This window comes from Kogia breviceps, chromosome 8, assembly GCF_026419965.1.
Source record: "Kogia breviceps isolate mKogBre1 chromosome 8, mKogBre1 haplotype 1, whole genome shotgun sequence".
Taxonomy (NCBI): domain Eukaryota; kingdom Metazoa; phylum Chordata; class Mammalia; order Artiodactyla; family Physeteridae; genus Kogia; species Kogia breviceps.
The window spans coordinates 97791247-97863335 of record NC_081317.1 but is presented as its reverse complement, the minus strand read 5'-3'; the positions used below and the strand labels follow the sequence as shown (position 1 = coordinate 97863335).

The 72089-nt window shown below is 41.9% G+C and overlaps 1 protein-coding gene across 1 annotated transcript; it reads right to left on the bottom strand.

Annotated features, from left to right (window-relative positions):
* Nucleotides 1–16434: 16434 nt before the first annotated feature.
* On the bottom strand, nucleotides 16435–45026 carry LOC136794743 (putative spermatogenesis-associated protein 31C2). Its single transcript, XM_067041072.1, has 9 exons — nucleotides 44841–45026; nucleotides 44044–44101; nucleotides 43400–43460; nucleotides 41823–43124; nucleotides 40247–41729; nucleotides 31225–31386; nucleotides 18586–18882; nucleotides 18034–18085; nucleotides 16435–16625 (listed from the first exon to the last, which is right to left on the bottom strand). Exons 1-9 carry the CDS (start codon nucleotides 45024–45026, stop codon nucleotides 16435–16437), a joined length of 3792 nt encoding a protein of 1263 aa, XP_066897173.1.
* Between the last annotated feature and the right edge of the window lie 27063 nt (nucleotides 45027–72089).

Below are 72089 nucleotides of genomic sequence, written 5' to 3'. Positions count from 1 at the left end.
TTGCTCTCTAGTGTTTCCCTTAAGTGAACAATCTTGTCTAACTGGAACATTCCCCACAATGACCATTGTAATTCTAGATCAATATTAGTATAATTTTGCCATCTCTCTAAATATCTACAGTGTCCGGACCAGAGTCCTTAAATATAAAATAAGAAGGTGTGCCAGAAGCTGGCATTCTCAACTCTTTGGCGGTAAAGGATCTCATTTCCTTAGCTAGACTTTGTCAAAAGAACACACACAAAAAAACTGTGCCTTAATATATCAGCAGTAACAAAGAGATGTTATTACTATGCCCTGGACAAAAGAAGGCCTAGTATGCACCACCACCAATTCCCAGTGATCCTTGGACTGAGGAAAAAGATCCAACCAGCAAATCCCAAGGAGTGGGGACTGCAAACTGATTCCAAACAAAATGGACAACTATAGCCGCCACCAAGAGTTCCAAGCATGGAAACTGGGGGCTGATTCCAAAGAGATGGGGAAGTGCAGACTACACTGTCAGCAGTGCCCAATGTGGAATCCAGGGAACAAAATTAGGGGCTAGGGTTTACCACTCAAAACTATACTGGCAATAACCAAGAGATGTTACTGTGTCCTGGGAATTTCCATCTGAAAGGCTAGGGGTTTGGCCTCAGGGAGAATCCTCTACCAGCCAAACTGATCTGCCCTGTAAAGGAAAGCCAATTAGATTGGGAGCACAAACACAAAGAGAATGGAGCTCCAACCAAGAGGAGCTTACCAACAACCTTCAGGAATGGCAAGAAAGGCAGTGAACTCAAAGGAGTTGTGGGCACCACACCTGTTTCTCCTTGTCCCAAATGTTATCAGAAATTTGATTCAGATCCCATCACTGCCACCAATATATTTATCTTTCTCTTTTTAAAAAGATAAGCATTTAATCATAAAATCATTCTGTTACCAGTAGGAATCATAAGAGTGGATTTTAGAAAAGTGCACATACATATTTTTATACACAACATTTCTGGAGGGATACATATTAAACTGTTCGTGGCCACCTCTGAATGCCACCAATGTATTTAAAAACAACATTTAGCTGAGTAAATTTCAAGATTTACTTTGAATTTTGAATAAATTGGCTTTATTAAACGATTCATGAATCAGGCAGCATCTCATCTGATAGAAAGGGAGATACTCACACGGGTTACACAACATGGAAGGCTTTTTTTTTTTTGGCCACCCCACATGGCATGTGGAAATCTTAGTTCCCCGACCAGGGTTCGAACCCATGCCCCATGCATTGGAAGAGCGGAGTCTTAGCCGCTGGACCACCAGGGAAGTCCCAAAAGGCTTTTATAGTAACGAGGGTGGGACAAGGAAAGAAAGTCATCATCAAGGGAAACAATGAAAGTTCACTGGAGGAAAGTAAAACTTCAGGTGACAATGGCGTCTCATTGGCTAAACTGCGGAATTTTCTATTAGCTATTTCTATTTTCTATTTCTTGTTACTGGCCAGGAAGGAAGTCTTCCCTCCTCCAGCTGGGGTAGTAAAGTGGTTGCACTTCCTGTTTGGGGTCAGTAAGTGACCTCTTCCTGTTGGGGTAATTGATGATGAGTGACACGGCATGAGAGCTCCCTCTACGGGCCTGCAGACTCCAATTCTAGGTGAGGTTTCCTTTTGTTAACTTTCACAGCATGTTTCATTGGCAGGAGGATTCACAATGAGGGAGAAAAGGCCACAAGACTCACCATAAAGAAGGTTCAGAAATTCTCGGGTGGGTCCAAGGGAGGCACAAGGCGGCTGTGAGGTCAGCTGGTGGCTACAGTGATCACATGGTTCCCTCTGATGGGTCTGCAGCTAGATGTGGAATAGTGAATGAAAGGGTCAGTTCATCCTATCAGAGAAACATGAAACTGAGGTCAGCTTCCCACTGCTAGAAGCATCTTGAGCCTTCCAAAAAGAACAGAGAACATGTGTAAACTCTTTGGGAACATCAGAGCCATATCTCGTCAGAGTGGGACTCCCCAGGCTCTCCAGGTCTCAGTCCCCAACTCTCCCTTAGGGACAAAGCCTCCCCACCTCTGTCCTTGTCAGCTCACTGATCCCTAGAGGTCCCGCCTAACCCTGAGGACTTAGGTTTCCATGGAGATAGGTTGGTTGAGACCTACTGATACAGCTGACCAGCCTGATACGCAACAGTTCCCACCACCCTGGGGCAGTTGGGCTCAGGGACACATGGCTCTGGACCCTATGTGGAGGGTGTCCCCGCACATCAGCTGTGCCACTGAAAAGCCAGTAACGCCTGTAGCTGTCCAACTGATTCTCAGGGGGTTTTCCCGGGAGAGCCCTTGGTCATCTCACCTCCTATCCAGGAAGCCCCATGACTTTCTGACTGCTGCCTGTCACACCAACAACACACCTGTCAAGGTTCTGATCTGCATGGCCATCTGTCCACCAGGACCCCCCTTCTAGGGACCCAGATGCTAGGACCACACAAATGCTGAAGAAGTGTCCACCTGCCTAAGGTACAGACACCCCTGTATCCATCTGCATGATTTCTACTGGGAATCAACAACATTGATGGGGATTCTTGGGCCCTAAAGAACACACCGACCTGATAGGAGCAATGCAATGATTCACAAGTACCAGGGTCAATGCACATATACAAGGGCCCATAGCTCCAGATGCCACACTCACAATTCACATGAGCATCCCATACATACCCACCGATGCCCAAATATTCTTGCTTCATACATACATACAACCAAACACGCACATCAGTGGTACGCTGATAAGTGTTTGATGCAAAGCTCTCCGAGAAAGGCGAGAAAGACTTCACTTACGGTATCTACATGGTATACACATTCCCAGCATGACCCATTTCAAGCTACCCACCCGACATCACTGAACACAGAGCTGGGAAGAGATATGCACCATTGACTATCCCAAGATAGTATGAACCAGTTCCAGCACATCCCATGCCTTTTCCTACGAATATGTGCACAGAATCCACTTATACCCCAAGTAGAACCCACAACTCCCACCACAGATATATAACCAAAAGGATAACACATATACATATGTGTTTGGACATATACATATATATATATATCCTGAATACACACGTACATTTCTACCCTCACCCTGAATAAATACACAAACAGACCACCTCTTACCACCTAAATCTTTACAGACAAAACCTTACTCACCCTGAACAGTCACATTCCACTCTCACAACTATATATACACACACAACATGGGCCTGAAAACAAACATGTGCAACCAATATGCCATCCAGATGTACACACTGAGTACCTAAACACACAGGCTCACCTAGTATACAACTGTCTCACGTACAACCCCAAACAAGACCCATATGAAATCCCACAGCCCTCAAATACATATACTCCATGATTCCTGGAAACACACATAACCTACACAGTCTACTGGTCTCCAAACACACAAACTAAACTCTCACATCCCGCAGAATATGTACCCCAGATGCCCCAGGAACTCAAAAACACACACAGACACAAATAACCTATACTTACCAAATACAGCTGACCCTTGAACAACTTGGGGGTTACAGCACCAACCCTCCATGTGGTGGTTCTGCATTCCTGGATCCTGCAGTAGTCCTCTAATATTTACTGAAAAAAAATTCCAGTATAAGTGGACCCGTGTGGTTCAAACCCGTGTTGTTCAAGGGTCAACAGTACATATAAGTCCACCTCACTAATACTGAGAACACACATAAAAGCAACACCACTAAATTCTTCAGGCATTACATTTCAAAATAGACACATAGAGGACTCTAAGCCCCCTGATATACTCACAAATGACAAATACACACACCCACAAACTACTCATGAGTATACACCCCAAATGCTCAGACACACTCAAAGTAGAAATACACTGACAACTTCTGCAGTCTTACTAATATACATACACAATTCTCACACACCTATTTTTATACATTATTTCATTAATTTTACTCTAATCTTTATTTCCTTAATTTCCGTTGCCTTGAATTTAGTTACCTTTGTTTCTAGTTTCGTAAGATGGAATAGGATATTGATTTGAGATCTTCTTTTTAAATGCAGGTGTTTAGAGTTATAAATTTCCCACTGAGCACTGCTTTTGCTGCATCCCATAAGTTTTTTTAAATTGTTGTTGTTCTCTTTTACCTCAAAGTATTGTTTAACTTCTCTTGTGATTTCTTCTTTGCTTTATTTCCACATATTTGTGAATTTCCCAATTATATCCTGTTATTGATTTTTAATATTTTACAGTTGTGATTGCAACCATGCTTGGTATGATGGCTACTCTTGTTTTTGAACTATAGTTATTTAAATACATACAATATTATTATTACAATATTATTTAAGTTACAAGTGTGCAACATTGTGATTCAAAAATTTTAAAGATTATATTCCACTAATAGTTAATATAAAATATTGGCTATATTCCCCATGTTGTATAATATATCTTTGCAGCTTATTTTATACCTAATAGTTTGTACATCTTAATCCCCTACACCTATGTTGCCCCTCCCACTTCTCCCCACAGATAACTACTAGTTTGTTCTCTATATCTGTGAGTCTATTTTTATATTCACTAGTTTTTTTTTTTAATTCCACATATAAGTGATATCATATAGTATTTGTTTTTCTCTGACTTACTTCACTTAGCATAATGCCCTCCAAGTCCATCCATGTTGCTTTAAGGGAACATACCTCAACATAATAAAGACCATATATGACATACCCACAGCTAACATCATATTCCATGGTGAAAAGCTGAAAGCATTTCCTCTAAGATCAGGAATAAGACAAGGATGCTCATTCTTGCCACTTTTAGTCAACATAGTTTTGGAATTCCTAGCCACAGAAATTAGAGAAGAAAAAGAAATAAAAGGAATACAAATTGGAAAGGAAGAAGTACAACTGTCACTGTTTGCAGATGACATGATACTATACATAGAAAATCCTAAAGACGCCACCAGAAAACTGCTAGAACTCACCAATCAACTTAGTAAAGTTGCAGGATACAAAATCAATATAAAGAAATCTGTAGCATTTCTATACAATAACAAACTATCAGAAATATAAATTAAGGAAACATTTACCTTTGCAATAAAAAGAGTGAAATACCTAGGAAGAAACCTACCTAAGGAGGTAAAAGAGCTGTACTCAGAAAACTATCAGACACTAATGAACGTAACTGAAGATGACACAAACAGATGGAAAGATATACCACGTTCTTGGATTGGAAAAATCAGTATTGTTAAAATGACCCTACTACCCAAGGCAATCTGCAGATTCAGTACAATGCCTATCAAAATACCAATGGCATTTTTCACAGGTTAGAAAAAATAATGTGTTTTTTTTTTTTTTTTTTTTTTTTTTGCAGTATGCGGGCCTCTCACTGCTGTAGCCTCTCCCGTTGCGGAGCACAGGCTCCGGACGCGCAGGCCCAGCGGCCATGGCTCACGGGCCCAGCCTCTCCGCGACATGTGGGGGATCTTCCCGGACTGGGGCACGAACCCGTATCCCCTGCATCGGCAGGCGGACTCTCAACCACTGCGCCACCAGGGAAGCCTGAAAAAATAATTTTTAAAATTTGTATGAAAATATAAAAGACTCCAAATAAACCAAACAATCTTGAGAACAAAGAACACAGCTGGAAGAATCACCTTCCCTGACTTCAGACTATCCTACAAAGCTATAGTAAAAGCTACAGTAATCAAAACAGTTTGGCACTGGCACAAAAGAAACACATAGATCAATGGAACCAAATATAGAGCCCAGAAATAAACCCATGCACTATGGTCAATTCATCTATGGCAAAGGAGGCAAGAATATACAGTGGAGAAAAGTCTCTTCAATAAGTGGTGCTAAGAAAACTGGACAGCTAGTTATAAAAGAATGAAATTAGAACATTCTCTAACACCAAATACAAAAATAATTCAAAATGGATTGAAGACCTAAATGTAAGACCGGATACTCTAAAACTCTTAGAGGAAAACACAGGCACAACACTCTCTGACATAAATTGTAGCAATATCTTTTTGGACCTGCCTCCTAAAGCAAAGTAAATAAAACCAAAAGTAAACAAATGGGATCGAATAAAATGTAAACGCTTTTGCACAGCAAAAGAAACCATCCACCAAATGAAAAGACAACCTACTGAATAGGAGAAAATATTTGTAAATGATATGACCAATAAGAGATTAATATCCAACATATAGAAACAGCTCATACAACTCAATATCAAAACAAACAAACAATTCAATTATGGCTATTCTTTTAAATTGATTGAGACTTGTTCTGTGATCCGTCCTCAAGAATGTCTCATATGTACTTGATAAAGATGTGTATTCTGTAGTTTTGAGTGAGCGAGCTAAAGAAATCTGTTAGGTTTAATTGGTTTAGAGTATTCACATCTTCTGTTTCCTTGTTAATCTCCTGTCTAGTTGTGCCATAAAGTATTGAAAATGAGCTATTATTATTGAATTACCTAATTTTTCCTTAAATTCTATTGGTTTCACTTAATGTATTTCGGGGCTCTGTTTTTAGGTGCAAATATATTTATAATTGTTACATCTTCTTGATGAATTGATTCTGTTATCCTTTAAAATGTTCTTTTTTGTACTGACAATTTTTGTCTTAAGGCCTATTTGATAGGATTAATATAAACACTCTAGCTCTCTTTTGCCTACCATTTGCATAATATAGTTTTTTCCATCCTTTTACATTCAGTCTTTTTGTGTTTTTCAAAGTGAGCATGTAGTTAGATCATGTTTCATTTTAAATTTATTCTGTCAATCTTTGGCTTTTAACTGAAGAGTTTTAATCCATTTGCATTTAATGTAACTACTAATAAGGTAGGATTTACCTATGCTATTTTGGTAGTTTTGTATATGTATTTTGCCTTTTTTTTTTTTTTTTTTTTTTTTTTTTTTTTTTTTTTTTGGCGGTATGCGGGCCTCTCACTGTTGTGGCCTCTCCCGTTGCGGAGCACAGGCTCCGGACGCACAGGCCCAGCGGCCATGGCTCACGGGCCCAGCTGCTCCGCGGCATGTGGGATCCTCCCGGACCAGGGCACGAACCCGTGTCTCCTGCATCGGCAGGCGGATTCTCAACCACTGCGCCACCAGGGAAGCCCCTGCCTTTTTTATTCCTCAATTTTCTCACATCTGCCTTTTCCCATGTTAAATAGATATCTTGTGCACATGTTCTAATATACCAATCCAATTTCCTTATTGTTTCTTTTGGAAAATAATTATTAATGCCCTTCCTCATTTCCCATGCTTCCTCAGTTGCTGAGACGTTGGGTTTTTATGGTCATCATTGTTACAAAATTAGTGTTGATGTGGTTCAGCATACACTACCCCAAAATATATCATCTTGGCATTTTGAACATTTTTAGCTCAAGGAGTCTGAGGAAACAGCACAAGCAGGAACATTACTTCTATCTTCCACTGCCCTTCTCATCTTGAAACAGTTCAAAAAAACCCTCATGTGATAGGTACCCTCCCTATACCTGGAAGAAAGGAACATCTTTACCTTAAAGCAAAGGAACTTTCAGAAGAATCCAAACACAAAGGACTTGCTAAGTTTCCCTGAGTTTACTATCCTTACTTCATACTCTTTAAACTGTCACATTTCTCCCAGACTGTTTAGTCTTTATCAAAATTACAATAACAATACCCAGATCATGGTTTTTTTTGGTTTCCATTTCTGATGAAGGTTCTTGTAAAACTCATAATAAATAAATATGTATGCTTTTCCTCTGTTAAGCTGTTTGATTTTCAGACCCAGCCAGGACCCTTAGTAGGTTGAAAAAAATTTTTCCTCCCCTACAGTATTTTCTATTTAGCAGTAATAATTTTATATTAAAAAAATTATCCTCTTTTCATCCAGACCTTTGGTCTGGAAATGTTATATGCTTGATGGAATTCACATTTTTATTTTATGTTTTTAAATTATATATCTTTAGCAGAAAAGCAAGTCATGTTTAACAATTAGGACAAAATTTTGAATTTCAAAAAATTTTTCAAATGTGTTTCCACAACTTTCCACTCCTTTTATCCTGATCATTTATCTTGTGAGGAGACTGTATAAGATCTGTCAAAAATTGAGAAATAACAGAAGTAAAACTTTTATAATAAATCACTGAAATATTTGTTAGTAAAATTTTATTCTGCACACACTAGAAGGACAGTTCACAAACCAGGAGCAGTCAAACGAAACATGGAGTGAGGCACAAGGGTGTACTGTTATCAAGCAACTTATATAGTGGGAAGGAAATGGCTGTTTATTCTTCACAGTGATTGTTTTTATTAGAATTTTCTTAAATGAAAGGGAATTAGTTAGTGAATACCACTTATCAATTTTGGGAAACAGATCAAGGGTTTGTTGGGGATTTTTATGATTTCCAGAGGTATATGATTTTTTCTATATGATATCCAGAGCAAGAAATAACCCAGGTCAAATCAGCCTTGCTAAATTATGCTTTACTTGTATGACTAAACTGGTTGTGTCTGCTAACGGAATTTTTAAGACTGGCCTCCATTTAAGGTTTTTCTTTTTTTAAAATTTTAATTTTATTGGAGTCCATTAATTTACAATGTTGTGTTAATTTCAGGTGTACAGCAAGGTGACATTCATATATACATTCACTCCTTTTTAGATGTTCTCTTATAGGTTATCACAAAATATTGAGTAATTTTTCTGTGCTATACAGTAGATCCTTGTTGGTTATCTATCTTATATATAGTAATATGTGTATGTTCATCCCAAACTCCTGATTTATAACCACCCCCCGTTTCCCCTTTGGTAACCATAAGTTTTCACTATCTGTAAGTCTGTTTCTTTTTTGTAAATAAGTTCATTGGTATCATTTTTAATTAGACTTCACCTATCAGTTATATCATATGATATTTTTCTTTCTCTGTCTGATTTACTTCACTTAGTATGATAATCTCTAGGTCCATCCATGTTGCTGAAAATGGCATTATTTCATTCTTTTTTATGGCTGAGTAATATTCCATTGTATATATGTACCATACCTTCTCTATCCATTCATCTGCCAATGGACACTTAAGTTGCTTCCATGTCTTGGCTGCTGTAAATAGTGCTGCAATGAACACTGGGGTACATGTATCTTCTTGAATTATGGTTTTCTCCAGATATATTGCTGGATCATATGGTAGTTCTATTTTTAGTTTTTTAAGGAACCTCCATACTGTTCTCCACAGTGGTTGTACCAATTTACATTCCCACCAACAGCGTAGGAGGGTCCCTTTTCTCCACACCCTCTCCAGCATTTATTGTTTGTAGACTTTTTGATGATGGCCATTTTGACCAGTGGGAGGTGATACCTTATTGTAGTTCTGATTTGCATTTCTCTGATTATTAGTGATGTTCAGCATCTTTTCAGGTGCTTTTCATTTGTTTTTTATTTTAACATATTGATTCCTTTCTGGGGACACCTCATTTCATAATCGAACTGCCTTGTTATATTATATGTACTAGGGAAAAGATGAGAGAAGTAGAGTTTGGCTATATAATTTATTGTTAGAAACTGCAACTAATCTCAAAAGTTGAATATAACAACAGCAGTGAGACATCCCCAGGAGGGGTCTGTAAGTATAATCTGTTAGAAATGTGTAGAGGGGTCACAATTCTTGTGGTGTGTCTATTCCCAACTTTTAGCTATTGGAGAGAATCCATAGATTAGGAATGCCTTCATTCTCTGCCTCAGAAATATAAAGCCAATCAGCAGCTCAATTTTAAGTGTTCCCAACAGAGATCAAGCCATTTTCTGTGAACACTCTATGTGACTCAGAAGGTCCAGCCAGTATACATGCAGTTTTCAAAGATTGTTTCCACACAGAGATACCCAAGTCTTAAGGGATGGCTGCTTTCAATTAATTACATCTTGTGCTTAGGCTGAGACAACCTCTAAGGCAGAGAGTATCCGATTTTAATTTGAAGTGACAAGCAAGGTCTTTCTAAGCCCGTTTTTTTTTGGGGGGGTGTGAGAGGTAAGCTTTGGAGTCCAACTGAACCATTCAAAAATATGCACATCAGGTCAGGAAATCATTAAACTCTGATTTTACTGGAGCTTATTAGCAACTAAAATCTTTTCTCAGACTTCAAAACTGTTTTATCATGTGGAGATTCCCCCTCTTTTTATGTTGTCTCTCTTTTTCTAGAGGCTCCAAGAGACAAAAACCTTAGCAAAAATTATTACTTACCATAGTAGTTTGCTTGGGCTGAAAGCAAAATATCACAGACTAGGTGGCTTAAACAGCAGAATTATATTTTCTCATGATTCTGGTGGCTAGGAGGACCAGATGATGCCACCCAAAGGTATACTACTTTGGCATAAAGATTACTTTGAGCTTATTATTTTGAAAAACCGCAGAATTAGGAAAAACTTCAAAACAGGGCATAAGTTTCCCTTTTGCAAAGGAAACTTACATTTGTAAAGCTATCCTCTCCTTTTCTCCCCTCCCTACCCTCAGCCCTGTCTCTGACCAATTAAGTATTGGTTTGGTGACATAGGGCTCAGTATAAGCAACTCCACTTTCATCTTATTGTCTTGTTTTTAACACTTCCTCCTTTTGACCAGACTCTCAACCTGAGAGATGTAATAGAAAACATAGGCATAAGCACTACTCCCAGCTACTGCTCTGTAGTTCTCACAGTTTTTGCTCAATCTCTGTGAGGCATTCAGCAGGTTACAACATCAGGTTCACATTCTTTAAATTGATCATTCTCTTTGTTTCTTTTGCAACATTCTATTTTTAGAGAGGTTACTTGCTTAGCAGTTAGTGGCTACAAACATGCTTTTAAAGCTTTGGAGAGAATACAGTGCACCAGGGAGACTGCTATTACTATAAGCAAGATAATTCCCACTGTCTGCAGTGCACTTTGCAGCCATCCTCTCTAAGACCCAAACCAATCAGAATCAAATAAGTCAAAGAAAGACCCCATTGAAGGAGTCACTTTCTTAAGGTAACTGGCTAGTTTGTAGCTAATTCTCAGCTTCCTCAGAAGCATCAATCCACAGCAAGTGGTGTTGGCCATAGCACAAACAGGTACTCAGCTAAAAGATAATCAAGGGCTATCCTATTATTAAGAACAACTTTGGCCAGGGAGTCTAGGGGGGTTTGTTGTGCAGCTATTGCTTTAGTAGCAGATTCTGCAATATCTTTAAGAGTTAGGGAGAGGTTCCTGATCATAGCATAACCAAAAATTTGGTCCTTGTCCCTGATGCCAAATGAGAATAACAAGGACAAGGTTTTGAGTATAAAGGAAAGAGAAATTTATTAATTTGTCAGCAAATGAGGAGGGTAGCAGAATGACATTTTGAAAACTACCGTCCTTCTATCTGAAAGAGGGCAGGTCTATTTAAGGAGAATTTTCAGGGTGGGGATCTACATGACCAAGGCCTTGATGAGCTGGCGCTGCTGTTCTTGACATTTCCATGATTCATGCCATTCTGGTGGTCTGTCTCTGGTCAAGATGTTCTGACTCTTTTTCTGCTGACTGCTTGATCCTACACACCTGTGACTCAAGATAAGATGGACCAGCAAAACAGGAAAGAACTTATCAGCATAGAAAGCAGAGAGAAACAGCATATGTACATTATTTGATTTAATGCATGAGTTAAAAGAGAAGGTTAGTTGTTAAATTTTTAACTCTATATTTGACTACAATAGATTTTGGCATCTATGTTCATCAGTGATATTGGCCTGTGATTTTCTTTCTTGTGTGATATTTTTTCTGGTTTTGGTATCAGGGTGATGCTGGCCTCATAGAATTAGTTCAGAAAAGTTCCTTCATCTACAAATTTTGGAACAGTTTGAAGAGTTTAGTTTTAACCCTTCTGTAAATACTTGGTGGAATTCACCTGTCAAGCCATGTGGTCCTGGACTTTAGTTTGTTGGTTATTTTTAAATTATTATTATTGCTTCAATTTCATTACAGATAATTGGTCTGTTCATATTTTCTATATCCACTTGATTTACGTGCACTTGAAAAGTATGTGTATCCTCCTGCTTTTGCATAGACTGTTCTGTATTTATCTACTAAGGCCATTTCATTTAAGGCCAGTGTTTCCTTATTGATTTTCTGTCTGGATGATATGTCTATCGATAGAAGTGGGATGTCAAAATGCCCTACTGTTATTGTGTTACTGTAAATTTCTTTATGCCTCCTAATATTTGCTTTATGTAATTGGGTTGCCTGTGTTTGGTTCATATGTATTCATAATTATCATATGTTCTTTGGATCGACTCCTTGATCGTTATGTAATGTTCTTTGTCTCTTGTTAGTCTTTGTTTTAAAGACTTTGTTGTCCAATATAAGTATTGCTACCCTGCCTTTCTTTTCATTTCCATTTGCATGGAATACCTTCTTTCATCCCTCACTTTCAGTCTGTATGTGTCTTTCACTCTGAAGTGAGTCTCTTGTAGGCAGCATATATGTGGGTTTTGGTTTTGTATCCATTCAGCCACTCTGTGTCTTTTGATTGGAGCATTTAGACCATTTATATTTAAAGTAATTATTGATGTGTATGTACTTATTGGCATTTTCTTATTAATTGATTTGGGTTTGTTTGTGTAGTTTTTTTTGTGTTCCCTTCCTCTTTTGTTCTCTTGTGGTTTGAGGACTATCTTTATTGTTATGTTTGGATTCCTCTCTCTTTTGTGTGTATCTATTGTAGGTTTTGGTTTACAGCTACCATGAAATATATATAGCAATATACATATGATTACGTTGGTGATCTCTTAATTTCAAATGCATTTTAACAACCATGCATTTTTACCTTCCTCCCCTCATTAATACTTCTGACATATTTTGTATCTATTTGTTTTGTGTATTCCTTATTATAGATGGTTTTACTACTTTTGTCTTTTAACATTCCTACTAGTGTTTCATTGGTTAATTTACTACCTTTACTGTATATTTGTCTTAACAAATGAGCTTTTTCCTCTCATAAATTTCATGTTTCTAGTTGTGACCTTTTCTTTTTCACTTAGAAGAAGTCCCTTTAACATTTCTTGTATAGCTGGTTTGGTGGTGCTGAACTCTTTTAGTGTTTGCTTTCCTAACCTTCTGATCTCTCCATCAAATCTGAATGAGAGCCTTGCTGGGTAGAGTATTCTTGGTTGTACAATTTTTCCTTCCATCACTTTAAATACAACATGCCACTCCATTCTAGCCTGTAGAATTTCTGCTGACAAGTCAGCTGATAGCCTTATGGTAGTTATGGTATGTTATGTGTTGCTTTTCCTTTTCTGATTGTAATATTCTCTTTAAGTTTTTCCATGTCCTCTTTCGGTTAATCCTGCATGGGACTTTCGGAGCTTCCTGAACTGGGATGTCTGTTTTCTTTCCCAAGTTAGGGAAGTTTTCTGTTATGCTGTCTTCAAATATATGCTCAGCCCTTTCTCTCTTTCTTCTCCTTCTGAGAACCCTATAATGCAAATATTAATGCTTGAGGTTGTCATGGTAGTCTCTTAAACTGTCCTCATTTATTTTCATTCTTTTTTTTTTTTCTGCTGAGCCTCAGTGATTTCCACTACTCTCCCTTCCAGCTCACTGATTGGTTCCTCTGTATCATTTACTCTACTGTTGATTCCTTTTAGTGTATTTTTCATTTCAGTTATTGTACTCACCATCTCTGGTTGTTTTTTAGATTTTTTAACTCCTTATTCTTACAGTTTATCCATTCTTCTCCCAAGTTTTTTGATCATCTTTATGATCATTACCTTGAAGTCTAGGTAGATTGCTATCTTCACTTTACTTAGTTCTTGTGGGGTTTCATCTTGTTCCTTAATTTGGAACACGTTCCTCTGTTGCCTCATTTTGCCAAATGTGCTGTTTATATTTCTTTGTATGTGGTAGGTTGTATAGATTTCCCAGCCTTGGAGAAATGGCCTTTTGTAGGAGACATACTGTGCTTCCCAGCTGCACATTGCCCTCTGATCACCAGAAATATATACTCTTATGGGTGCTCCCCATGTGAGTTGCGTGGGTCCTTCTGTTTTAGCAGGCTGATTACTATGGGTAATCAGCCTACTACAACTATGGGTGGTCTGGTTGGTTGCCAGGCCCAGACTTGTGCAGAGCCTACCATCCACTAGTCGGTGGGGCCGGATCCCAAGGTGGCTGGCTGAGAAACCCTGGGGAGCCACACAGCTAGTTCCAGTTCACTGATGGGCAGAGTTGGGTTCCAGGAGAGATCCCAAGGTTGCTGTCCACCCACTGGTGGGTGTAACCAGGTCTTAGGGCTAGTGCCAGCCCACTGTCAGGCAAAGCTATGTCCTAGGGCCTGCCTGCAGGGCCCAGGTGTCCCAGAGCTTATGTTGGCCTGCTGATGGATGAGGACAGGACCCAGCCACTTCTAGGACTGGTACTGGCCTGGCGGTGAGTGGGTTAGGTCCTGCCATGGCAGGATGCAAAGTGGCAATTGTCCCGCAGCTGGTATCTGCCTGCTAATGGGTGAGGCTTGTCCTGAGACTAGAGCAGACTCACTGGTGGGTAGAGTTGGTGCTAGCCCACTGGTGGGCAGAGGTGGGAACCAGTCGGGACTCTAGCTGCAGGGCCCTGGGTTGAGGGTGGGTGGTCCCAGCTCTAGTGTCTGCACACTGGTGTTTGAGGCCAGATCCTGGGCCCACTAGTGAGCAGGGATGTGTCCATGGGCACTGTGAGCTCAGGGGGACTTAGCAGAGCCTGTTTGTTTGTGGGTGGGGCTGTCCCCACCCAGTTAGTTGCCTGGCCAGAGGTGTCCCAGTACTGGTGCCTACTGGCTGGTGAGCAAGGGCGAGGCTGGGTCCTGAGGCTAATAAGCTAGAGGGAGGATTCCAAAATGGCACTTGCCAGCACCAGTGTCCATGTGATACAAGTTCCCAAAAATGGCTGCCAGCAGTGTCTATGTTCCCAGAGTGAGCTATAGTTGCCTCCTGCCTCTCCAGACTCTTAAATCAGCAAGCAGGTCTGACCCAGCCTCCTTTCAAATTACTGTTTCTATTCTGGGTCCTGGAATATGAGATTTTGTGTGCGCCCTTTAGAAATGAAGTCTGTTTCCCACTGCCCTCTGGGACTCTGAAAAGTAAGCCCTGCTGGCCGTCAAAGCCAAACATTCTGGGGTCTCATCTTCCTGGCATGTGACCCCTGGGCTGGGAGCCCAATATGGGGCTCAGACCCCTCAATCCTTAGAAAGAACCTCTGCAATTGTCATTTCTCTACTGTTTGTGGGTCACCCACCTTCTGGTAGGGGTCTTCAATACATCATGACTCCCCGTACCTGTCTCATTGTGGTTCTTACTATATATCTTTAGGTTAGATCTTTTCTGGTAAGTTCCAGCACTTTTCATTAATAGTTTTTGTGTAAGTAGTTCTAATTTTGGTGTGCCCACGAGAGGAAGTGAGCTCAGGGTTGATCCACTCAGCCATCTGGGGAACTCTCCTAATGATACTGAGCCCAAGCGCACTCTGCTCACCGCACAGTATTCCTTGCCCCAACCACTGGGAGGCATGTGGTTGGGGCAAAGAATCATGACTTTCATCGCAAAGCTAACAGACCGAGATAGCAGACTACCCTCTCAAAGAACCAACTTCCCTCATTCTAAATTCCAGCTCCTTTTATACAGAGGAGGAGGAGGGGGAGAGGCCCACTGGGATGTCAACCAATGGCTGAGCATGACTGCTTACAGCCGCTCGCTAACAGCCACGTGCCTTCCTTACCTCTATTACAATCCCCGACTGGCAATGTCCATTCCACAATCTTGTGAGAGAATGGGCAATGATCTTGTTACCCAACACAAGTCCGTACGCCCGACACACAGTGAGGCCAAACAATACCAAAACATTGGAGTTTGGAACAGAGAAAGGTTTATTGCAGGGCCATGAAGGAGACAGTGGCTCATGCCTTAAAAAGCCCAAACTCCCCAAAAGATTTCAGCAAATCCCATTTACAGGAAAGATGAGGGAGGGGGCGTGGTTAGTTGTGGTAAAATTTTTGGTGTCAGATCCTTTGTTCTTGAGGTCAGGTAATGATGTTCCTGTAAATCTCCACCAAAACAAATGTTATTCTCTGTTCTGACAGGAAATCGCAAGGTCCCAAGGCACAACTTTCACAACTTTCGCCCTCCGAGGTCCAGGTCCTTCCTCATAAGAAGGGTGTCCCCACTCAGGCCAGTTACCCTGTCCGTGAGCATTCATCCAGCACTCAGTCTGGGTCCTCCCGCCAGTGCCCAGGCCCAGATGAAGAGGCAGATCTTAGCTGGCAGTGCCTTCAGGGTCAGGTTCCCAGACCCTACCCAGAAGTTATCACTGAGGGAGTAAGGCACCCAGGATCCAGCTGGCTCTCAGGCTCCTCAGGCCACCCAAACATGGGGGTGGGGAGGTATGCCGGGTCCTGCAGACTGCAACCCATGCAGACTGCTACTGCCACTAGGTCACAGAGGCAGGGACAGGGTAGAGTTGCCCCAAGGCCTGGGCCTGGTCAGTGGGTGGCCATGGCAAGGGCTCTGGAGCTCTGCAGGACACAGCCCCCAGCCTTCTCCCCAGGCCCCCCAGCTCACCCGCCAGCCAGAGGCTGGAGGGCCGACAGCAGCCGTCCCCAATCTTTTTGGCACCAGGGACTAGTTTCGTAGAAGACACTTTTACCACGGACGAGATTGGGGGAGAGTTCAGACAGTAATGCAAGCAATGGGGAGAGTCAGATGAAGCTTCAATCGCTCGCCTTCTGCTAACCTCCTGCTGAGAGGCCCAGGGCATGGTAACCCCTGGCCCGGAGGACCCTGGGGAGAAGGCTGTGATCCACCTCTTACTGCGCTCTCTGCCACAACAACCACCACTCAGACGACCGCTGGCCCAGCGGGGCCTCTAACCACCGCGCTAGTGGTCTTGCACTAACAGTTGCCTGGTAACGGTCATTTAGGTGCGTCTGCTAACAGCTGCGTGCCACCTTGCTTCTATTACAATTCCTCCCTTTTCTTTGATATTCCTCAATGTTGAGGAGAAAACGTGGCTATGTTTTGGACAGAGTGGTTAATCATAAACTCAGTAAAGGAACTGGGTTTTAGGGGGACTTGGTTTCAACCTCCAATCATGTTTCATCCTTCACAAATTCTTTCAGGGAATGGGGAGACAATCGCTCTAGCTACTTCCTACTGAAATGGGGGTAGTCCTCCCTTGATTTGGGGAATGGTACCGAGTTGGAAATATTCCCACGTTCCAAGTACTGGATCCAACTCTTGTGTAAGAAAGATCTCATTCCCAGAGGAATTCAGGAGAATAAGCCTGAAAACCAGTCTAGACCTGGCACTTTGGGGGAGACTTGTTGACACATAGCCAGTTGTACACTTTTATCAAAGTAGGTTTTAACTTCTGACAGGGTACTAACATATACATAACAGGAGCTATTGGCCACTACACGTCTCTTTTTTCAGCTAACATCTGATCTAAAACAACTTCATTCTCTAATAATTTAATAGTTATAAGAGAAGACCTAAAGGTCATAAGGTTGGAGCCACCATCTGCCAGCAGACACTGCTCTGAGAATGGCTAGCGGCATCCCAAGGATGACACAGCTCAGAAAATGCAAGTTCTCAGAACTACAGGAATGTGTCTGAAATCACAACCAATATGGCCACCTAGTTTTACCTTGGATGTCTGAACCACAGTTATTAAATTTTTGAATGTCAAATGTATTCCCCTCCTCAGTGGCCAAGGCTGATGTACAATGCATGTCCAAAAGGCCAAAAAACGGGCCACTCTGGTCAGTAAAGTTTAAGACATTATTCACCAGAAACATATTAATACATCTTTTGTCACTCAAACGTGATTGACTGGAGGTGTTTTTAGAGAGCGAAACAATTGACATCACCGTGCGAAGCTGTCAGAGCTTAAAACTGATCAAGGGTGGGTTTCTAATGGAGTAAATGCAGTTTATTCAATGTGTTTAAAGTTTCTCGTACCCTTGATGCACAGAATAAAATAACTTACAAGCAATTTTTGTTAGCAGTAGCTACAGAATGGGTAACTGACCATTCTCGTGAATGTAGTGGTAGTCCAGGATCTGGTCCTTCTTGTGGCATTTCTAAAAAAGGCCCCCACAAAGACACACCTAGACGAATATAAGGTAAAATAAAAAGAACATACTCTAGAGGAAATAATACCCATGGGACTAAAAAATATAAAAAATAAATGCCTCCGGAAAGTGTAGAGTCTGCTCTTCCAGGGGAAAGCTCAGTGAAACACAGTATATTTGTAATAGATATTCTGTTCCCATGCACAGACTCTGCTATACTGATATACTGCCTATCACACTCTAACGAAATTAAAGAATGCTTTAGCAAGACATGTACAGAGTTTCCAATAACTACATTAAGTGCAAAACAAGCTGTTGATATTTAGTCAAATGCCAGTGTTTCAATATTCACTTACATAACACATTGCCAGCCACAGGCGTTAGTTTCTGCAACCCCCCCCCCCCAGTATATAATGTGTTAAGTTAAGTCATATATCAGCTGAGGCGAAGTGAAGATGGCGGAGTGAGAGGACGTGGAGTTCACATCTCCCCATAACTAGGGCACCTACCAGACGCTTCCGGGGGATCTTGACACTCAGGGGTACTGGAGTAACCCCTGAGCAACTGGGTGGGATGTGCTGAGGGGAGTGAGGGGGGAGGAGAAGTGGAGGCCGGATGGGATTGGCGTCCCTGAGGGGTGGTATGGGGAAGGTAGGGATTCCAACACCTGGAGGGACCACCCCCGAGACTGGAGGATCAGAGGAAAATGTGCCTAGCATTTCCACTACCCACTCGGGCCCCAGGGACCTGCTGGGCTCCAGGGCCAGGTCCTCTGCCCTCCAGGATTCCCTCCAGCCCTGCTGGTCCTAGGGACGTAGGAGTGACGGCGGGGGGGGGAAGAAGAGGAGAGGCAGACAGGGAGGGGCCCTCTGGGACCGGAGGATCAGGGGAGAATGCACCTAATGTTTCTCCGGACCACTCGGGACCCAGTGAGCCTGCTGGGCTTCCAGGCCGGGTTCTCTGCCCTCCAGGGGCCCCTCTGGCCGCATTGGTCCTAGAGGCATAGGAGGAAGGGAGGAGGGGAGAAGAAGAGGAGAGGCGGACAGGGAGGGGAACCACGAGACCAGAGGATCAGGGGAGAAAGTGCCTAGCATTTCTCCTGCCCACTTAGGACCCAGGAAGGCTGCTGGGATCTGGGGTCTGGTCCTCCACCCTCTGGAGCCCTCTCTGGCCATGCTGTTCCAAGGGAAGTAGGAGGATGGGAGAAGGGGAGAAGAGAAGGAGAGGTGGATGGTGGGGTGAAACCTCTGGGATTAGAGGATCAGGGGAGAATGTTCCTAGCACTCCCCCCACCCACTTGGGCCCCAGGAAGCCTCCAGGGCTCCTGAGTAAGGTCCTCTGCACTCCAGGGCTCCCTCTGCCATGTGGGTCCTAGGGGTGTAGGAGGAAGGGAGGAGGAAGGAAGAGGAAGAGAGGCTGATGGGGCGGGTTCACTCTGGAACTGGAGGATCAGGGGAAGCATAGCTGGTGTTTTCCTCACCCTCTCCCTATGCCCTCTGGGGCCCCCTCCAGCCGCGTGGGTCCCAGGGGCATGAGAGGGAGGGAGGCAGGGAAGCACAGGAGAGGCGAATGAGGAGGGACCCTCTGGGATCAGAGGATTGGGGGAACACGCCTAGCATTTCCCCCGCCCATTCAGGCCCAGGGTGCCTCCTGGAGTCCCGGGCCTGGTCCTCTGCCCTCCCAGGCCAGAGGATCTCTGGGGGCCTCTGGCCTCCCTGAGTCTAAGCCCCAAACCCCACCCCTAGGGCCTTTTCTGGACACATGGGACCTAGCCTAAACCCCACCTGCCACCTAAACACTGCCCCTGACTAAGGTCTGCCCCCCATTGCCAAGGCCTTTTACAGGTTTTGGTATTTCCTATTTGTTGCTACTGTGGTTCTGTTTTACCTCCTGGTTGTTGTTCCATCTTTATTTTTATTTTTTTTCTAACATATCTGTTTTCTAATCTTATTTTTTACTCTTTCTTACTATTATGCTCCTTTTTTGTTTTTATTTTTCATGGCCACCCCACACGGCTTGCAGGATCTTGGTTCTCGGACCTGGGGTCAGGTGAGCTCCTGTGGTCGGAGGTCCGAGTCCGAACCACAGGACGAACAGAGAACCTCAGACCGCAGAGAATATTCATCAGAGTGAGGTCTCCCAAAGGTCCTCATCTTGATACCAAGACCTGGCTCTACCCAACAGCCTACAAATTCCAGTGCTGGAGGCCTCAGGCCAAACAACCCATAAGACAGGAAAACAATCCCATGCATCATAAAACAAAAAAAATGAAACAACAAAAAAATGTTACAGTTGAAGAAACAAGGTAAAAACCAACAAGAACAAATAAATGAAGAGTAAATAAGCAACCTACCTGAAAAATAATTCAGAGTAATGATAGTAAAGATGATCCAGAACATTGGAAATACAATGGAGGCACAGATCGAGAAAACACAAGAAATGTTTAGCAAAGACCTAAAAGAACTAAAGAACAAACAAACAGACATAAACAGCACAATAACTGAAATGAAAAATATACTAGAATAAATCAGTAACAGAATAACTGAAGCAAAATAAATAAATCAGCTGAAAGACAGGATGGTGGAAATAACTGCCAAGGAGCAGAAGAAAGAGAAAAGAACAAAAAGAACACAAGACAATCTCAGAGACCTCTGGGACAACACTGAACATACCAACATTCGAATTTTAGGGGTCCCAGAAGAAGAGAAAAAGAAAGGGTTGAAAAAATATTCAAAGAGATTATAGTTGAAAACTTCCCTAACGTGGGAAAGGAAATAGCCACCCAAGTCCACGAAGTGTAGAAAGTCCCATACAGGATAAACCCTAGGAGAAACACACCAAGACACATATTAAACAAACAATAAACTAAATTCAAAGAAAAAATATTAAAAGCAGTACAGGAAAGGCAAAAGAACACTTATAAGGGAATCCCCAAAAGGTTACCAGCTGATTTTTCAGCAGAAACTCCGCAGGCCAGAAAGGAGTGGCAAGACATACTTAAAGTGATGGAACAGAAAAACCTACAACCAAGATTACTCTACCCAGCAAGGATCTCATTCAGATTCGCTGGAGAAATCAAAAGCTTTACAGACAAGCAAAAGCTAAGAGAATTCAGCACCACCAAACTAGCTCTACAATAAATGCTAAAGGAACTTCTGTAAGTAGGAAACACAAGAGAAGAAAAGGACCTACAAAACCAAACCCAAAACAATTAGGAAAATGGCCACAGGAACATACATATCAATAATTACCTTAAATATGAATGGGTTAAATGCTCCAACCAAAAGGCACAAGCTTGCTGAATGGATACAAAAACAAGACCCATATATATGCTGTCTACAAAAGACCCACTTCACACCTAGAGACACATACAAACTGAAAGTGAGGGGATGGAAAAAGATATTCCATGCAAATGGAAATCAAAAGAAAGCTAGAGCAGCAATACTCATATCACATAAAATAGACTTTAAAATAAAGAATGTTACAAGAGACAAGAAAGGACACTACATAATGATCGAGGGATCAATCCAAGAAGAAGATATATCAATTATAAATATATATGCACTCAACAAGGAGCACCTCAATACATAAGGCAACTGCTAACAGCTATAAAAGGGGAAATCGACAGTAACACAATAATAGTGGGGGACTTTGACAGCTCACTTACACCAATGGACAGATGATCCAAAATGAAAATAAATAAGGAAACAAAGCTTTAAATGACACAGTAGACAAGACAGATTTATTTATAGGACATTCCATCCAAAAACAGCAGATTATACTTTCTTCTCAACTGCGCACGGAACATTCTCCAGCATAGATCACATCTTGGGTCACAAATCAAGTCTCAGGAAATTTAAGAAAATTGAAATCATAACAAGCATCTTTTCTGACCACAATGCTAGGAAATTATAAATGAATTACAGAGGGAAAAATGTAAAAAACACATGGAGGCTAAACAATACGTTACTAAATAACCAAGAGATCATTGAAGAAATCAAAGAGGAAATCAAAAAATACCTAGAGACAAATAACAATGAAAACACGATGATCCAAAACCTATGGGATGCAGCAAAAGCAGTTCTAAGAGAGAAGGTTACAGCTATACAAGCCTACTTCAAGAAACAAGAAAAATCTCAAATAAAAAAATTAAACTTACACCTAAAGAAACTAGAGAACAAAGAACAAACAAAACCTAAAGTAAGCAGAAGGAAAGAAATCATAAAGATCAGAGCAGAAATAAATGAAACAGAAACAAACAATAGCAAAGATCAATACAACTTAAAGCTGGTTCTTTGAGAAGATAAAAAAAATTAACAAACCATTAGCCAGACTCATCAAGAAAAAAAGGGAGAAGACTCAAATCAACAGAATTAGAAATGAATCATGAGAGATTACTAAAATCAACTCTATGCCAATAAAATGGACAACCTGGAAGAAATGGACAAACTCTTGGAAATGCACAACCTGCCGAGACTGAACCAGGAAGAAATAGAAAATATGAACAGACCAATCACAAGCAATGAAATTGAAACTGTGATTAAAAATCTTCCAACAAACAAAAGTCCAGGACCAGGTGGCTTCACAGGTGAATTTTATCAAACATTTAGAGAAGAGCTAACACCCATCCTTCTCAAATTCTTCCAAAATAAAGCAGAGGGAGGAACACTCCCATACTCATTCTACGAGGCCACCATCACCCTGATACCAAAACCAGACAAAGATACTACGAAAAAAGAAAATTACAGACCAATATCACTGACGAAATAGATGCAAAAATCCTCAACAAAATACTACCAAACAGAATCGAACAACACATTAAAATGATCATAAACCATGATCAAGTGGGATTTATCCCAGGGATGCAAGGATTCTTCAATGGATGCAAGGATTCTTCAATACATTCAAATCAATCAATGTGATACACTATATTAACAAACTGAAGAACAAAAACCATATGACCACCTCAATAGATGCAGAAAAAACTTGTGACAAAACTCAACACCCATTTATGATAAAAACTCTCCAGTAAGTGGGCGTAGAGGGAACCTACCTCAACATAATAATGGCCATATAAGACAAACCCACAGCCAACCTCATTCTCAATGGTGAAAAACTGAAAGCATTTCCTCTAAGATCAGGAATAAGACAAGGATGTCCACTATTATTCAACATAATATTGGAAGTCCTAGCCACAGCAATCAGAAGAAAAAGAAATAAAAGGAATACAAATTGGAAAAGAAGAAGTAAAACTGTAACTGTTTGCACATGACATGATACTATACATAGAGAAAACGGAAGATGCCACGAGAAAACCACTAGAGATTATCACTGAATTTGGTTTAGCTGCAGGATACAAAATTAATGCACAGAAATCTCTTGCATTCCTTTACATTAATGATGAAAAATCTGAAAGAGGAATTAAGGAAACAATCCCATTTACCATTGCAACAAAAACAATAAAATACGTAGGAATAAACCTACCAAGGGAGACAAAAGACCTGTATGCAGAAACTATAAGACACTGATGAAAGAAATTAAAGATGATGCCAACAGATAGAGAGATATACAGTGGTCTTCAATTGGAAGAATGAATATTGTGAAAATGACTATACTACTCAAAGCAAACTACAGATTCAATGCAATCCCTATCAAATCACCAATGAAATTTTTTACAGAACTAGAACAAACAATCTTAAAATTTGTATGGAGACACAAAAGACCCCGATAGCCACAGCAGTCTTGAGGGAAAGAAATGGAGCTGGAGGAATCAGACTCCGTGACTTCAGACTATACTACAAAGCTACAGTAATCAAGACAATATGGTACTGGCACAAAAACGGAAACACAGATCAATGGAACAAGATAGAAATCCCAGAGACAAACCCACGCACCTGGGGTCAACTAATCTATGACAAAGGAGGCACGGATATACAATGGAGCAAAGATAATCTCTTCAACAAGTGGTGCTGGGGAAACTGGACACCTAAATGTAAAAGAATGAAATTAGAACACTCCCTAACACCATACACAAAAATAAAATCAAAATGGATTATAGACCTAAATGTAAGACCAGACACTATAAAACTCTTAGAGAAAAACATAGGAAGAACACTCTTTGACATAAATCACAGAAAGATCTTTTTTGATCCACCTCCTAGAGAAATGGAAATAAAAACAAAAATAAACAAATGGGACCTAAAGAAACTTAAAGATTTTGCACAGCAAAGGAAACCATAAGCAAGACAAAAAGACAACCCTCAGAATGGGAGAAAATATTTGCAAAGGAATCAACAGACAAAGGATTAATCTCCAAAATATAGAAACAGCTCATGCAGCTCAATATTAAAAAAAAAAAACAACCCAATCCAAAAATGGGCAGAAGACCTAAATAGACATTTCTCCAAAGAAGACATACAGGTGGCCAAGAAGCACATAAAAAGCTGCTCAACATCACTAATTATTAGAGAAATGCAAATCAAAACTACAATGAGGTATCACCTCTAACCAGTTAGAATGGGCATCATCAGAAAATCTAAAAACAACAAATGCTGGAGAGTTGTGGAGAGAAGGGAACCTTCTTGCACTGTTGGTGGAAATGTAAATTGACACAGCCACTATGAAGAACACTATGGAGGTTCCTTAAAAAACTAAAAATAGAGCTTCCCTGGTGGCGCAGTGGTTGACAGTCCGCCTGCCAATGCAGGGGACATGGGGTTCGTGCCCCAGTCTGGGAAGATCCCACATGCCGCAGAGCGGCTGGGCACGCGAGCCATGGCTGCTGACCCTGGACGTCCGGAGCCTGTGCTCCGCAACGGTACAGGCCACAGCAGTGAGAGGCCCGCATACGGCAAGAAAAAAAACAAAGAAAAAGAAAAACTAAAAATAGAATTACCATATGATCCAATAATCCCACTACTGGGCATATACCCAGAGAAAACCATAATTCAAAAACACACATGCACCCCAATGTTCATTGCAGCACTATTTATAATGGCAAGGTCATGGAAGCAACCTAAATGCCCATCGACAGACAAATGCATAAAGAAGATATGGTACATATGTACAATGGAATATTACTCAGCCATAAAAAGGAACAAAATTGGGTCATTTGTTGAGATGTGGATGGATCCAGAGACTGTCATACAGACTGAATTATGTCAGAAAGAGAAAAGCAAATATCGTATATTAACACATATATGAGGAACCTAGAAAAGTGCTACAGATGAACTGGTTTGCCAGGCAGAAATTGAGACACAGACATAGAGAACAAACGTATGGACACCAAGGGGGGAAAGCGGCAGGGGGTGGGGTGGGGGCGGTGTGATGAATTGGGCGATTGACATGTATACACTGATGTATATAAAATTGACAACTAATAAGAACCTACTGTATAAAAAATAATAATAATAAAAATTTTTTAAAATCACACACACACACACACACACACACACACACACACACACACACAAAGAAGTCACAGGACGGGAGTTCCTCGGCAGTCCAGTGGTTAAGAACCCAGCTTCCAATGCAGGGGATGCGAGTTTGATCCCTGGTCGGGGAACTAACATACCACATGCCATGGGACAACTCGGCCAAAGCACCTCAACTACTGAGCCCACACATCACAACTAGAGAGAAGCCCACACACCACATGAAAGATCCTGCATGCCGCAACTAAGAACTGAGGCAGCCAAAAATAATAAATAAATAAATATATATTTTTATAAAGTCACAGGACACTTAAAAAAATACCTTGGATTAAGTGAAAATAGAAACACAACATCAAAATCTGTGTGTGCAGGGACATCCCTGGCGGTCCAGTGATTAAGATTCCAAGCTTCTACTGCAGGGGGCGCGGGTTCAATCCCTGGTCAGGAAACTAAGATCCCACATGCTGCATGGTGCAGCCAAAAAAAAAAAGAAATTGTGTGATGCAGCTAAAGCAGTTTTCAAAGGAAAATATAGAGCCTTACGCCTACATTAAAAGAGAAAAAGCCTCAATTCATGAGCTTAAATTTTATCATAATAAAGCAAGAAAAGGAAGGGCAAGTTAAACCAAATCAGAGTATAGAAAATCCTAAGGAGTCCAAAAACTACATAAATAAAACTAATAACCAGGTTAACCAAGGTTGCAGAATACAAGATAAATATGCAAAAATCAGTTGTACTTCTATACACTAGCAATGAACAAGCCGAAAATGAAATAAGGAAAACAATTCCACTTACAATAGCATCAAACAGAATAAAATACTTAGAATAAATTTAACAAAAGTATAAAACTTACCCACTTAAAGCAACAAAGTGTCATTGAAGTAAATTTTCAAAGACCTAAATATGTCAATCGCAAACTCCCTATACACACTGCTTTATTAAAAATGGATAACCAACAAGGACCTATCCTACAGCCCAGAACTCTGCTCAATATTATGGAACAACCTAAATGGGAAAATATTTTGAAAAAGAATAGATACATGTATAACTCAATCACTTTGCTGTACACCTCAAACTAACACAACGTCATTAATCAACTGTACTCCAATACAAAATAAAAAGTTTAAATAAAAACAAATATAAAGTTCACATTTTCTTATGTTTATAGAAATACACAACAATAAAGTGGCAGTTAGGACAGTAAAATATTAAAAAATTAAAAATAAAAGACCTAAATAAATGGAAAGACACACACCTCATATTCAAGGATCAGAAAAGTTAGTACTGTCAAGACGGCAATACTACCGAAATTGAGCTACAGATTCAACCCAACCCCTATCAAAATCACGGCTCTATTCTTTTACAGAAATTGACAAATTAATCTTAAAATTCATATTGAAATGCAAGTCATCCAGGATAGCTAAAATAATCTTGATAAAGAAAAGTTAGAGGGCTCTCACCTTTCAATTTCGATTACTCAATGTTTACAGAAAACACTCCTGTTTCTCCCCTATATTACTGAAACACTCTAGTCACAGAATACTTCTGTATTCTCAATACTATTTCACTGCTGGTCACTGAATGTGTAGACGTTTTTCCCATTACCAAACAATTCTGCAACACCAGCAGGGGGTCCTACAATTCAATTCAGTCCTGACTCTACCTACCTGGACTCTGCAACACATCTTACAAGTTAGAAGTTCAGTTCGACAAGACTGACCCTCCTTACACTTTCAGATGCCAATTACAAGTCCAGCTTGCTACCTATGCTTTTGACCAACTTGCTCTAAATAGGACAGCCTCATCCTCAGGTTCAGTTAATTTGCTAGAATGGCTCACAGAACTCAGGAAGACAGTCTACTTACTAGATTGCCAGGTTTATTACAAAGTATACAACTCAGAAATAGCCAGATGAAAAAGCTGCAAAAGACAGTACTTCTATGCCCACTCCAGGAGCATGACCATCCCAGCACCTCCACGTGTTCACCAACACCAAAGCTCTCCAAAGCTCTCCAAAGTTCAGAGACTTTTATGGAGGCTTCATTATGTAGGAATAATTGCTATTAGTAATTAAGTGAACCTCCAGCTCCCCACCACCTCCCTGGAGGTCAAGGGGTGTGCCTTAAAGTCACAACCCTCTAATGACTTGATTGGTATCCCTGGCAACAAGCCTACATCCTCAGGGGGGTTCTAAAAATCACCTCATTAACATGAATTCCAGCCTGGTTGAAGTGGCTTGTTATGAATAACAAAAGACAACTTAATCTCTCTTATTAGTTAGGAATTTGTCAGGGTTTTAGGAACTCTGTGCCAGGAACAGGGATGAAGACCAAATATGTCTTTTGTATAAATCACAATATCATACAATGCTACTAAGATTTAAGAAGAGACATCATACGGAAAAAAAAAAAAAAAAAAAACCCTTAAAAGTGCAATGGAATACAATTGAGAGGCCAGAAATAAAGCCTTACATTTATGGACAATTGAATTTCAACAAGGGTGCCACAATTCAATTAGAAAAATAATACTCTTTTCAATAAATGGTTTTAGAACACCGGAATATTAACATGCAAAAGAATGAAGTTGTACCTCTGCCTCACACCATCTACAAAAATTAACTCGAAATGAGTAACAGACCTAAATGGAGGGGGTAAAATGGGAAAAAATGTAGGAAAAAAAGAGGAATAAATATTTCTGATTTCTGGTTAGGCAAAGTTTTCTTAGACTTGACAAAAGCAAACAAAAGAAAAATAGATCAACTGGATATTATCAAAATAAAAAAACTTTTGTGCTTCGAAGAACTCCATGAAGCAAGTGAAAGCAACCCACAAAATGGAAGAAAATATTTACAAAAATTTAACTGATAAAGAGGCTTGTACCCAAATCATATAAGAAATCTTACAAGTCAACAACGAAATGACAAATAACCCAATTTATAAACAGAGGATGAATGTGAACAGACATTTCTCCAAGGAATATATACAAACAGCCAATAAAATATTAGAACACGAAAAGATGCTCAACATGAGGGAGATGCAAATCATGACCATAATAAAATCCCACTTCACACTCACCAGGAGGGTTTTTTAAAAAAAGACAGACAATAACAATGATTAATGGTAGTTGTGGGAAAACTGCAACCCTCATTCATTGCTGATGGGGTGGTAAAATAGCTCTGCTGCCTTGGAAAATGGTTCTGGCAGTTTCTAAATTTGTTGAACAGTTACGTTATCACCCAGTAATTCCATTCTAAGTATATATAAAGTAGATTGGAAAACTGGGTACACACAAAAATGTTTACACAACTGCTCATAACAGCATTATTCATAACAGTCAAAACAGAAACAACAAATGTCGATCAACTGATCAACTGATAAAATGTGATATATCCATACCACTAAATATTAGCTTGGCCAGAAACTGAATTGGATTACAGATGCATATTACAACACTGATGAACCTTAAAAAGGTCATGCTAAATGAAAGAAGCCATTCACCAAAGGGTACATATTTTCTGATTCCATTTATACAAAACCTCTAAAATAAGCAAATCTCTAAAGACTCAGAGTAGATTAGTAGTTCCTAGGAGCTTGGGAGCAGGAATGGAGAGGGACTACTAAAGACTGCAGGGTTTCTTTGAGGGTGATGAAATTATTCTAAAATTAAATAGTGGTGATAATTCCCCATCTCTGTGAACATATTTTTTAAAAAGCAATGAACTGTACAAATTAAAAGGGTGAATTTTTGGTACAAGAATTGTACCTCAATAAAATAGTTATTAAAAACAAATTCTGACAAAGAGAACTTCAGGTCCACATTCTTTGTGTAGTGAATTCTCGTGTGAATTTTTAAGGAAGAAATGATACTAATTTTGTAGCACTAGGAATACGAAGAAAAGGAAAGATCTGATAATGAGAAGCTATTAAGGCATATGACTAACATCATACTTAGCAGTGAATAAGTGAATTCTTTCACATTAAATCCCAGCCTGACTGAAAAAGAAATTAAAGTGCATAGAGATAGAAAGAGATAAAAAATATGCTTATTTACAAATCACACTATTTAGTATATAAAATCAAAAACGAAAAACTAGTACCCATTAGCAAGTAGCATCCATACAGGAATTCAAGAGTAAGTTAACATTCTAAAATCCATTTCAGCTACCTCTAAAATTTGCAGATTAAAGAAAATAATCTATACCTTTACTATAATACATACAAAAAGATACTCAGTATAAGTCAATATAACTGACTCAAGGCAGTTATATTCCTGATTCAAGTAAAAATCTTAGCAAACTAATCATAAAAGGAAAATAACTAACACTGATAAAAGACTGCATAAAACAGGCTGAGAGCAATCTGAAATCAAGGGTTTAAATCCATCACACCACAAAGTGGGAAATGAATAAAGAGCTGACCTCAGATATGTTCATTTTCTGTAGCGCTTAGGAAGGTGCAGAGGACTGAAGATTCCGCTGTGGGGACAGAAAAAGGACACTGTCAGGACACCTGGCCTGCCTTACAGGTCCTATATTCACCTCCCAGTCACATCAGCAGCCCAGCTGAGAAACAGCCTCCCTACAGCATCCCTTTAGCCCTTGAATAGGCAAGGGAAAGACCCTGTGGAAACACCATCTGTCCATCTACCAGTCTGAAATGATCACGGGGCTTCAATCGACCACTCTCATTTGGTAAAAATAATTGTCTACTGATTTAAATTGATTTAATTAAATACAAACAAAAAATGAACAACAGATGATTGAAGTACAGCAAAGGATGACACTATTTCATTAAAATTAACAGTAAAAAAAAAGAGACACCGGCTGCATCCTTTATCTATTTTCCTAGCAAAACTGTTTACCCCTTGAATTAGAGAATCCACAGAACGCCCAATAAAAAGGAAGCGGCGCTTTATGGCAAAGTTTTAAAAATTACTACTCTCTAGTGGGCTGAAGTTTCTCAAAAGGGACTCTTGATAAGTTTCTTCTGATGACTGAACGGTATGAATGACTGTTCAACTCCGGGCTCTGTCACAATCCGGGTGAGCCTGGAGAAGTCACCGGCGCTCTCAAACTCGGGACCACCTCACCACCCTGAGACTCGGATCTGCTTTTTGCTTAACGTGTTGAATGCAGATGCTCATACCGCTATCACGAGATAATTGGGAGGCTTCTGTAAACCACCCCATGAAAAGAACAAAGTGCCTTCTAAATAACAACATCTACTATCACTTTTTCGCCAGTTAGTACCTGGCACTTGGCTCTTTTTCCAAATGACACCACATCGAATTCTCAGAACAACGCCATGAAGCAGGCATTATTCATAGCCTCCTTTGCAGACCTGACTCGTCCCCAAGTTACTTCTCCCGCCCACAGTACACGTGACACAGCGGTAACTGACCGGGTCTCTCCCGCTCCAGAGCAGGGCTGCCAAGCACACCCTCCGCCCGCACTTTCTGGCCCGCTTTCACGGCCAGCGTCACCACCGCGCTTTCCCTCCCACTGGCCGCCCAGGTGTCCCCCACCTCAGACGCCGGCGGGGCCAGCCATTCCCTCCCCACACGCACCTTCCCCGCTCCTAAAGGTCTCAGCTCCACCTGCCCCCGAGACCACGAGGCCCGAACCGGGATCGCCCCACCCACCTTCCCAGGGCCGAGGTCCAGGCCAGACCCGGCACTGCAGTCCCGCCTAGGCCAGAGGACAGCCCAAGACGTACCACTTCCACCCCCGCCACAAGAACTCCACTCTCAGCAAAGCTCCAGGCCTCGCGAAGTCCTCCAACCGCCACGACCAAAGCTAAAGTTTCTTCAAACCTCGAGGCCTCTGTGGGCGGAACGGATGAGCTGGGGCCTACGTTGCACATGCGCAGAGGAAGCCGCTGAAGACCAGGAAGAGTTAAGAGGGAGAAGAAGACTACATGTCCCTTGGCCCCCTGCACCCTGGGTTGACCGTGAACCAAGCAATCAATTTAGTACTCCCGAGCAGAAATACGAGGGGAAATGCTTGTCCCAGGGTCCTGGGGTCCCAGGGGTCCCGAGACCCCTGATTGCGTTGTGTGTCTGAGGCAGGAGATAGATGGGCCCCAAGCCAGGCATTCACAACTGACCTCCCGTTTACATTTCATGGGGCAGGAAAAAGTGGGCTTCCCACACTTACAACTTAGTCTCCTCTTTACATTTGCTGACACAGGAGATAGATGGGCTTCAGTTTAGACATTTAAAATCAGCCTCCTGTTTGCTCTCTGAAATGGAAGTAATAGCAGAAACAGGGTAAATAGCCAGGCTTTGTCTCCTGTGGACACCTTAAGATAACGTCATGGCAGGAACAGAGAGGGGCTAACCCTTGTTTGAGTAAAGGATCAAGAGGTCATATATTTCCCATCCTTGGGCCAAGGGAGACATTGCACATGTGCAGAAAGGTTCCTTGGGGGTCCAAAAGGAGGGGGCACCACCCCAGAATATGTGATGCTAAGGCCCTCTCGTAGGCCTCAGGGCTGAAATCCACCTTGGAAAAAAGTTGCACAGGCATATTATTGGGCAGGGTCCTAGGGCAGGTCAGGTGTAGAAGAAGAAACCAGATAATTGCCAAAGGTACACAAAGACCCAGAAGAACTGCCCTATAGAAATGATTTAACAACCTCTTTACTGAGCTCCTCCTCATTGGGGGGGGACGCCCACACCCTTTCTTCTATCCAGATGTGCATGTCTGCCTTGCTTCTGTCTTAACTAAACAAACTGTTTCTCTGGGTGCTGTGTCTCTAATAATAAACTGTGTACCTGTTTTTTACACTTTTTGCCTCCGTGAGCACTGGGGGCAAGAGCCGGGCGTGTGGTGGCTAGGATTCCTGGTTTTCATCCAGGCTGCCCAGGTTCCATTCCTGGGCAGGGAATTAAGATCTCACTTCATGCCACCACTCACTGCTGCCTCTCCAAGATCATGTCCACACTGTTGCTCTTAGGCCATCTGTATACTTGGTTCCCAGGGCAAAACTAGGAAAGCTCGTAGCTGAAATCATATTTTCCAAATTGCTAGACCCTGATAGTCCCAAGAAAATATCCTCCTCACGGAACAGTATTTTCCGTCTCTGCATTCATTAACCTACTTGGCATCAAGGGGGCATCCTTTGTGAAGGACAAATAGCATATTTTCTCAAAAGTGAGTTCACTCATTTCGTCATCATGGGACAGACTTCTGTTTTCATTTATTACCATTTTCAAACCAAGCAGGATGCTGCAGGGCCTTTCTGGATACAAAATCCTTTCCCTGTCCTCTGCTCCTTTGGAGGAAAACGGTTTCAGCTCCTAGACTGTCGTTGCTGAGTTCCAAAAGACAGAGTCTGACAGTTACTAATAAGGAAGAAGAGAAAATACAGAAACAAAGGAGGGGCAGTCAAAAACAATAGGGCAGCTCTAAAACGGGGACCTGTTTCCTCCCCAAGGGATAGACATAGCAATATCTAGGTGTGCATCTTGTTATGCATAACAAAATGTGCAGGATCGAAAGCCCCCACTCTGCTGGAGGATGCTAACTTCAGATTGAGCACAATATTCCTAAACACCACCCAGTCACCTCATTACCAACCAAAGTCACACATCCTACAGGCTTCCCCCCAAATTGTGCCTATAAAACCTCTTCCACAAAAAAATCATCCAGGGGTTCCGGTCTTTTGAGCATGAGCCACCGGTTCTCCTTGCTTGGTCTTTGGAATAAATCTTTACCTGCTTCAAACTTTGACGGTTTTGTTGGTTTGCCTTCACTGTGCATCAGGTACATAAACTTGCATTTGGGAATCATTTCCTATGTAAAAATCCACGAACTCCTAACGTTAAAGGTAAATATGAAAGTATAATGAACTGACAGCCATGCCATGTTTGTTTTATGCAAACCAGATGGCCCTCCTCATGACATAGGCCTATCAAAATACTCAATATTGTTTGCGATTCTTTTTTCATACACCTCCAATTCTGACCTGAGCAAGGCTGTTGAAAAAATCATTATTCCTTCAACACTTTATGGAGTATTTTCTGTGTTCTTTATTGTATACAAATATATTTCAACATTTTGTTTTAAATTATACAAAAACACGGGGTCAGTTTAATCAAAAGCATGGTGCTTGAATGGGATTATTGGAGGAAGTTTCCACTCTGCATCTCCTTCCCAAACGTAACCAATGTTCATTAGCCTCAACCTTATGCAGTGCAGTCCGCTACACAAATACATTTTTCAAATAGGAGCTTTTCTTTTTCCACTTTTTACAATTCATGTAGACTCAATTAAAGTGTAGTCATATTATCAAGTCAAACCATTTAAAACTACATAGCTGGGCTGCAACACACAGGCTTGAAAGAATGAAAAAAGAGCCCCAAATCAGCCACAGAGACATCAGTGATTTAATGGGTATAGGATCCTACATGTCCGAAGTGTGGTCCTTGAGTGACATCCCACCCTGTGGCAGCAGACCACAGAAAGGACATGGCAGCAGTCTTCCCTAGCAGGGCTTGGGGGGAAGATACCAGTTATAGGGGGACTTGACCTCAGATTGGCTCATCAGTTACCAGGGAGACCAACAGAGCTACATGATTTTCACCGCCCCTTTGATAAGCTATCTGCGTGGAGATGTTCTGCTCTAAAGCTAGGACAATCATTGGTTGGGGCATGGGGCAAGTATGCAGGAAAGTTATTCTTCTGAGTAGGGTGTAGGTGAAGCAAGCACTGGTCAAGCAGGAGAGGTACAAAGAGCAAAAAAAGAGGCATTTTGAGCGGCCTGACCATACATACATCATACTTTTTCTTAGCTGCATGAGATTGTATTGGAGAGGTATATGATTTACTTAATAAACACCTTTCACATGGATGTTTATAGTCTGTTTCCAAATTTCATTATTGTAAATGTGCAGTAAATATTTGTGTCTATACTTCTTTGCGTATTTGCATTATTTCTGCAATACAAATTCCAAAATATATAATTGCTAAATTAAAACAGATATGTAACAGTTGGTAGATGTTAACAACAGGCCATCAAAGAAGCTATGCTAATTTATACTCCCACTAGGATTTGTGAAAGAAAAACCTGTTCTGACACTTAGTAAAACAGTAAGACTTTTTTCAAGAAAATTACAATAGGGGAGAGAGATCAGACTTCACTCCAAATACAGCAAAGAAAGCTGGGGACTTAGAGCTGATGAGCAGAGTGAGGGAATATGTGGATGGAAAATGACTAGAAGGAGACTTCAAAAGTAGAGGGATTCTTACTAACCTGACCTAACGAGATTCTTGCTCAAGAGAGGCCAAGTGCTTAGATGTCAAAGGTGAGGGATGAGGCTCAAGGATGAAGATTCTATCTAAACTGACTTAGCAGGATTCTTGCTAAAACTGGACTATGTACACCTGTCAAGGAGGGGATGGATATGGAATGCTAAGGTCAAGGCTTAGTCCAAAAGAGGGTTTAGAGGACCCTGGCTGAAGTTTGGTCAGGAAGGACATTTGGGTCCCATTACATGAGAGTTCCACTCCCCTCATCCCTATTCCAATACAGGATTTCACTGTTCTTTGATAAATAGTTATTACAGAGGCCAATCAAATAGATGATTTACATCTACATATTTCCATTGGGCATTTTCTTACTGGATGTGTGAGAGTTACAAGTTCCAAATTTTTTATACAAATAGGTTCTGAGACCAGAGTCCTTTTTATTATTCTGAAAACCAACTTATATTACATATAAAATTCCATTATATATTTGGATCTATTGATAGATTTTTGTTGTTGTTGTTGTCCCGTTGGTCTATCTATCAATGCACCATTTACACAATGTGTTCATTACTTTAGCTTTCTTATACATTTAACTATGATAATCAAATCTTTTGACTCAATTTTCAGAATTTCCCTAGCTATTCTCACAAGCTATTCATCAAGAGAAACAGTATAACTTTCTAGGGCCAAATCTCTAAAAATAATCACGCTGAGGTTCTGAATAGCATCATACTTATGAATTGAAGTGAGACATAATATTTTTACAATGGTAAAATAATGACATTATCCAGTCTGCCAATAATATACTTCTGGCCACTGTATATCTCACTCTCCTTCAGATCTCTTATGTAGTTTAATAGTTTTATATATATATATATATATATATATATACATACAGGAAAACATTAAGTTCTTTCAACTTGATTCTTATAGTAAATGGAACATTTTCACATATGGTGTCATATGTATTTATTTGCACATGGGAAAGTTGTTGGTTTTGATATAGTAACAATGTTTTTTGCTTTATTCTCTGATTTATTTTTTCAACTAGTTTAATGTTAATTATCTTGGATATTCATGCACATAATGACAAGTTACCGATTTTCAATATTTATTATTATTTGTACTTCTATTATGGGCTGAATTTTGCCTGACCCCTCAAATCAATATGCTGAAGCCCTAACCCTGAGTATCTTAGAATGTAACTCTATTCAGAGTTAGAGCCTTCAAAGAAGTAATTACATTAAAATGAGGCTGTTTAGGTAAGCTCCAATTCATTCTACCTGGTGTTCTTATAAGAAGCGTTGGCTATGCAAGGAGACACAAGGAATGCATACATACAGAAGAAAGACCATATGAAGACACTGTAAGAGGGCAACACTAAAAAAGTCCCAGAGACCGAAAGCACAATATCATGAATATAAACAACAGTATTGTATCATAGTCATCAAACTTGCTAAAAGACTAGATCTTAATTATCACAATCACCAAAAAGAAATGATAATTATGTGACATGATCAAGGTGCTAACTGTAACTACAATGGCAATCATATTACAATACCTAAATCTACCAAATCAACATGTTTTACAACTTAAACTTACACAATGTTATATGTCCTATATTTCAATTAAAATTGAAATATATTTCAATTAAAATATGTCAAATATATTTCAATGTTATATGTCAAATATATTTCATCTCTCCTTAGCTTGAGACCATCTGCAAGCCAAGCAGAGATGCCACAGAAGAAACCAATTTACTGACACTTTGGTTATGAACTTGTAGCCTCTCAAAGTGTAAGAAAATACATTGCTCTTGCTTAAACACCCAGTCTACACTTTGTTGTTATGGCAGACCCAGCAAAACTCTACACCTTATAAGGAATTAAACATAATGAGCACAAAAAGTCTGGTGGAGCTATATTAAATAAGTCATGATAGACTTTAACATAAAGATAAATAATAGTGATAAAGTATATATAATCATATACTATATATATAATATATATAAAATATCTTTTCTGTGTTTTTATTATTTATTCTTTGTAATTCTTATAACCTGTTGTGTGACACCTGTTCTTCCAGATGCTGGATTGACAGCAGGGAAAAAGAAATAAAAAACCCTCTACTCTGCTCTTGGGTTTGTGTTCAGGATAAGTGTGGGGAGCTTATTAGACGGAGTCACAGCAAGAGAGCAAGGGGAGTACGTCCCTACCTGGCAGAAAGTCCTCACCAAGTTGGTGCTGCTCCCTTAGGTGGAGGTTCTTGGTCATGGCTGGCCCTTGGTTCAGTATAAGATGGACCAAAGATGAGCCTTCCTCTCATCTCACTTCACAAATCTTCATGGCAAATCACGAAAAGATCAAACACTTTACAGATGACATAAATACATCTCAGAACCAAGCTCAAGAATATTTATATGTCTAGAAAATATCCACCACCCAGCAAGTCTGCAATCCCATTAAAAATGACCAGATTTGACAAGAAAATGGGACCCATGAGGAACAAAATAAATCAGTTAAAATTGCTGCTAATTTGGTAATTCCCTGGCAGACCAGTTGTTGGGACTCCATGCTCTCCCTGCGGAGGACCTGGTTTCGATCCCTGGTCAGGAACTAAATCCCACAAGCCACATGGCATGTCTGGAAAAAAAAATTTTTAATTGTTGCTAATCTGACACAGGTGTTAGAAGGGTATTAATACAGTCCTTATCACTGTATTCCATACAGTCGTTATCACTGTATTCCAGATTCAAAAAGTTAAGTAGAAGCATGAAAGATAAAACAAAAGATTCAAACTGAACTTCTAGATGCAGATGAAAACTACAATGCTTGATATAAAAAATAAAATAGATGGGATTAAACAGCACATTATCTGTTTCTACAGAAAAGACATAGGAACAAATCAGAGGAAAGATAAGCAATGAACAGCAAATGGTACAGCAATGTCAAGCGGTCAGATAAATATGTAATTGGAGTTCCTATAGGAGTGTGAGGGAGTAGGGGAGAAAATTTAAAGAAATAATGAATGGAAGTTTTTCAAATTGTAAATCCATACATCCATGAAGCTTAGTGATCTCAAGCAAAAGAAACATAAAGCTACAATGGAACTGTGTGCAGGTCTCTTGAGATTTCTCTTCTCAGAGAAGGCTCTGTATAAGGCTCCTGTGAGAGGTCTCTGTGAAGTCTGTGTATTATCTCTGAGAGATCCCTGTGTGGGTCCCCGTGTGGGGTGAGTGTGGGTTCCGGTGGGGAATCAGTGTGGGTCCCTGTGTGGAATCAGCGTGAGTCCCCGTGCGGAATCAGCGTGGGTCCCCGTGTGGGGTCATTGTGTGTCCCCGTGTGGAGTGAGTGTGGGTCCCTCTGTTGGGGACTCTTAGTGGGGGGCCCTCCATTGCTTGCCTTTCTGCACCTCACAGCAGGAGAAGAGCAAAGGGACTTGCACCTTCTTGTTTCTGGCTGTTCTGTCAGCGTCCCTCTGTGTCACTTCTCCCGACAGGTGGCTTGGGCCTCCCGCACCCTCAAACCCAGCACTCACCTCTTGGTGCCCCTGAGAGGACCCGGCAGCAGCCAGGCTCAGGGTCTCCGCTCTGTGCCACCCTCTCGTGAGCTCTGGAGGTTGTTCTGTGCTCTGGGTCCCAGCCCCACCCTCAGGCCCTGGCTGTGCCCCCAGTGCTGTGTCCACCCTGGAGGGTGGGGCCCAGAGGTGAGACCGGGCTCCAGGGAGAAACCACAGCACAAGCAGACCTGCGCCCACTCCCCCTCAGCAGGTCCTGGTCCCACATGTTGGGGTCCTAACAGGCATAGGGCAGGGCCATTCAAGCTGTCACCTGGATCAGGGGACCCTCCTGGAGCAGGACTCTCCACCACGGGAGAGACTGTGGCACCGAGCCCCAAATTGCTCTGTAGAATTGCTCCTGTCTCCCTGGTTTCCTGTGTGGACGGGCCGGGGGGGGGGTGGGGAATCTGACGGCACCCTCGTTCTCCACAGGTCACTTCCCGCCCGCTGGGTGACACATTCTGTCTGCTGGCCTTTTCCCCCTCCAGGCTCTGGGGTGAGCAAGGCTGATAGCACGTGAGACTTGCTATGACTCCAGCGCAGTCCCTGAGCCTGTTAAGTCCCACCTGTCCCCTGGGAGCCTCCTTGGGCCACACGTGTAGGTTAAGGTCACAGACCGCGAGTCTGTCGTGAGCTCCCAGTCCTGTGAAAGCTGATTAAATACATTGCGGGGAAGTGAACCTTCCCTGCTTGGAGGCTCCGCGGCCTCTGGGAGCCTGTCCCTCTGTGGAGGGGCTCCAGGGGCCTTCCCTCTGTCTGGGTTCTGGGGACTGCAGAAGGGGGAGAGTCTGGGCTGGGGCCACCGTGAGCCACTGGCCCCTAACTTCTTTTCTTTGGGCCTGTACACGGTGGTGGAACGCCAGGGGCTCCTTGGTCACTGCGCCACTTATGGGCACCCCTGCCACTTGCCTCCGTCCCCTGCCTCCCACCCTAGGGGCACATGACAGACAGCAAGGTGACTGCACACACAGTCACACCCCTGCTCGCTCCGCAGGGGGAGGTGGGCGCTGTGAGTGGGGCAGGGCTGGGCGGCTCTCGGCGGCCTCCAGGTTCCTCAGCTCACACCCTCAGACATGGGAGTGCGTGGCCCTCGTTCTCACCGCTGCTCCAGAGTGTGAGAAAGGCAGAGGACGGGTGACGCTCCCGGCCCATCTCAATCCCAGCTCCACCGGGGAGAGGAGGAGCTTCCAGGTCAGGTGCCATCTAGCCCCGCCAAGACATGGGGGGGCAAGGTTGCTGCCACCTCTGGACTCTGGGCTAGCCCTGCCCCCAAACTCCACTCCTTAGTCTGACATGTGAACTTGTCTCTGACACTTCCTGGAGGCTGAGGGGAATTTCAGCCTCTGCAAACCCCTCCCCTACAGTCCCACAAGTTCAAGGTAGAGAGAGAGCAGGAGAGGACTGAGCAGGTTCCTGGGAAGGGGGAGGTCTTTAGGTTTAGTTCACCTTGACACATCCTGAATGCTCTTGCTTGTTTCTGTAATGCTGCTATTATGGAAACTTAAGTGCAGTGAGGGAATTGAGGTGAGGGTGCGTATTCCACGCTGGGATCAGCCTCCCTCCATGGCCCCATCCCATCTGGAAGCCAAAGCAGGCACCTGGGAAGAGTGGACTCTGATCCTTTCCCTTCCCCCCAGCAGGGCACAGACAGAGGCCACCACCTCTCATGAGAAAAAGCATGTATTTTGGGAGACAATAAAAGTTGTGGTAGGAAGAAGCCATTAGCACATAGACAGTGTGTTAACATGAGAAGAAGCAGGTTTTCTTTGCATGAACTCAGCTTTTTCGTGCACTACTTTCCTACCAGGAAAGGCATGAGAAGCACACTTTCGTTGACCAGAGGGAACACACTTTTGAGGACATGTTGGGTGATGGTGCAGCTGGCCTGAGTCACCTGCCACCCTTGGTCTATGCTGGCAGGGTCTGACTGGGGACTCCAGTCCCCTGGGTGGGGAGGCCAACTTGTCGCCCCTGCCTCTGGTATGCCTGCTCTTGTTATGGTAGCTGTGGTCCTGGGGGCTGGCTTGGTGACTGTAGGCTGTATCTTTCAACACTCTTCTCTTTTCTGAAGAGGAGAGAAGCCTGTGGTAGTGGGAATGCCCCTCTGCTGGGGCCTGGAATTGTTTTGGGTGCTGATTTAAGTCTGAGGCACAGAGTCCTTGGCGAAGCCCCATTTTCTTTACTAGGACCTGTCCAACAGCTCTTCCAATCGCCCAGGGATCAACAGCCCTGCTCTCTACAACAGATTTGCCTCTGATTGGTTTCTGGTGCTGAGCCGTGCTTGATGCAGGCTTGCCCTTTTGAAGAGATTCTTCTATTCCTTTGTCTTTTCGCTTGGGGCTAAGAAGCCGCAGAAAGTACCCCAGCCAGTTTTGTTTTTCTGGTAAAAGCCGTCTCTTCCCTGGAGAGGGCTGGGGGTGTTTGCTCCCAAGGGACTCTCCTCTTTCCCTGACCTGAGAAGCGTGGCTCATCCCACTTGCTTGAGAAGCCTGCCGTCCTGAAGACCTTTCTTCATACTCTCCCGGTTTGGGCCTCCGGTCGTCCTTCCTCCCATCAGTCGAGGCAAACTGGCCCTTACGCGGGTCCCTAACTTTTGGTTTCCTGGGTTCCTGTTGTCCCTGGTTGCTTCTCGTTTCTTCATGTTCTCCTGGTTGGAGTCTCCTGACGCACCTCCACTCCTCAGCTGGGGCAAGCATCTCACCCTCGCTCTTAAATGAGTCCTTAAGTTTTGGTTTTCTGAATTTCTGCTGCCCCTGGCTGCTCTGTTCACTCACGTTGAGGTCACGTGGCGCCACCCGGAAAGCTGGCGCGTCCTCACTAGCATGTTCCCTCTGGGAACTGGAAAGAGACCTACGAGAAGCCAAGATGTCTGCAAGGAGCACATCAGTGTGAGAGCCTTGAAGGAGCACGTTGGTGGCAGAGTCCTGAAGGGGCATGCCAATGGCATCATCTTGAAGGAGGATGTCAGTGTGAGAGTCTTGAAGGAGCTCCCCAGTGGCACAGCCTTGAGCCACCTGTGTTTTAAGGCGTGGCTCCTTTGGATGCTGGGCAACTGACTTTGTTGGTGGTGACAGGGTTTTCCTAGTGGCTGGAAACCCCAAGACAGTCCCATTCTCCCAGCTTCTGCCCATGAGGTTGACTGTGGACATCTGATAAGGCAGTCTGTCCTCCTGTCCAGTCAGAGGGGCCTCTGAGGGCCCAGACATGTCACCAGGTGAAGCCTTTCCCCGGGCCCTCTGGATTTCTGTATGCTCAGGTGAGGGAACAGGGAGGGGACTCACCAGGGTGGGAACTGTTGCTTTTGTTACCACTTTCATTCCCTGATGGGGCTGAGGTTTTCCCAAGAACTTAGCAAAGTTGGCTTTTGAGTGTGCCCCAGATTGACAGGTGGCAGAGGGCGAAAAGCTGGACCTTGGAGAGGACAAGGGTTGAGCCGCACATGGCTTGAGATTTATGGGCTCAGAGGCCTAGTTGGGTAAGTCCCACCTGTGCCTTCCTCGCCACCTTATGTGGCGTGTTTCCCGTATCTGCCGAGTGCTTGGACTGGGGAAGGAAAGCTCACGGGAGGAGTTTACACAGGGTTTCCAGCACTTCAAGGGTGCCAGATTTCTGATCTCCTCGTGAGGCAGGGGCTTAGAAAAAGCACAGTTGGCAAGAAGCCGGGATTGACGCACAATCACAGGGATCAAACCTTGATTAATCTGCCTCAACTTTGTGCTCAAATGGGCTTTCAAGAATTTTTCTAGAGCTTTCTTCTCTGGGCTACTGGGTAAACAGTGTCCAGAGTCACTCTTCAAGGATCTCATCAAGTATCTTTCTGACTCCTTTTCAGAGTTTCTTTGCAGAAACTTCACTGGGAGGCTGGCCCTGGAGAAAGCTTTTGAGAGCCTCCTCAGACATGGCCTCAGACCCTTGCCGAAATCCTTCCCTGGTTGGAATTGCATTTGACCCTTCCTATGGGATCTCCTAGGGAATCTGGACCTTATCTTCTGTGGGTTCAGTCTCCTTTTGCCTGTAAAAGCAGAGGGCTGCCAGGGTCCCTGCTTGCCCTGTGCCTGATAAGTCCTTAAAAATTGGCACTGAGAGGAACTCAATTCCAGAGACAGAGGCAGGTGGATTCTGAGGGACAGGCTCCTCTTGGTTTTACCTTTGATGAGCCTCTTTTGAAGATGTTGCTTCTGGATGTTGCTCAGGTAGTCTGAGCTCATTTGTTCTGAGAATGACCCATCCTTTTCTTTCCCCTTACAAATCTTTAGTTTTGCGTTCTTGGTGATTGGAATCTGCAGCAGCTTCTGGACTTCAGGGTTGACAAATGAGAGGCTACCAGTCTCTACCTGCTTGTCTGTGGGCCCTGCCAAGAACGGGGCCGCTGGTGGCTGGTGGGCCAGGTGTTCTTGCGGGGGCTCACTCTGTGATGAGGTGGGGAAGAACAAGGCCTTGGTAGTCTTCCACCACAAGGACAGAAACAAAACGCGATAGAATGCGAGGCCAACACTCAAGATGGCGAGGATGACATTTGCCCAAAAAGAGTTTCCTGGAGTTGAGCTCTTTGCAGTGGTGCCTAGGGTGATTCTCTTCAGGTTGGATTGGTCTTGAGGTTCTGTTGACAGGGTGGAGGCCACAGGTAAAGAGCCCTGGGTCAGAGGAGCCAGGGCAGCTGATGGGCACGTGGCAGGAACAGCCTCTTCTGCAGGTTCCCTGCAGGGCTGGTCGGCTCCAGCGGGCGCTGCTTTGCACGCCTCACCAGGGGGGTCTTGACAGGAGGGCTGATGAAAGCTGCACTTGTCAAGGAGCCTCTCCAGGTGGCTGCAGGAGACATGAGGCACAAGCTGCAGCCAGGAGCCCCCAGGGCCAGGAGGGCTGGGCAGTCCAGGCAGGGGTGGGCATCTGTGGCCCACGGCCCTCCACGGCCCCCATGCTGACTTCACAGTGCTCCTGTTGTCCCTCACCCCAGGGCTTTAGCCATAGTCCACCCCCAGCGTTCCCCCTCCCAGCTCAGCCCCAGGCTGCCTGCAGCCCTGGGTCACACCGTAGGCTCTGGGCAAAAGAAGAACCTAGGAGAGAAGGGGAAGGTTCTTTACCTTTGCAGAAGTGAAAGCAGGGCGTGAACCTCTTCCAGCTCTTCCCGGCAAGCTCCGCAAGCTGGAAATCAGCAGACTGGGTCATGGTGGTGAAGGCAAGAGCCTAGGGGGTCTTACAGGAGGCTGAGTGCAGTGTCCCTTTAAGGGGACACCACTGGGAGATTGGAGCCCAAGCACCAGCGTCCAGGACCACATGATCCCTGACAGTGATGGCGAAGCTCATGAAAGGGTTTATCATTTATAAAGTACTTCCATATCCATTACCCCTTGCTGCCCTCACATCCTCCCTGTGGGGGACAATGGGCAGGGGTCACCTCACAGAGGAATCTGAGCAAAGTTAAACAACTTGTCCATGGTTGGACCTGGAGGTCTCACCTCTCAGCCCAGGCACTATTGATCCACTGTAGCCCACACACCCCTGCTGGGCCACACCCTTTTCCAGGCCCCTCACGGCTTCATTGTGCACATGGAATCTGGGAAGTATCTGGGTTCTGCTCTCCTTCCCAGGAGCCTCCCTGAGGGTTCTGCTTCTTGAGGGACAGGCCCTGCTACTGGCCTCCTCGGAGCCTGTGGAGATGGGCCCTCAGGGCAGGAGAGATGGGGGCTGACCCTCAGGGCACACAGGGCTGAATGAAACAACTTACCTTTCAAAGCTTTATTTTTCTTCTTAAACTTGCGTCTCCCCCTCGGCTCCATTTGATGCTGAGAGACAGAAAAAACGAGGACCTGGGACCCAATTCTCACTCTCCCCGCTCTAGACAAGCATCAGACACTCAGTGTCCATACATAATATGACTTTCTACATTTAACTAACAGAGCTCTGTGGTTTTTCTTTCCTTTCACTCATTTTTAAAGAGGATAAAACTATTTTCTGTTTTCCTTCTCTGAAGAACATAAAGAAGGATTTTCAATGTGAGATTCACCCTGGATTTCTTTCGTCACTCTTCCTCTGCTCAAGAAACACACACTCTGAACTATGGGTTCATCTGAGTTCCAGCAGGTGGGTCTGTGCTTCCCGAGGCCAGGGCCACTCCAGCCCCCCGATCTGAGGCTCTCAGGGCCTCAACACTGCCAGAAGATCAGCCCTCATCCGAGACACCTGTTCACAGCTGGTGATCCAGTGATCATGGGCCTGTCCTCTGGCTGAGATTGAACTCAGTATCCAGTCCTCGACCTCCGGTCACTGTGTGTCAGACTTGCCCTGGAGCCCTCTACCACACCTGGGCAACCGGTCTGAGATCTTTGGATAGAAATCCTAGTGTTCACTCTATCCCCTGCCCAGGCTGGCCTGCCCTTACAGGGATGACATTCTATGCTTGAGAGGAGATGTCCTCTTCTTTCCCATTTCAGGAGTCTCTGTAGTTGATTCAGAAAAGTGGAAATAAGAATAGAAAAGAAGAGAGAATCATGTGCTTGTGGGTCTGGCCCAAGGGTTCCTTACCTTCCTGATGTTTCCATGTTTCCTAGGAGGTGGTGAAGATGGATTATTCTGGAGGTAGGGGAGTAACAGGAAGAAGAGTCCCAGTCCACACAGAAAGGCGAAGATGGTATCAATCGCCCAGAAAGTGGAACTGGTGTTCAGCCAAGTATCAAAAGTGCTTTTCAGAGAAAAGAGAGGATTCTCCATCATCTGAATCACACTGCTGCCCTCAGGCAACTGAGCACAGGGTGTGTACTCAGAGACCAAATTCCTAGGCCTACATCAGAGAGCTGTGATTTGGTCACAAAGGGGGAGGGGGAGTAATAGAGGAGGAGGCTTTACCAAGGCCCTTCCCCACCCATCCGCCCCACAGCTCTACCCTCCACCCTCAGGGGTCTTCTAGACCTTAGTCAATTTTCTACTCATTCCACCTGGAAATCACATTTTTCCTGGTTCCTCAGATCTCTTGGGGATCTCGGCTTGAACCCACCATTTTCATAGCCTTTGAAACTCTGAAATTCTCCCAGGATTTGGACTGTTTCCCAACGATTTATACTCTCAGAATCTCCTTTGTTCACAATTCCATCGTTTTTTCATCTCGCATATTTACACTTAAGTTGTATCATTACTTTCTCAGCAAATTTCAATTATACAATACAGTATTATCAACTCTGGTCACCATGTTGTACATTAGATCCTAAGACTTCCATCTCATACAGAGTGTGTACCCTGTTGCCACTCTCTCCTTATTTCCCCCAACCCTAGCCCTTGGCAAACACTCCTCTGCTTCTATGAGTTTGACTGTTTTCTTTGTAGATTCTGCATATAATTAATAATAGGCAGCATTTGCCTTTCTCTGTCTGGCTTTCACTTAGCATGATGTCCTCTAGATTTATCCACGTTGTTGCAAATATGAACACTTTTCCCATAGAGTAAGTTTTTTACTTTCATCAACCCAGAAATAGAACTCGTTTTATACTTATTTAATTTTGAATATTTAATTTGTTATAGTTTCCATCCACTTTTGCCTACTTCACTCAGAATAATTAACACAAAAATTCAAACTAATGATTATTATTTCAAATTTACAAAACCAAGTATTATAAAAAGATAAGTAATTAAACCTCTAAATGATACGTTTTGTGTTAGTAGCGTTTTATACTTCTGAAGTTAGAAAAGCTTCACAAAGACTGTAAACACACACACACGCACACACGCACACACACACATTTCAAGAGACCAATGCAGTATATTCAAATCTAAAAATTAAGCATGTCCTCATTTTCTCTATATCTTTTGTATATTGTCTTGACCACAGTTCTTCTCACTCTGCCCAAAATAGACAGTCTCTGTTCTCCAGAGTTTAGAAACATGTGTGGAACACCCAGAAGTCAGAAATGGGTTAGGTGATATCAAACTCTTGGAGGAAAACATAGGCAGAACACTCTATGACATAAATCACAGCAAGATCCTTTTTGACCCACCTCCTAGAGAAATGGAAATAAAAACAAAAATAAACAAATGGGACCTAATGAAACTTAAAAGCTTTTGCACAGCAAAGGAAACCATAAATAAGACCAAAAGACAACCCTCAGAATGGGAGAAAACATTTGCAAATGAAGCAACTGACAAAGGATTAATATCCAAAATTTATAAGCAACTCATGAAGCTCAATAACAAAAAAAAAAACCCAATCCACAAATGCGCAGAAGAACTAAATAGACATTTCTCCGAAGAAGATATACAGATTGCCAACAAACACATGAAAGAATGCTCAACATCATTAATCATTAGAGAAATGCAAATCAAAACTACAATGAGATATCACCTCACACCGGTCAGAATGGCCATCATCAAAAACTCTAGAAACAATAAATGCTGGAGAGGGTGTGGAGAAAAGGGAACACTCTTGCACTGCGGGTGGGAATGTAAACTGATACAGCCACTGTGGAGAACAGTATGGAGGTTCCTTAAAAAACTACAAATAGAACCACCATACGACCCCGCAATCCCACTACTGGGCATATACCCTGAGAAAACCATGATTCAAAAAGAGTCATGTACCAAAATGTTCATTGCAGCTCTATTTACAATAGCCAGGACATGGAGGCCACCTAAGTGTCCATCAACAGATGAATGGATAAAGAAGATGTGGCACATATATGCAATGGAATATTACTCAGCCATAAAATGAAATGAAACTGAGTTATTTGTAATGAGGTGGATGGACCTGGAGTCTGTCATACAGAGTGAAGTAAGTCAAATGGAGAAAAACCAATACCGTATGCTAACACATATATATGGAATCTAAAAAAAAAAATTGTCATGAAGAGATTTGTGGTAGGACAGGAATAAAACACAGACCTACTAGAGCATGGACCTGAGGATATGGGGAGGGGGAACGTAATCTGTGATGAAGTGAGAGAGTGGTATCGACATATATACACTACCAAAAGTAAACTAGATAGCTAGAGGGAAGCAGCCACATAGCACAGGGAGATCAGCTCTGTGCTTTGTGACCACCTAGAGAGGTGGGATAAGGAGGGAGGGAGATGCAAGAGGGAAGAGATATCGGAACATATGTATATGTATAACTGATTCATTTTGTTGTAAAGCAGAAACTAACACACCATTGTAAAACAGTTATACTCCAATAAAGATGTTAAAAAAATAAAAAATAAAAAAATATAGAATACTGTTTGTTCATGGTTTTTTGCGGAAATAAAATAAATATATATGAAAATGTAAAAAAAAAAAAAAAGAAATAGGTTAGGTGAGCTTAGTTTCTAGTCTTTAGAGTAGACACTGGGACTGGAGGACCAAGGCCTGGGTTAAAGTCATCTACAGTAGCCTTTTCTGATATCCCTTGTGTGTTCTACACATATTCTCTTTTTCAGAATATACCTTGCCTTCCCCCTCTTACCCTACCCTCTCCAGACCCTGGAGCTTCAAGTCTTGCCTGTAGTTTATAGAGAGGGTACTTTGAGTCTTATAGGAAATCCCCTATGACATCATTGGACATCCCTTTTGGCAGGTGGAATTGGGTACTCACTTAGGGATTGTACTTTTTAATCACTACCTGGTAAAGCTTTCTTAATATGTGAAATAATATTTGGGCTATCCTGTCATGAATGTACATGTTCAAGAACACGTCTCTAGCATCTACTGTTGCTTCTATTACAGTCTCTTCACCCTTTATGATATTGTCACTGGGGCATGACAGTCCTCAGTGTGAACAACTAGGGTACCTGAGGAGCATGGGGGTCCCTAATTTGGACAGCTAGAATCAATGGAGATCATGGTGGGTCCTGATTTCTGCTTCATTTGCAGGGAGACTTATGACTGAGATGTGAGTCTCATCTTGACTTAGAAAATCAGGCTTGGGCATGCAAGGAATCACCTTCCAATATGATTCTGTGAGATCACGGAAAATATATATTGGTCTCTGCCACCGGTGCCTGGCACCGAGCTCCTGAAGCTCTTGTGATTTCCTGGGTGATAGGAGTGTCTTTTTAAAAATTAATTTCTATTGGGTTATAGTTGATTTGCAATGGTGTATAGTTTCTGCTGTACAGTAAGGTGAATCAGTTATACATAGACATATGTTTAGATTCTGTTCCCATATAGGTCATTACAGAGTACCTAGTCGAATTCCCTGTGCTCTACAGTAGGTCCTTATTAGTTATCTATTTTATATAAAAGTGTTTTTTTGTAATAGGGATGGGGCAGGCACGTGGCTGTGAGCGAGCAACCATCAGCAGTCCCACTCAGCCACTGGTTGGCTTTGCAGTGGGCCCCTCCCCCTCCCCTTCCTCTGTTTAAAAGGAGCCTGAATTCAGACCGGAGGAAGGTGGTTCTTTGAGACACTAGTCTGCCATCTTCTCAATCCTCTGGCTTTCTGATCAAAGTCATTATTCCTTACCCCAACACCTCGTCTCCTGATATACTGGCCTGTTGTGCAGCGAGCAGAGAGAGCTTGGGCTTGGTTTCATTTTGCTCTCATGAGGTGACTCTGGGAGGGCTCCTGGATGGCTCCTGGGTGAGTGCTGGTCACCAGAAAGACCAAGCCATGATGCAGGCTTGACATTTTTAGCCCCACCCCACTATTCTCTTGAGAAGGGAGAAGGGCTAAAATTGGAGTTAATGACTGAGCATGCCTACATGAGGAAGTTTCTGTAAAAATCCCTAAAGTACAGGATTTGGAGAGTTTCCAGGTGGGTGAATACATCCATATTCTGGGAGGGTGACACACCCCAACACTGTGGGGACAGAAGCCCCTGAGTTTGAGACCTTCTCAGATATCATCCTATGTATCTCTTCATCTGAATGTTCATCTATACCTTTTCTCATATCCTTCGATAAACTGGTAAATATAAGCATTTCCCTGAATTCCGTGAGCCACTTTGGCAAATTAATGGAACCCGAGGAGGGGGTCTTGGGCATCATTTCCTGAGTACAAATTATTGATTCTCTGAACCCTTTTGTACACATGAGTGCTTAGATATTCTACTTTGTAGGTATTAGACAATTACACATACAAATACTTACAGATTATGGAAAGATGATTTTTTACTTGATGAAAAGATAATCTTGGTTATACCAAAAGAGGTCTTGTATAAATTGTTCTTATTACCCTAAGCTGGTATATTTATTTCCAATTTATGCATATTTTGATCACAGAATAATTTGTTGCATAGTTAACTGTCTTAGTAGTCACCAAAATCATGTTTAATGTCTTTCTCAACAGATAAGACAACTTTATACTTAACGAGTCAAACAAAGGTCTCTTTCTGGAGCTGGGACTGAAATTCAAGTCTGCTACTTTATTGCCTTATATCATCAAATGATGTAGGAACAAATTAAGAAAAATACAGAAGAAGTCAAGTAAGATGGTGGGTATGCTGTGAGTTATTTTATTTACTTTGTATTTAAAAACGCATGACACTCGTGAAGTGTCTCAGGTATGGTTCCATTTAAAATGCTGACCATTTAATAGTTTAATAGTTCATGTGTGGCATAAATAATGTATATCTGTGGGGTCTAACACACTAAAAAGAGCATCACAAGCATGTCTGAAAATGGAATTGCTCTTAGCAATGTCAGACCGTAACTCTGCAGTTTGTCAAAGTGTTCTTACTATCAAATTCCCAGTGTATCACTTTTCACCAAAACATCTGATGATATGCATTTCAACCCTACTTTGCTGTTTTGATCAAGGTTTTCCTTCTTTCTACACTTTTACAACAGTCCTGTAACCTCTGAAGCATGATTCAAAGTGTAGTTCTATAAAAACTTCCTTTAAGAGAATTTTAGAGAATCCTGCAAAGTAAATTTCTCCACATGTATCATTCTACTTCTGTCAAACCACTTAGCATTTGCTAAGTGTCTTATAGGAAATCCCCTATGACATCATTGGAAATCCCCTTTGGCAGGTGGAATTGGGTGTTCACGTAGGGATTGTACTTTTTAATCACTACCCGGTTAATTTTTCTTAATATGTGAAATATTTATTGGGCTATACTGTCATGAATGTACATGTTCAAGAACACGTCTCTAGCATCTACTGTTGCTTCTGTTACAGTCTCTTCACCCTTTATGATGTTGTCACTGGGGCATGACAGTCTTCAGTGTGAACAACTAGGGTACCTGAGGAGCATGGAGGTCCCTAATTTGGACAGCTAGAATCAATGGAGATCATGGTGGGTCCTGATTTCTGCTTCATTTGCAGGTGGAGTTATGGATGCCTAGTTGAGGGGGAGAAAGTCCTGGGAGCCAGACTCTTGGGGGCGTTCCCTTCGGGAGCCCTTGCAGGCTCTCATGGTGAGGATGGAGAGAGGTGGCCTGGTGGCTCTGGAGGGGGTGGGGGCGAGGGGGTGGCGATGGAGCTTTCTATGTAGCAGAATCTTACTCTCCAGAGAAAGGACTTGGCCAGAGTGCAATTCTGAAATCTCATCTCAGCTAGAGGAAATAAATTCTCCCCCAATTCAGCCTTCTACATCCTTCCTTTCTCATGTGATGCGGTGTGTTGTGGGAACATATCAGCAGGGGATAGAGTTTCAAGGAAGTGCTGCAGCCAAGGGAAGGAGTAGGGGCAGGGGAAAGAGCCATATCCCTGGGGAGAGTCAGAAACACTTGTGAAGGCCACACCCTCAAACAGAGGCCCACTAGAGACTGGGATTTACTGCAAGATTATAGAATGTTTTCCCTCCCCCGGAGTTTACCATCACACCCGCAGGTCTCCAGTATAGTTAAGAGTAGATCACCACCAAAAGAACTGCAAGACTCAAGCTGAGCAACAGTACTTGGGGAAGCCCCCAAATCAAGATGAGAGACAAGGGACTTCCCTGGTTAAGATTCTGTCCAGTGGTTAAGATTCTGTGCTCCCAATTCAGGGGGCCCGGGTTTGATCCCTGGTCAGGGAACCAGATCCTGAATGCCGCAACGAAGACCTGGCTCAGCCAAATAAATAAATACTTTTAAAAAAAAGAGAAACAAAAACAAGGACATTAGAGGAATTTGAAGCCTTTGGCACCTATGTTACCACAAACATTAAAAAGAGAACAACTGACAAAGGTCAGAAAATTACATCTACATAAAGGAGGAACTTCCAAGGAGAAATGAATGCTGGTAAAATGAAATCCTTGAGTTTTCTGCTTCTTGATCAATCTAAAAAATAACTTTTATCAGCCCTGGTGGCCTAATGGATAACATATAACTGTTTTAAGGGACAATAGTAACAATGTGTTAAGGAATTATGGCACATGGATAAGTGAAATTAATGACAGCCACGTCACAAGGATGGGAGAAAAGAATTGGGAATACTATGTTATAAAGTTCTGCACGCATGAAGTGGTGTGGTGTTATTTCAAGGTGGGATTAGATTATTTTTAAAATGCGTATTGTAAACTCTAATGAAACCATAAAAAATTTAAGAAGTATAACTTACAATCTTAAATGAGGGGATAAAATGGAAACATTAGGGGAAACTGGGAACTGGGTACAAGGAACAGTGTGTACTATTTTTGCAACTTTGCTGTTATTCTAAAATGATTCCCAAAGTAGTAGTTTAATATGCTCCTTTTATTTTTTATTTTTTGTGCTATGTGGCAGCTTCCCACTAGTTATCTAATTTACATTTGGTAGTGTATATATGTCCCTGCCACTCTCCCACTTCATCACAGCCCACCCTTCCCCCTCCCCATATCCTCAAGTCCATGCTCTAGTAAGTCTGTGTTTTATTCCTGTCCTACCACTAATCTCTTCATGACAATTTTTTCCCCTTAGAGTCCATATATATGTGTTAGCATACGGTATTTGTTTTTCTCCTTCTGACTTACTTCACTCTGTATGACAGACTCCAGGTCCATCCACCTCATTATAAATAACTCAGTTTCATGTCTTTTTATGGCTGAGTAATATTCCGTTGTATATATGTGCCACATCTTCTTTATCCATTCATCTGTTGATGGACACTTAGGTTGCTTCCATGTCCTGGCTATTGTAAATAGAGCTGCAATGAACATTTTGGTACATGAGTCTTTTTGAATTATGGTTTTCTCAGGGTATATGCCTAGTAGTGGGATTGCTGGGTCGTATGGTAGTTCTATTTGTAGTTTTTTAAGGAACCTCCATACTATTCTCCATAGTGGCTGTATCAACTTATATTCCCACCAGAAGTGCAAGAGGGTTCCCTTTTCTCCACACCCTCTCCAGCATTTATTGTTTCTAGAGTTTTTGATGATGGCCAATCTGACCGGTGTGAGATGATATCTCATTGTAGTTTTGATTTGCATTTCTCTAATGATTAATGATGTTGAGCATTCTTTCATGTGTTTGTTGGCAATCTGTATATCTTCTTTGGAGAAATGTCTATTTAGTTCTTCTGCCCATTTTTGGATTGGGTTGTTTGTTTTTTTGTTATTGAGTTTCATGAGTTGCTTATAAATTTTGGATATTAATCCTTTGTCAGTTGCTTCATTTGCAAATATTTTCTCCCATTCAGAGGGTTGTCTTTTGGTCTTATTTATGGTTTCCTTTGCTGTGCAAAAGCTTTTAAGTTTTATTAGGTCCCATTTGTTTATTTTTGTTTTGATTTCCATTTCTCTAGGAGATGGGTCAAAAAGGATCTTGCTGTGATTTATATCGTAGAGTGTTCTGCCTATGATTTCCTCTAAGAGTTTGATAGTGTCTGGCCTTACATTTAGGTCTTTAACCCATTTTGAGTTTATTTTTGTGTGTGGTGTTAGGGATTGTTCTAATTTCATACTTTTACATGTAGCTGTCCAGTTTTCCCAGCACCACTTATTGAAGAGGCTGTCTTTTCTCCACTGTATATCCTTCCCTCCTTTATCAAAGATAAGGTGACCATATGTGTGTGGGTTTATCTCTGGGCTTTCTATCCTGTTACTTTGATCTATATTTCTGTTTCTGTGCCAGTACCATACTGTCTTAATTACTGTAGCCTTGTAGTAGAGTCTGAAGTCAGGGAGCCTAATTCCTCCAGCTCCATTTTTCATTCTCAAGATTGCTTTGGCTATTCGGGGTCTTTTGTGTTTCCATACAAATTGTGAAATTTTTTGTTCTAGTTCTGTAAAAAATGCCAGTGGTAGTTTGATATGGATAGCATTGAATCTGTAGATTGCTTTGGGTAGTAGAGTCATTTTCACAATGTTGATTCTTCCAATCCAAGAACATGGTATATTTCTCCACCTATTTGTATCATTTTTAATTTCTTTCATCAGTGTCTTGTAGTTTTCTGCATACAAGTCTTTTGTCTCCTTAGGTAGGTTTATTCCTAGATATTTTATTCTTTTTGTTGCAATGGTAAATGGGAGTGTTTTCTTAATTTCACTCTCAGATTTTTCATCATTAGTGTATAAGAATGCCAGAGATTTCTGTGCATTAATTTTGTATCCTGCAACTTTACCAAATTCATTGATTAGCTCTAGTAGTTTTCTGGTAGCATCCTTAGGATTCCCTATATATAGTATCATGTCATCTGCAAACAGTGACAGCTTTACTTCTTCTTTTCCTATTTGGATTCCTTTTATTTCTTTTTATTCTCTGATTGCTGTGGCTATAACTTCCAAAACTATGTTGAATAAGAGTGGTGAGAGTGGGCAACCTTGTCTTGTTCCTGATCTTAGTGGAAATGGTTTCAGTTTTTCACCATTGAGAACGATGCTAGCTATGGGTTTGTCATATATGGCCTTTATTATGTTGAGGAAAGTTCCCTGTATGCCTACTTTCTGCAGGGTTTTTATCATAAATGAGTGTTGAATTTTGTCAAAAGCTTTCTCTGCATCTATTGAGATGATCATATGGTTTTTCTCCTTCAGTTTGTTGATATGGTGTATCACGTTGATTGATTTGCGTATATTGAAGATGCCTTGCATTCCTGGAATAAACCCCACTTGATCATGGTGTATGATGCTTTTAATGTGCTGTTGGATTCTGTTTGCTAGTATTTTGTTGAGGATTTTTGCATCTATGTTCATCAGTGATATTGGCCTATAGTTTTCTTTTTTTGTGATGTCTTTGTCTGGTTTTGGTATCAGGGTGATGGTGGCCTCATAGAATGAGTTTGGAAGTGTTCCTCCCTCTGCTATCTTTTGGAAGAGTTTGAGAAGGATAGGTGTTAGCTCTTCTCTAAATGTTTGATAGAATTCGCCTGTGAAGCCACCTGGTCCTGGGCTTTTGTTTGTTGGAAGATTTTTAATCTCAATTTCAGTGCTTGTGATTGGTCTGTTCATATTTTCTATTTCTTCCTGGTTCAATCTCGGCAGGTTGTGCATTTCTAAGAATTTGTCCATTTCTTCCAGGTTTTCCATTTTATTGGCATAGAGTTGCTTGTAGTAATCTCTAATAATCTTTTGTATTTCTGCAGTGTCAGTTGTTACATCTCCTTTTTCATTTCTAATTCTATTGATTTGAGTCTTCTCCCTTTTATTCTTGATGAGTCTGGCTAATGGTTTATCAATTTTATTTATCTTCTCAAAGAACCAGCTTCTACTTTTATTGATCTTTGCTATTGTTTCCTTCACTTCTTTTTCATTTATTTCTGATCTGATCTTTATGATTTCTTTCCTTCTGCTAAATTTGGCGTTTTTTTGTTCTTCTTTCTCTAATTGCTTTAAGTGTAAAGTTAGGTTGTTTATTCGAGATGTTTCCTGTTTCTTAAGGTATGATTGTATTGCTATAAACTTCCCTCTTAGAACTGCTTTTGCTGTATCCCATAGGTTTTGGGTCGTCTTGTCTCCCTTGTCATTTGTTTCCAAGTATTTTTTGATTTCCTCTTTGATTCCTTCAGTGATCCCTTTGTTATTTTTATTTTTTTATTTTTCTGTGGTACGCGGGCCTCTCACTGTCGCAGCCTCTCCCGTTGCGGAGCACAGGCTCCAGACGCGCAGCCTCAGCGGCCATGGCTCACGGGCCCAGCCGCTCCGCGGCATGCGGGATCCTCCCAGACCGGGGCATGAACCCGTGTCCCCTGCATCGGCAGGCGGACTCTCAACCACCGCACCACCAGGGAAGCCCGATCCCTTTGTTATTAAGTAGTGTATTGTTTAGCCTCCATGTGTTTGTATTTTTTACAGATCTTTTCCTGTAATTGATATCTGGTCTCATAGCATTGTGGTCGGAAAAGATACTTGATATGATTTCAATTTTCTTAAATTTGCCAAGGCTAGATTTGTGACCCAAGATATGATCTATCCTGTAGAATGTTCCATGAGCACTTGAGAAAAATGTGTATTCTATTGTTTTTGGATGGAATGTCCTATATATATCAATTAAGTCCATCTTGTGTAATGTATCATTTAAAGCTTGTGTTTCCTGATTTATTTTCATTTTGGATGATCTGTCCATTGGTGAAAGTGGGGTGTTAAAGTCCCCTACTATAATTGTGTTACTGTCGATTTCCCCTTTTAAGGCTGTTAGTATTTGCCTTATGTATTGAGGTGCGCCTATGTTGGGTGCATAAATATTTACAAGTGTTATATTTTCTTCATGGATCGATCCCTTGATCATTATGTAGTGTCCTTCTTTGTCTCTTGTAATAGACTTTATTTTAAAGTCTATTTTGTCTGATATGAGAATTGCTACTCCAGCTTTCTTCTGATTTCCATTTGCATGGAATATCTTTTTCCATCCCCTTACTTTCAGTCTGTATGTGTCCCTAGGTTTGAAGTGGGTCTCTTGTAGACAGCATATATATGGGTCTTGTTTTTGTATCCATTCAGCCAGTCTGTGTCTTTTGGTGGGGGCATTTAATCCATTTACATTTAAGGTAATTATCGATATGTATGTTCCTATTACCATTTACTTAATTGTTTCGGGTTGTTCTTGTAGGTCTTTTCCTTCTCTTGTGTTTCTTGCCTAGAGAAGTTCCTTTAGGATTTGTTGTAGAGCTGGTTTGGTGGTGCTGAACTCTCTCAGCTTTTGCTTGTCTGTAAAGCTTTTAATTTCTCCATCAAATCTGAATGAGATCCTTGCTGGGTAGAGTAATCTTGGTTGTAGGTTTTGTTCCTTCATCACTTTAAATATGTCCTGCCACTCCCTTCTGGCTTGTAGAGTTTCTGCTGAAAGATCAGATGTTAACCTTATGGGGATTCCCTTGTGTGTTATTTGTTGTTTTTCCCTTGCTGCTTTTAATATGTTTTCTTTGTATTTAATTTTTGACAGTTTGATTATTATGTGTCTTGGCGTGTTTCTCTTTGGGTTTATCCTGTATGGAACTCTCTGTGCTTCCTGGACTTGATTGACTATTTCCCTTCCTATATTAGGGAAGTTTTCAACTATAATCTCTTCAAATATTTTCTCAGTCCCTTTCTTTTTCTCTTCTTCTTCTGGGACCCCTATAATTCGAATGTTGGTGCGTTTAATGTTGTCCCAGAGGTCTCTGAGACTGTCCTCAGTTCTTTTCATTCTTTTTTCTTTCTTCTGCTCTGCAGTAGTTATTTCCACTATTTTATCTTCCAGGTCACTTATCTGTCCTTCTGCCTCAGTTATTCTGCTATTGATCCCATCTAGAGTATTTTTCATTTCATTTATTGTGTTGCTCATTGTTGCTTGCTTCCTCTTTATTTCTTCTAGGTCCTTGTTAACTGTTTTTTGTAATTTGTCTATTCTATTTCCAAGATTTTGAATCATCTTTACTATCATTATTCTGAATTCTTTTTTAGGTAGACTGCCTATTTCCTCTTCATTTGTTAGGTCTGGTGTCTTTTCATCTTGCTCCTTCATCTGTTGTGTGTTTCTCTGTCTTCTCATTTTGCTTATCTTACTGTGTTTGGGGTCTCCTTTTTGCACGCTGCAGGTTCGTAGTTCCCGTTGTTTTTGGTGGCTGTCCCCAGTGGCTAAGGTTGGTTCAGTGGGTTGAGTAGGTTCCCTGGTTGGGGGTCTAGTGCCCCTGTTCTGGTGGATGAGGCTGGATCTTGTCTTTCTGGTGGGCAGGTCCACATCTGGTGGTGTGTTTGGGGATGTTGGTAGCCTTATTATGACTTTAGGCAGCCTCTCTGCTAATGGATGGGGCTGTACACCTGTCTTGCTCTTTGTTGGGAATAGGGTGTCCAGCAGTGTTCGTTGCTGGTCCTTGAGTGAAGCTGGGTATTGGTGTTGAGATGGCGATCTCTGGGAGATTTTCGCTGCCTGATATTACGTGGAGCTGGGAGATCTCTTGTGGACTAGTGCCTTGAGGTTGGTTCTCCCACCTCAGAGACACAGGCCTGGTGCCTGGCTGGGGTGCCAAGAGCCTTTAATCCACATGGCTCAAAATAAAAGGGAGAAAAAAATAGAAAGGAAAGAAAAGGGAGGAAGGAAGGAAGGAGGGAGGGAGGGAAGGAAGGAAGAAAGGAAGGAAGAAATGAAGGAAGGACGAAAGCAAGAAAGGAAGGAAGGAAGGTGGAGAGGAGGAAAGGGAGGAAGGAAGGGAGGAAAGAAGGGGGGAAGGAAGGAAGAAGGGAGGGAAGGAGGGAAGAAAGGAAGGAAGAAAGGAAGAAAGAAAGGGAGAAGACAAAGTAGAATAAAGTATAGTTATTAAAATAAAAAATAATTATTAAGAAGGAAAATTTATATTAAAAAAAAAAAACAGAAAAACGGGTCGGTCTAACCCTAGGACAAATGGTGAAAGCAAAGCTATACAGACAAAATCTCACACAGCAGCACACACATACACACTCACAAAAAGAAAAAAAAGGGGAAAATAATAGTATATCTTGCTCCCAAAGTCCACCTCCTCAACTTGGGATGATTCGTTGTCTATTCAGGTTTTCCACAGATGCAGGGCACTTCAAGTTGATTGTGGAGCTTTAATCCGCCACTTCTGAGGCTGCTGGGAGAGACCTCCCCCTCTCCTCTCTGTTCGCACAGCTCCTGGGGTTCAGCTTTGGAGTTGGTCCCGCCTCTGCGTGTAGGTCGTCTGAGGGCCTCTGCCCTTTGCTCAGACAGGACGGGGTTAAAGGAGCAGCTAATTGGGGGACTCCAGCTCACTCAGGCTGGGGGGAGGGAGTGGCACGGGGGCGGGGCGAGTCCTCGGCGGCAGAGGCCGGTGTGATGTTGCACCGGCCCGAGGCGCGAGGCGCACTGCGTGTTCTCCCGGGGAAGCTGTCCCTGCATCCCGGGACCCCGGCAGTGGCGGGCTGCATGGGCTCCCGGGAGGGCCGGTGTGGAGAGTGACCTGTGCTCACACACAGGCCTCTTGGTGGTGGCAGCAGCAACCTTAGCGTCCCACACCCGTCTCTACTGTCTGTGCCGACAGCCGCGGCTCGTGCCCGTTTCTGGAGCTCCTTTACGTGGTGCTCTTAATCCCCTCTCCTCGCGCCCGAGGAAGCAAAGAGGCAAGAAAAAGTCTCTTATCTCTTCAGCAGCCCCGCGCCCTTTTCTGGGGCTCCTTTAAGCGGCGTGCTTAATCCCCTCTCCTCGCGCCCAGGAATCAAAGAGGGAAGAAAAGGTCACTTGCCTCTTCGGCAGCTTCAGACTTCTCCCGAACTCCCTCCCGGCCAGCCGTGGCGCACTAACACCTTCAGGCTGTTTTCACTCTGCCAACTCCAGACCTTTCCCTGGGATTTGCCCGAGGCTCAGTTACCAGCCCCGCCCGCCGCGGGGGTGAGCAGACAAGCCTCTCGGGCTGGGCTGGTGAGTGCTGATCGGCACCGATCCTCTGCGGGAATCTCTCCGCTTTGCCCTCCGCACCCTGTGGCCGAGCTGTCCTCCACGGCTCCGGAGCTTCCCCCTCCGCCACCCGCAGTCTCCGCCCGCGAAGAGGCTTCTAGTGTGTGGGAATCTTTCCTCCTTCACGGCTCCCTCCCACTGGTGTAGGTCCCGTCCCTATTCTTTGTCTCTGTTTATTCTTTTTTCTTTTGCCCTACCCAGGTATGTGGGGAGTTTCTTGCCTTTTGGGATGTCTGAGGTCTTCTGCCAGCGTTCGGTGGGTGTTCTATAGGAGAATTTCCACGTGTAGATGTATTTCTGATGTCTCTGTGAGGAGGAAGGTGATCTCCGCGTCTTACTCTTCCGCCATCTTTAAGCCGTCTCTAATATGCTCCTTAAGTGTACTTGCTTAATTATGAAACTATCTCAAATAAATTAATGGTGCATCTCTTGCCCTCAGTTCTGAATTTTTGAGAAGTAAAAAATCCTGGAAAAATTAGCACATTTAAGTCAGTTTCTTCACCCCACTCCAGGTGATTCTCTCCACATTGTCCCTCATTTGGCTATATAGATTATTTAGTTCTTTTTAGGATGTTAATACAGCTGTCACTATAGCTATGTATGCCCCATTAATGTATGTAACAGAATATGCCCACATAGATTGCTGAATATATATGCCCTTATTCATGTTTTCAAAGACAAAAAATAAACAAGTAAGAGGATTGATTTTTTTTTTTTTTTTTTTTTGCGGTACATGGGCCTCTCACTGTTGTGGCCTCTCCCATTGCGGAGCACAGGCTCCGGACGAGCAGGCTCAGCGGCCATGGCTCACGGGCCCAGCCGCTCCGCGACACGTGGGATCCTCCCGGACCGGGGCACGAACCCGCGTACCCTGCATCGGCAGGCGGACTCTCAACCACTGCGCCACCAGGGAAGCCCAAGAGGATTGATTTTATTCAGGCTTTTGCAATAAGAAGATCAGAATGTCTTGCAGGGTGGTTTTTGCCTTAGACTTTTTTTAGGGAAAGTAGAAAAGTTACAGGTGGGACTGATTTACAATTGGAATTATTTTGCAGCTAGGTGAAGCCTCAGTTAGATGAACAGGAAGGTTCACCTCTGTGTCTGGCCAGTTTTAGAAGGACCAACAGTTCTGAGCTCAGCTAATCATTCATGAAACACAGAAAGGGAAGTTGAGAGATCAGTGGCTGGTCTTATCAGCAGGTTAAGGCAAAAGGGGAAAAGTTGGTGTTTCCCTGGTCACAGATAAACAAGGGAGTGATCTCCAGGTCTTAGGGGAATCCTGAGAAGGCCTGGGTAGCAAATCTTAAGTGGGGTGGTTCTTTGTGATACACAAAAGGTGGAGGATTTCAGAAAACAGAGGATAGGGTGATTTATTAACTGTTGCTATTCTCTGAGGTCACAAATCACAGGTAAAATTCAAAACTGTTGGGCCTCAGTTTTGTTCATGACCAAGAAATGTCATTCATTGTTGAACAATACTGAGGCAATCATAAACCTTTGAGCGGGTCAAATCTGGGTCTAAGGAATAATTTCCTGAAGACTCTTGTTTGGCGTTGTTCCTGCAAACTCATTTGAACAATTGTTGAGAGGAAGCGGAAAAGATGAGTGTTTTAGAGTTCTGGAGATCAGGTGTCTTAAAAGAGGGATTCTAAAATGAAGAAGAGAAGTATTAAAATAAAATATTATAGTAAGTAAAAAGTCTGTACCCTCTCTTTTCCATGTGAAAATTAGAGGCAAAATCATATCAACTTAAAATTATGTTTAGTAACTAATTTTCAGTATTTTATTTAAAAATGTATAGGGGGGCTTCCCTGGTGGTGCAGTGGTTGAGAGTCCGCCTGCCGATGCAGGGGACACGGGTTCGTGCCCCGGTCCGGGAGGATCCCACATGTTGCGGAGCGGCTATGCCTGTGAGCCATGGCCGCTGAGCCTGCGCGTCTGGAGCCTGTGCTCCGCAACGGGAGAGGCCACACCAGTGAGAGGCCCGCGTACCACACACACACACACACACACACACACACACACACACACACACACACACACAAAATGTATCAGTATCTAAAGAATACTATTATTTAACTCAGTTTAGCATAAGTGTAATGTTTTAAGTTACCTAAAGATCTTGGAAACTATCTTCATACCACAAAGCATAAGCACTGTTAAGATAAGATTGGTTTGAATAATGATTCAATTTGGTTAAACAAAAATTTACATTTTTCATAATCTGAAACATCTGGTAGATACAATGCTATTTTATTCGATCAGAAAAATTTTATAAGTTTAGGAAGAGTATATCCAGGTAGAATAAAAATGTATGATGTTGAAAACGTAGCTGTTTTTATTAAACCAATAATATTAAACTAGTCTTTTTTGACAAAGATTTGCCTTAATTATGGAAACTTGAAATTTAAAAACTTTTTAGTTAGTTTCCATAAGAATACTTTTTTAAGCATATGAAAGTATCAGAAGTTCAGTTTCCTTAATTTCTGGTAATTTTAGAACTATTCAATGTATGTGTGTTTGTTTATGTTTAAGCTAATCGAAACAGAATTCTCTTTAAGAAATTTCATAGTGCAATTTTGTAATACCATCCAAAAGTAGAAACTTATTACACATTCATAGACAAAAATACATACAGACAGACACAAATAGAGAGCTTCAAGTCTACAGCTTTAGCTATGCATTGGACAAAGCACAGAAATACTAATACATGGTCCCTGGGCCATATAAAAGAGTTAGCTTTCATCCTTGTCCCACCAATACTTGTAAAAGAGATCTTCAAGATTCTCTTTGTCCTGATGCATAATCTTATGGATGCTGTGTAGTGAATTTTCGGCAAGTAACAAAGAAGAGACCAAGTGGCCATCTGGGTGTCTCCAAAAGCCATCTGAGTGGCAAAACATCCAGCTTGTTTCCAATGAGATTTTTCAGCCTCAGGTTCTAGCAGGCTGCTGTGCCATAGGTTCCTTAAGTAGAGTTTCCCTTCTCTAAAAAAGATTGAGCAAGGGGAAGTATGCAGGTGGCAGAGGACAAATTTTCTTGGGAAGTGGCTATGTTAACATTTTTGTCAGTCAGGTAGTTTCCTTGGCTTTGGGAGTTCTGGCTTCCAGTGTGAGCTTTGATTTTGAGAAGAGCTAATTATTTGGTTTGCAATGTCTTCTAATAGGTCAGTGACTTGTGTTCCGTTTTTGATGGGTATTCCTGCAACTGTCATTGAACACTCTTTGTTTCCATTAAAGGAGGCTTAGGGGGTCTTGACAGAAGCAAAAGAAAATTGGGTGGTCAGTGAGAGCAATTCAGGGGCAGAGGTGCCTAGGCAGAGTCAGGGACCCAGAAGGTAAGGCCATTGGGAGAGCAAAGAATACTGTTTTCCAACTGGAAAGTTATTCTCTCCCGAGAAAGTTTACTGCAGTTTTGGGGCTAATGCTGGGTAAATCATGCCAGGTAGTAAGAAGTTCTAGTGAGACAGAAAGAGGTATAGATAAAGGCAGGTCACACACAGCATAAATGTATGTCAGTTCTAGAGTTCTCTGCACCTCCTTGGGCTGCACGGCCTCCTTTAGAGAGACCTCCTGCAGGAATGCAGCTTTCTATTCTCCCGCACAGATGGCCAACCTGCTACTGCATGCTGAACGCTTGCTCTGACTGACTAAATAGTTCTTCTTCTCCACTTACTTCTGCTTTTAGTAAGTGAGCCAATTCAACCCATTTCCTATTGTAAATTAGATAAACCGAACATTAGAAACAAAGAGAGGGATAAAGAACCAGTTTCTTGGTTAAGCTTGACCTCTTTTATGTGTATCCAGTTGTTGTGTTTTTCTGCTTTAATGGGATGTGGTATTAATAGGAATAAAGTCAATGAGGCAAACAAGTCTGAGAGGTCTGAACATCACATAATAAACACTGAAGGAGGGTTGGTTTCCATAGTTGTATGTCAGCATGACTAGGCACAGAACATTCTAGAGACACCTGAGTGGTTTGGGACCACTGGGTCAGGTAGAGCAATTATTGTGTGAGAAATTCCAAATAAATAATTAGCATGTGTTCATGCAGAAGAAACCCTATTCACAGTAAACCAATTAAGGGTGCCTGAGGATAGGAGCACAATAGAGAATCACTGTACCTACAGATAAATAGAAAAAGGAGACTATAGAATATGCCTCTATATTGGTTTAATTTGTAAATTAAAAAATATTGTGAGGTTTTATATGAATGAAGAAAAGGTGATATATTCAAATACATGTATATTTCACGTATATCATCTCTAAAGACATATAATGAAGTATTATTGATCCATAACAAAGAATGAAATCCTGCCATTTGCATGAACCTGGAGGACATTATGCAAAGTGAAATGAGCCAGACACAAATAGGTAAATGCTGCGTGATTTCACTTACATCTGGAATCTGAAAAAGTTGAACTCATAAAGCCAGAGAGTAGAACGGTGGTTTCCAGAGGCTCGGACGTGGACAAAATGGGGAGATGCTGGTCAAAGTGTACAGACTTCCAGTTATAAGATGAACGAGTTCTGGGGATCTAATGTACAGCCTGGTGACTATAATTAATACTATAATGTATACTTGAAATTCACTGAAGAAAGCTAACTATGTGAGGTAATGGATGTGTGCATTAACTTGATTGTGGTAATCATTTCACAGTACGTATGTATATTAAATCATCACATATGGCACTTTAAAAAATCACATGTACAACCTAAATATATACAATTTTTATTTGTCACTCATACCTCAATAAACTGGAAAAAATAGTGAAAAAAAAGTGGAAAGATAAGCCACAGACTGTGAGAAAATATCTGCCATTTATATCTGATAAAGAACTTGTAGCCAGGATATATAAAGAACTCTTAAAAACTCAATAAGAAGAAGACAAAATAATTCAATTTAAAAATGGACAAAAGATTTGAATAGACATTTCCTCTGAAGAAGGTATACAAATGGTGAGTGCCACATGAAGAGATGTTCAGTATCATTAGCTATTAGGGAAATGCAAATTAAAATCCCAGTCAACATCCACAAGAACGGCTAACAAAGAAGAGAAAGAAGATAAATATTGGTGAGATGTGGAGAGGAACATTGCTGGCAGGAATGTAAAATGGCATAGCCACTTTGGAAACCAGCTTAGCACTTCCTTAAATTGTTAAACAGAAATTTACCACATGTCCTAGCAAAATTCCATTAGTAGGTAACTACTCAAGAGAAATGAAAACATTACGTCTACAGAAAGACTCACACATGACTGTTCCTGGCAGAATTATTCATAATAACCAAAAAGTGAAACAACCCAAATATCCATCAAAAGGTGGGTAAATAAAATGTATAAGTGGTTAATTAAACCTGTGAGAATAATAGCGAAAAGGCCCAAGGGGAGAAAACAGTACACTGCTGTAAGGTGCTTATACTACCTGTGAAGTGGTATAATAAAAGCTGAAGATAGGCTGTGATAAGTAAAAATGTATATTTGAAGCCCTGAAGCTACAGCTAAAACAACACAGCAAATCACAACCAGTAAATTCTATGTTCCAAGTGATGCTACCCACTGAGCTATAACAAACCTGCCAATATCTAACAAAAGGTAAACTAAAAGATAGGAGATTTTTATACCTGCTTTCACTTGGCTTTTTAGTTATCTGAATTTCATTGACATAATATATGTCTTGTGTGAAGAAGATGGCAGAGAATAGTATTGAGAGTTGTTTTCTGCTCTCTGTTTTTACATTTTCAAGGGACAATTTAACCTTTACCCTCTCCAATCTTAGGCAAAATTGCAACACTTTGCTCTCTATCTCCACACAATTAGCCTTTCATGTACATTAACCAAACAAGATTATTTACTATTATAACACTAGTTGATAACCATAATTCAATGTGTTTTAAAATGAGGTATGCTCTACAGAAAGAAGAGTCAATAATGCTTCCCATGTGAGAAACTAAGAAGTATGAATAACGATTGTAGGACTCATATGGCTTTGTTATTACAAGGTTTATAAAGCTAAAGCTCCCCAAAGAGTTTACATGCTTTAAAACCCTGAACTGTAGTCAATCTGAACTTGTTTAGATTGCACATATTTATTCAGAGTATTAAAAGTAAAATGTACATAGATACCTTTGAAATACACTCACAGTGAAAACTCAAAATTCAAAACTATGTTGCAGTTTTTACTTCACTCCTCCCCATACTCTCTGGGTTGTTTTCATTCTCCTAAAATCTGAGCATTGTCGATCCCTGAATGAATAAAGTAATTTTTTCAAGTCAGGTGCCCTTTGTGAAATCACACCTAAATTAATCGAGCAAAATGTTGTAAAAAAAGTTCCATAAGGAAAACTTTTGAGATACACAGAAAACCTCTGTTTAAGCCATGTAAAAACTAACCAGAATAGCCAAGAAGTTTGGGAGTTGGAAATAAAACAAAAAGACATAGACCACAACACATGCACAAATATACATCTCAGTATTTTCTTGTTTTCTATTTATCATCACAGTAAAGAATTGTCACTAAATGGTTATGAAGGAATTTTTAAATAAATCTGATATTATAACTATTGAGATAAATTAGTAAATCAAACTGAACCAACACCAAATGTGTTCATGGGGGCAGGGGGCAGGCTCATTCAAGAAATGGTTTTGGAGAATTAAAAATATAAACTAAATGGAGTATTCTTTATTGAAAAATACTGTGAGGTTTTAATTTGTTTATAAACAGAGTCCTTTAAAATAATCTCTTGAGCCAAATAATTCTTATTTCCCTTCAATATCATTAGGAAAACCAGTGAGCTAGTCTTATACATGGTAATTGATAGGTCAACATATTGATTAGAAACCCAGAGGTATTATCCTATTTCATTGTTATGCAGACATCAAAGACTCTAAGCATCTTGTTACAGCAAATTTGATATATTTTGTTTCTAAGTGGCAGCTAAGGAAGTACATTTTCCAACTCACCCTTCAAGAGAACCTACTGTGAGGAGTGTGAGACAGTGACAGCCTCCAGCTGCTGTGCCTCTGGACCTTTGGGACCTCCAACAGCCTTTACACTGAGGCGATGCTCTGCCCAGACAATGTTTGAAGATTGGAACAGGGCCCTCCCTGCCCTGTGTGGGATTACCATAGCTGGCAGCCTTTGCTCCGGGACTCCCTATACGTGTAGCCAAGACTTTCTCAGAGCTGCCCTGAAGTCTGAGGCTCTTCTTCCACAATCCTCCCTCTTTCCCTGTCTCCTTTCACAGGTGTCAGATCTGCAAGGTGGTTTGAATGCTTTTCCCTCCTTCTCCTGCTCCATCACTTCTTTATCCTCCACAGGTGTTTCCCCGGCAGATCACTTACATGTCTGATTTCATCTTGGCATCTGCTTGCAAGAGAACCTTAAGTGATCCACTAAGAAAAATAAGAAAAATTTCCTTTGGGCTCCTCTAGACTCCACTGATCAATAGGAAGTGAATCCTTCTCTAGGAATTAATGGCAACACTGAACTCAGCTTAACATTCAAGGTAGGAGAGCAAGGATTATGTTTCACTCCAGAAAATGAATGACCCATTGGGACTGCAGATAATAAAACTTGGGGAATAATAAGAGGCATCTCCAAAGGACTGGAAATGCTTCATCTAGATTTAACACAGACAGGGCATTGTCCTATAAAACCACACAGATCTTAAATTCAATAGATCAAACTTTGTTTAAATTGTGTAAATCTAGAAAGATCTTAATTGTTCTTTTTAAGTTTAAAATATTTGCATAATTCATGACAGGTTAATTTTTTTCAAGGATTTTTAAAAATTTGTTTTCACGTGTGATTTTCTTTTTTTTTTATAATGCAAAGTAATTCAGATCCTAATTAAGAGAATAAATAGGCACCATGTATGGCTCCCTACACACCCTCTTTTCATACCCAAAGCTCTGTTTTCTCTTCAACACCATCTGTTTAAATCTCCCAGTCTAGCTGAGATCCTTCTGGCCTGTTCTCTAACTCATCCACTAAAAATACTTAGTTTCAGCATTTAAAAGGAAAGACTGTTCTGCCTCTTCTTAGAGCTGGAACCCACTTGTTCTGCCCTGCAGCCCCCTGCCCCCTACCTCCCTACCTGGCTCACCCCATCTTGTCACTTGTTTCTAACACTGATGACCCTCCATGGGGAGGCCTCTCCCCTGATCCTTCGTCCGAAGTAACCCCTTTCCATCTTTTTCTCCTTGACTTGTTTATTTTTCATGGCATTTATTACTAACTAAAATTATTTTTCTTTTTGTGCTGCCTTAGTAATTAAGGAAATGTAAATTAAAACACAGTGAGATACCATTTCCCGAACAACACCAAATTGGACACATTTACAAAAGGTGACATTGTCTTTAAACTGCTTGTAGGGATGTAAATTGTTACAACGACCTTGGAAAACAGTTTCTCATAATTTAGTAGGTCTGAATGTGTAACCATTTGGACACAGCAATTGCATTATGTATAACCTAGAGAAATTCCAGCTCCTTTATATAGAAAGCTCATTTAAGAATATTCATAACTGTTTTTATTGTAATATCAAAAATGGGGGGAAAACAATCCAATCAATTGGAATGGACGTGTTTGCTTAATATAATTTTATAAGGGATACAATAAAGAAATGACAATAGACTACCGTAAAATTTTCGTAATAATGAATATTATAACACTGAGCAAAAAAGCAAGTTGCAGAATACATACAGTATGATTCCATTTTTTTAAAGTTCAAAATATGCAAGTGAAAGCAATATCTTATTTAACCGTGTATTCATATTGATGAAACTGTAACGAAAAACAGTGGAAATAACAAAGAGGTTGGGATTAAAGGAGGACCAACAGAGGCCTTCAAAGATATAGGTAAGTTTTCTTTTTAGGAAGAGTGGTTACACATGAGTGTTCATTTATTCTTATTCTTTACATCTTCTGCATAACTTTCACCCATTATTTTGCAAGTTTTAAAAGACAAATCAAAACAATAATGTCAACAAACAAATGGGGAAAATAGCAATAACAAGAAAAACTGAGCCCTATCTGCTAGAAAGTATTACAGAGGATACAGAAAAACACATTCAAATGGCTTCTTTGTACGCCAGAGCCAGAGCTTTGTTTCACAACGTCTTAATGATTTCAGTGAGGTTCCTAGCTTTTGAAACAGTGGTTCTCTGTTCCCACCCTGCTACCTTGTTTATGACAAGGTGGATTCAACTAAGATACTTCTGACAGCTTTTAAACCTAAAACGCAATATAGAACTCTATGTCTTCTTTGACACATGCCACTTACATCTTTTTTTGGAGTTGGACTGTAGTTGTTTCATAAATGTGGGTCTTATGCCATGATCTGACCACACCCGGTCCCTGGTGTGCCACTGCAAAGCCTCTTAGGATCAGGAGACCCTCACAAATGGAAAAACTGAATTCACAACAGGACATCAGATCAAATGTGTATGACATCAGTCTAGTGGCTTTCTGAGTTAACCAACTCTGGGGTATATATGCCGTAGCCATAAAAGGTATTTTAAAGGAGATTAAATTGTACACTACTGAAAAAGATCAAAATTAAAATACATAACTGTCTTCATAGAAATTTAAATACCATTTTTACACATAGATTGTTTTGTTTGTGTAGTTGTAACAAAATAATCCTGAATATGCATAACATGTTCTGTTTTGTAAGACAACTGTGAAGATTGTAGGTATTTATATTGAGTAGTGAGAATGATAGCATTTTACAACTGGCTTTGACATCCCTCATCTCACACACTGGATAAAAAAACTGATGGTCAGAGAGATTAAGTAATTTCTCTTCAGTCATGCACTGAGCTGGGACCAGAACCCAGGTCCTCGTGACTCGGGGGGTGGTTCCTCCTTTTCACCATCCAACCCAGTCTGAAAAGGTTTACGGTCCATGGCAATATCATATAGTGTATCTCATACCATCTTGTTCTCTGTGATTAACACTGTTATTTATGAAGCTTACTCAGTGGTCCAGGATGCAACTTCCCATAATCTATGAGTGCTTCTACATCATTTACCCACATCCACAAGACGGTAAACTAAGGACTTTCCCCAAACTCGAGGCTGTAGTAGTAGATATCCCAGGTAGTAAAACATGTCCTGGAATAAAGAAATTCTTATGATTCATACCAGACTGCTGTAGCCCTGTTGGATTCCCTACAGCTTTAAATTTCATATTCTTAATGCAAGACTCTGCAAAGCAGTTTAGAAAACAATGTAAAGACTTTAGTAAATTAAGACAGTGGTTTTGTTTTCTCCCATTTCCTACTTATTGAATATTCTTGCTGCAAATAAATCAGATCTCTTTATTTTCCTATGAAATATCAGTACTATGCAAGAATGTTGGAATCAGATGATTCCAGTGTGTCTGAGATCTGGTTGACGGTGTCCATTGAGTGTCTTTGTCCTTTCTCATATATGTTGTGATCATCTTGGTTCTTACTATGAGTGATTCTCAATAAAAACCTGGGTGTTTTGAGTATTACATTATGAGATTCTGGATATTATATAAATTTTCTGTTTGACTTGCCTCTTCTGACACCACTCTAGCAGGGAATGACAAGCCATCTCATTACTGCCTGGTGGAAATGGGGGTCCAGGTCATGGTCTCCAGGTTTTGGATTTGTCTCTGTTCTCACCCAGGGAGCGAGGGGTTCCTTGTTACTGCTCAATGGGGTTGGGAGTTCTGGCTCCCACTGGACCTTCACTGATACCTCCTGCTGGGAGGGTCATGGGTGCCTTGTTCCTGCTCCTGCTTTTGCCTAACCTGACATCACGGAAGAGCCTCCTTACCTTTGCATGGTGGTTAGAGTCCTGACTCTGAAACCACCTCTGCAGGAAGGGGTCAGTGTGCCTTGTTCTTGCTGGGTGGAAGTGGAAGTCCAGGGTCTCTGTGGTCTTCAGGGACCCTGCTGAGATGGTCAGTCATTACCACCGGCATTACTACCTGCTGAGGATGAATATTCTGGCTCCTTATGTTACAGAATTAAGCCTTATGGACCTTGTTCAGGCCCAGCTCAGCAGGGGAGGGTTCTTTTTTCAAGTAGGCTAATAACGAGAGATCCACACAGCACAAGCCTTATTCTATGGGTAAAAAAAAAAAAAATGGAGAAGCAGTAATTAAGTTCATAGATCAACTTCTCACCCACCTGTTGAAAGTGATTTAACTGTAAAGAGTAAAGACAAAGGGAAGAGGAGTGAGGCAGAGGATGGGGAGGTACATGCTTTAGTTAACCCGGGAAGGGGCAGGGCTTTTTTGAGGGAGTGGGGTACCACCTCCTTTATATCCATTTTTGGTCCTTAATGTCTGGTCCTGGCCACCAGTAGGTGTGTCATTTAATATGCTAATGTAGTAAATCAACATATAATGAGACTAGTGTCGGTTGGAGGTCAGATTCATTGCCATCTTGGTCTCAAGAGGTTCCATCTGTTTCTTTTTTTTTCTTCTTTTTTTGTGTGTAGCTTCCTTTCTTATCTCTGGACCCTTTAGCTTAAGGATTTATGTTCACTCCTGCTAAAGGGTGTGGGGGGGAGGGTTGGAGGGCTGTGAGCAAGGACACTCCCGCTAACGTTGGGGGTGGATGGGTTTTGAGCAAAGATCTGGAGCAACTCTGGCAATACCTTTTCAGGCCTTCTCTGACGGCCAGGGACTGGGGGAGTCAGCACTGGGTTGCCTCATTGCAGACTGGCAGGGGTGGAAGTCTAGACTCCCAAATTGGACTTTGCTGGTAGGGTTGGGGAGGGGGCTGTAGTTTTTCTGTAGTGTTTAGCTGGAGTAGAACAGTTATTGCCTAAAAGTTTTCTGTATCTTTAGGCCTCACTTATCCTGGTCCTTGAGCTAGAGAGAACAGGCTTTTATTGGGATTTTATTTTACTTTGTACACTCTTTTGCCTTTTCCAATTGGCACTTATGGGTGCTGACTTCTCCAGACCCAAGTCTGGAATATTAGATGCAAAAAGGGAAAACCCAGGCAACTCACTGTCACCTATAAAATTCTAACACTTTACCAATTCCAAGAGAATATGACCCAACTATTACCTGCATTTCACAGTGATTTTTCAATACAGAAATATTTTTCTCAGTAGGATCAGATTTATTCTGCATACCCACCACCTCTTATTCACTACGTAACACCTATTTGGGGGACAATTTCTATTTATCAGCTACTAAAAACCATCTTATATATATTCCAAATGTTGCTATCTCAATCAGCAATATATCATTTGTTAATATCCCAATGGCCAACAGCAAATGTATATAAATCATGGCTTGCAACCATTTGTAATTCACTAGAAATGCAGAAAGAATTTGGGGAAAAAATATTCAACTAGGTAGAGGGCATGGTAGATACTTTAAAGACTAAAATAAATCACTAGTTCTTAAGCATGTGTCGGAATTACATAAATTTAAAGAAGAAGGACTGACAATTTGGAGAATAGTAACATGAGCAGACATGTGTAGGAGGCCAAGAGCACAGCATGAGCGAGGGGACAGGGGCCTCCCTGTCTCTGGTGGGAACGATGTGCAGGGGCCACTAAGCACACAGGATAAACCGAGGTAGGCAAGAGCATGGCAGGTTTCAGGAGACAGACATCAGCATTTTAAGGGGATTTCAAAGGTGAAGGAAACTGTTAACTATTGGAAATGAGGAAAAGGGAAGAGATCAGTTATTGGGAATAAGTGAATCTAGATACACTAAAGATAGTAGATGATGAGACTGAGGTCAGCAGCAAGGTTCGTTTGAGGCAGAAGATTCTTGAAGGAGGAGGTAGATGGAGTCTGGAAATAAAAGTTGAGGAAGAGGCAGGAAGCAGCCCACTGAACGGCCTTTCCAGCGGCTTTTCTCCAAAATGTTACCCAAAGCCTCCTTCCTCAGTCCAGTGGCACTTCCCCAGGCCTGCCCTCACTGACCTTCTCATGACATCCTCCTCCCAGTGAACTAAAGGTAAACATCATCATCAGTCTTAGGGCAATAGAATAAAGGGAATGAGTATGAAGAAAGAGGCAGACGTCTCTATCCTAGAAATCCACAAGAAAGGGACCATCTCTGACCATAACACAGGGAGGACTGAAATTTGGGGA

Bases quoted from the DNA above. Each gene is read 5' to 3' on its own strand.
- LOC136794743 (XM_067041072.1), bottom strand. From the start codon at position 45,026: ATGGAGAATCCTCTCTTTTCTCTGAAAAGCACTTTTGATACTTGGCTG. The intron at 43,461-44,043 runs GTAAGTTGTTTC...GCTGATTTCCAG, and splicing joins GAAAAATAAAGCTTTGAAAG to CTTGCGGAGCTTGCCGGGAA. The intron at 41,730-41,822 runs GTGGCGAGGAAG...GTCCTCTCCAAG, and splicing joins CGGGAAACACGCCACATAAG to GTCCAGCTTTTCGCCCTCTG.